The sequence below is a fragment of the Macaca fascicularis genome, chromosome 8 (assembly GCF_037993035.2).
Source record: "Macaca fascicularis isolate 582-1 chromosome 8, T2T-MFA8v1.1".
In the NCBI taxonomy this organism is placed as follows: Eukaryota; Metazoa; Chordata; class Mammalia; order Primates; family Cercopithecidae; genus Macaca; species Macaca fascicularis.
Genome location: NC_088382.1, coordinates 64022193 through 64094281, shown reverse-complemented (window position 1 = coordinate 64094281; position 72089 = coordinate 64022193). Strand labels below are relative to the sequence as shown.

General features: G+C 40.9%; 1 protein-coding gene across 21 annotated transcripts; it reads left to right on the top strand.

The window, feature by feature from the left end:
* Positions 1 to 18942: 18942 nt before the first annotated feature.
* Positions 18943 to 70878, top strand: LYPLA1 (lysophospholipase 1). Of its 21 annotated transcripts, none has more exons than XM_065519228.1 (10): positions 19466 to 19671; positions 20082 to 20113; positions 51205 to 51270; positions 52339 to 52404; positions 54025 to 54072; positions 55027 to 55097; positions 61850 to 61923; positions 64502 to 64603; positions 66051 to 66227; positions 69145 to 70878. In XM_065519228.1, exons 4-10 carry the CDS (start codon positions 52367 to 52369, stop codon positions 69196 to 69198), a joined length of 564 nt encoding a protein of 187 aa, XP_065375300.1. In that variant the 5' UTR covers positions 19466 to 19671; positions 20082 to 20113; positions 51205 to 51270; positions 52339 to 52366; the 3' UTR covers positions 69199 to 70878. The 21 variants fall into 21 exon arrangements, 19 of the variants coding, with proteins under 19 accessions (XP_065375302.1, XP_065375297.1, XP_065375298.1 ...); XM_065519227.1 differs by having other exon boundaries at positions 52302 to 52404; XM_065519230.1 differs by lacking the exons at positions 19466 to 19671; positions 52339 to 52404 and adding an exon at positions 18943 to 18971 and having other exon boundaries at positions 51205 to 51230.
* Positions 70879 to 72089: the final 1211 nt, after the last annotated feature.

The window sequence follows — 72089 nt, the reverse complement described above, 5'->3', positions numbered from 1 at the left end:
CCATCACGGCCTGCTAATTTTTGTATTTTTACTAGAGACAGAGTTTCACCACGTTGGTCAGGCTGGTCTCAGACTCCTGACCTCATGTGACCCATCCACCTCAGCCTCCCAAAGTGCTGGGATTACAGGCATGAGCCGCCACCTGCAGCCTACACACACATTTGAAGGAGAAAGTAAAAGGTTCAGTCAAGGTCATAGATGCTCCTAAGACATACACTTTTTTTCTTCTAGTATTGTTAGAGTTTCTTTGTCTTTTTAATAACTTAATCCTTTGTTCTTTTGGGGATCTATTTATTGTAAGATATTTTCTGTCTGATATTAAATATAACTCATAGTAAACTGAAGATCTGTGTGCCCACCACCCAGCTTATGAAATAAAATATTACATATACAATTATAGGCCCTTTTTCACATCTTATCACATTCCTCTTTCTCACAGTTTCACCAGAAGTAACCAATATTCTGAATTTGGAATTTATCTTTCCCGTGTATTTCTTCATACTTTTATTGTATGTGTGTGTGTTATATATATATATTATATTATATGTATATAATACAATATATATATCCTTTAACAATATATTAGAGTTTTCAGATTTTTGTTTTTATTTATTTCTTTATTTTGAGATGGAGTCCCACTTTTCACCCAGGCTGGAGTGCAGTGGCGCAATCTTAGCTCACTGCAACCTCTGCCTTCTGGGTTCCAGCTATTCTCCTGCCTCAGCCTCCCCAGTAAGTGGGATTATAGGCACATGCCACCACTGTGAGCCACTGCACCTGGCCCAGATTTTTGCTTTTAGTACAGCTAGATTTTCTTTTTTAAAAAAATGAGATTTGGCCAAGCACAGTGGCTCACACCTGTAATCCCAACACTTTGGGAGGCCGAGGCGGGTGGATCACGAGGTCAGGAGATCGAGACCATTCTGGCTAACACGGTGAAAACCCGTCTGTACTAAAAATACAAAAAAATTAGCTGGGCGTGGTGGCGGGCTCCTGTAGTCCCAGCTACTCGGGAGGCTGAGGTAGGAGAATGGTGGGAACCCGGGAGGCGGAGCTTTCAGTGAGCCGAGATCACACCACTGCACTTCAGCCTGGTCGACAGAGCGAGACTCAGTCTCAAAAAAAAAGAAAAAAAAAAGAGATGTATTCTCCCATCATACACAACTAAGAAACCAGACAAAATATATGCCATAATGGTTTCCAGATATTAGTCGATAGGCAGTGAAACATAATAATCTCTTAGAGAAATAAAACAAGCCCCAGCTTACTGTCTGGAAAGAATTTTCAGCCTACATGTAAGAAGGAAATACCTAAACAGAGCCCAGTGGTCTCCCTGAGCTGAAGAGGCAGCGCTCATACAGGTAAAGTACACTAGAATCTATGGGGTCAAGTATCTGAGAAGGGAGAGTTGCACAGAGAGAGTTTCAAAGGAGAATTGATCAGCACATGTGTGTGAGGAAACTACCAAGGCCAGTAAAAGCCTACCGGAAAGATTCTGGCAGAGCCAGTCTCAGAACTCACACAAGGTTGGGAAAACTTCATGTTCCCACCAGCAAAATCAAAAGATCTAACAGAAGGGGCATTATCACAAGGTTGTTGTACCAATATGGAGACCAAATTAGTCCTACACTAAAGGCTGTAGTGGGCCCACCTAACAAAGCAAAAAAGCAAGCCTCAAAAGAACAAAGTTGATTATAAGTGACTTAATTGTATCCCAAAGCAAAGCCCCTAAATCAGAAAAAATACAAAAACTTCATTAATCAACAAAGTAAAATATACAGTATCTGTCATTTAGTAAAAAGTTGCCACTTATGATCAGGCAGGAAGATAAGATCTACAATGAAAAAAAGAATCACTCAATATAAACAGACCCAGAAATGGCAGAAGTGATAGAAATAGTTGTCAAGAAAGTTAAAACAGTTAATATATGGGTCACATGTTCAAGAAGGTAGAAGGACGAGCACTTTAAGGAGAGATATAAAAAAAAGTTGTAAGATTCATGACAATGTGAATATACTTAACACTACTGAACTGTACACTTAAAAATGTTTGGCCAGGTGTGGTGGCTCATGCCTGTACTCCCAGCACTTTGGGAGGCTGAGGCAGGCAGATCACGAGGTCAGGAGATTGAGACCATCCTGACCAACATGGTGAAACCCGTCTCTACTAAAAATACAAAAATTAGCTGGGTGTGGTGACACACACCTGTGATCCCAGCTGCTCGGGAGGCTAAGGCAGAAGAATTGCTTGAACTCAGGAGGCAGAGATTGCAGTGAGTTGAGATCACACCACTGCACTCCAACCTGGCAACAGAGCAATACTCCATCTCAAAAAAAAAAAAAGAAAAGTTTAAGATGACAAATTTTATGTGACATGTTTTTACCATAATAAAAAGAACACATTTGCTAATTAAAAGACAAAAACAAACCACAAGTAGACATGTAGAGATGAAAAATACAATGTCTCAGAAGAAAAATAGTCTGAAAAAGATCATCAGCAGGTTAAACACTGTAGAAAAAATAATTAATAAACTTGGGGACAACAATATAAATCATCTAAAATGAAACAGAGGAAAGACTGGAAAAAATAAACATAACATCAGTGAGCAATGGAATAATATCAACTGGCCTGGTACAGGTGTCATTGAATTCCCAAAAATTGTGGAGCAAGAATGGAACAAAAAAAATACAAGAAATAATGGCTAACTTTTTCTGAATTTAATGACAATTGTAAGCCTACATTTCCAAGGAGATCAATGAACCCCAAGCAGGAGAAATTTTTAAAACTATTCCAAGGCATATGTCTTAGTCAATTTGGGTCAATACACAAATTATCATATAGAGTAGGTAGTATAAACAACAAACATCTGTTTTCCACAATTCTGGATGCTGGAAGTCCGGGACCAGGATGCCAGCATAGTCAGGTTCTGATGAGGGGTCTCTTCCAGGTTGCAGACAGCTGACTTCTTGTTGGCAGAAAGAAGGCTGGAGAGCTCCCTGTGATCTCTTTTAAAAGGGCACTAAGCTCCCTGCAGTCTTTTTTATAAGAGCATTAATCTTATCCATGAGATCTTCACCCTTATGACCCTATGACCTCCCAAAGGCCCCACCTCCTAACAACATCATATTGAGGATTAGGATTTCAACATATGAATTTGGGGGGGAACACAATACTTTAGTCTACAATAGCACATCATAATTATAGTGCCTAAAATCAGTGGTAAAGAAACAATTTTAAAGCAGCCAAAAAATAAAAAGAAACCACACATGTACAGAGGAACAAGGATAAGAACAAGAGCAGACTTTTGTTTCTTTTTTTCTGTTCTCAAGCTAACGTGTTATAGACCTCTTGAAATGAATGAAAACCAAAAGACACTGTAGCAACATCTTTAAAGTACTGGGGGAAAAAAAAAAGTCCAGGCATGGTAGCTCACACCTGTAATCCCAGCACTTTGGGAGGCCAAGGCAGGCAGATCATGAGGTCAGGAGTTCGAGACCATCCTGACCAACATAGTGAAACCCCATCTCTACTAAAAATACAAAAATTAGGTGGATGTGATGGCGTGAGCCTGTAATCCCAGCTACTCGGGAGGCTGAAGCAGGAGAATCGCTTGAACCCAGGAGGCAGAGGTTGTGGTGAGCCAAGATCATGCCACTTCACTCCAGCCTGGGCAACAGAGTGAAACTCCATCTGAAAGAAAAAAAAAAATTGTTACTAAAAATAGAGAAGGACATTGTATAATGACAAAGGAGTCAACCTATGAGGAAAATATAGCAATTATAAACATATATGCACCTAACACCAAAGCACCAAAGTACATAAAGCAAAAACTGACAGAAGAGAAAGAACATATAGACAATTCAAAAACAGTAGTTGGAGACGTCAATTCCTCACATTCAATAATGGATTAAAAAATAGGCAGAAAATGTCTAGGTTATAGAAGATTTGGACAACACTATAAACTAGTTAGACCTAATTGACATCTATTGAATAATCTACCCAATAACAGCAGAATATATATTATTCTCAAATGCAGATGGAGTATTCTCCAAAATAGATCATATGGTAGGCCATTAAACAAGCCTTGATAGATTTTAAGTGATCGAAATAATGTAAAGTACATTTGCTAAAAACACTGGAATTTGTGAAAGAAATTTAGGAAATTCACAAAAATATGGAACTTTAAAAACAAAATCTTAAATACCATTGGGTTAAATAATAAATCACAGAGGAAGTCAAAAAATACCTTGAGATGAATGAAAACAAAAACACAACTAAAACTTATCGGATTCAGGTAAAAGCAGTGCTTACAGGGAAATTCATGGCTATAGTTGCCTATAATAAAAGAGAAGAAAGCTCTCAAATTAATAACTAACATTCCACTTTAAAAACTAAAGAAGAAGCTGGGTGCGGTGGCTCACGCCTGTAATCCCAGCACTTTGGGAGGCCAAGGCGGGTGGATCACGAGGTCAGGAGATCAAGACCATCCTGGTAAACATGGTGAAACCCCAACTCTACTAAAAATACAAAAAAATTAGCCGGGCATGGTGGTAGGTGCCTGTAGTCCCAGCTACTTGGGAGGCTGAGGCAGGAGAATGGAGTGAACCCAGGAGGCGGAGCTTGCAGTGAGCTGAGATTGCGCCACTGCACTCCAGCCTGGGCGACAGAGCGAGACTCGGTCTCAAAAAAAAAAAAAAAAAAAAACTATAGAAGAGCAAACTGAACCTAAAGAAGAAAATAGCAAATATATAATGCAAAGAAATCAAAGAGATTAGAAAAACAATAACAAGAATCCAAAAGTTGGTATTTGAAAAGATTAACACTATTGACAAGCATTTAGCTGCATTGACCAAGAAAAAATGGAAACAACTCAAATATCCATCAATTTATTAATGTGAATAAAAGTATATCCATACAATGGAACATTTCTTGAAAATAAGAAGGAATAAAGTATCAATACATGCTATCACATGGATGAACCTTGAGAACATTGTACTAAGTGAAAGAAAACCACGTATGCATGTCTAAAACAGGCAAATCTATAGAGATAGAAAGTAGATTAATTGTTGCCTAGGTGTAGGGTGGGGGAGATTGGGAGTAATTGATAGAGTTTCTTTTGTAGGTGATCAAAATACAGTTGTGCATTGCTTAACAACCAGGATACATTTTGAGAAACACATCATTAGGCAATTTTGTCATTGTGTGAACATCATAGAATGTACTTACACAGACCTAGATGGTATAGCCTGCTATACCATCTAGGTTATGTGGTATAGACTATTGCTCCTAGGTTACAAACTTATACAGCATGTAACTGTACTAAATACTCCAGGCAACTGTAACACAATGGTAGTACAGTCATGCACAGCATACTGACGTTTTGGTTAACAATGGACTGCGTATACAACTGTGGTCCCATAAGATTATGATGGAGCTGCCCTACACAGGTATACCATTTTTTCACTTTGGGAGGCCATCATGGGCAGATCACTTGAGCCCAGGAATTCAAGACTAGCCTGGGCAACATGGAAAAAACCTGTCTCTACAAAGAAACAGAAAAATTAGCCAGGTGTGGTGGCGTGTGCCTGTAGTCCCAGCTACTTGGGAGGCTGAGGCAGAAGGATCGCTTGAGCAGGGGAGGTGGAGGCTGCAGTGAGGTGAGATTGTGCCACTGGACTCCAGCCTGGGCAACAGAGTGAAAGTGTCTCAAAAAAAAAACTATACTATTTTTTTCTTTTATATTAGGTTGGTGCAAATGTAACTGCAGTTTTTGCATTGTTGAAAATTGCTGTTTTGGTATTGGAATACATTCTTAAATAAATGTGGTTCTGTTATACATCATTTTGATGCACATTTCTCACTTTACGTATTTTTCCTAATGACTTATTACTTGAAGTTCATTTCATATTTATTTTAGAATATGAAAATTATGTTATACAAAAAGCAAATTCAAGCGACTTTCTTATTCAAGTTCAAAACAGGTCATAAAGCAGTGGAGACAACTTGCAACATCAGCAATGCATTTGGCCCAGGAACTGCTAACAAACATATGTGCAGTGGTGTTTCAAGAAGTTTTGCAAAGGAGACAAGAGCCTTGAAGATGAGGAGCGTAGTGGAAGGCCATCAGAAGTTGACCACAACCAATTAAGAGTAATCATTGAAGCTGATCCTCTTACAAGTACACAAGAAGTTGCCGAAGAACTCAATGTCAACCACTCTACAGTCATGCGGCACTTGAAGCAAATTGAAAAGGTTAAAAAGCCCAGTAAGTGGGTACCACACGAGCTGAGTGGAAAATCAAAAAAGTCATCGTTTTGAAGTGTCATCTTCTCATATTGTAGACAACGACAATGAACTATTTTTCAATTGGTTTGTGATGGGCGACGAAAAGTGGATTTTGTACAACAACCAGCAACAACTAAGTCAGTGGTTGGACCCAGAAGAAGCTCCAAAGCACTTCCCAAAGCCAAACTTGCACCAAAAAAAGTTATGGTCACTGTTTGGTGGCCTGCTGCCAGTCTGATCCACTGCAGCTTTCTGAATCCTGGTGAAAACACTACATCTGAGAAATTGATGAGATGCATTGAAAACTGCAATGCCTGCAGCCGGCATTGGTCAACAGAAAGGGACCAATTCTTCATGACAATGCCTGACTGCACCTCACACAACCAATGCTTCAAAAGTTGAATGAATTGGGCTACAAAGTTTTGTCTCATCCACCATATTCACCTGATGTCCCGCCAACCAACTACCACTTCTTCAAGCATCTCCACAGTTTTTAGCAGGGAAAATGCTTCCACAACCAGCAGGATGCAAAAAAAATGCTTTCCAAGAGTTAATCGAATCCTGAAGCATGGATTTTTACATTACAGAAATCAACAAACTTATTTATCATTGGCAAAAATGTGTTGATTGTAATGGTTCCTATTTTGATTAATAAAGCTGTGTTTAAGCCTAGTTATAATGACTTAAAATTCATGGTCTGAAACCACAATTACTTTTGGACCAACCTAATACCATATTTTGACTGTATCTTTTCTATGTTTAGATACAAGAAATACCACAGTGTTACAATTGCATACAATATTCAGTAGAGTGACATGCTGTACAGGTTTGTAACCTAGGAGTAATAGGCTATCCCATATAGCCTATGTGTATAGTAGACTAGACCACCTAGGTTTGTGTAAGTATACTTCATGACAATTGCACAATAACAAAATCATCTAATGATGCATTTTTTTGAATGTATCACCATCATTAAGCAATGTACTTTTACTCCACTTGTACATCTTGTGTATCTAAACATAGTATGTGCTATACTATTATACAGCTGGCAGTAGATTTGTTTACACCAGCATCACCACAAACATGTGAGTAATGCATTGTGGTACAACATTATGACCGCTATGACATTACTAAGCAGTAGGAATTTTTTACCTCCATTATAATCTTACAGGACCACTGTCACATATGTGGTCTGTCATTGACTGAAATGTCATCATGCTGTGCATGACTGTATTTTGAATCAGATGATGGTGATGGTTGTGCAAATTTAGATCTCACACTTCACATAGGTATATGGTATGTGAATTATAGCTTAATAAAGCTATTTTTAAAAATATCTTTTTAAAAAGAAGACATAGATAAAATAACTAGCTTTATGCCTAGGAAAAGGAAATTAATTTTATAGTTAAAAACCTTTTCCCAGACCAGGTGTGGTGGCTCATGCCTGTAATCCTAGCACTTTGGGAAAACAAGCAGGAGGATCACTTGAGACCAGGAGTGTGAGACCAGCCTGGCAATGTAGTGAGACCCCATTTCTCCAAAAAAATTAAAGAAAAAAATGAACGGGCATGGTGGTGCATGCCTGTGTTCCCAGCTACTCAGGAGGCTGAAGTAGGAGAACGGCTTCAGCTTTGGTGGGGATTAAGGCTGCAGTGAGCTGCTATTGTGCCACTGCACTTCAGCCTAGGTGACAGACTAAGACCCCATCTCAAAAAAGAAAGAAAGAAAAGAAGAACAAACAAGATAAAACAACCCAACCCTTTCCACAAGGAAAACTTCAGGCCTAAATGGCTTTACTGGTAAATTCTAGCAAACATGTAAGAAGAAATAATACGAGTTCCATATAAACTCTTTCAGACTTTTGAAGAGGGTGGACTACTCCGACTCATTCTGAGGCCAGCACTGTCCTGATATCAAAACCAGATAAAGACATTACAATAAAAGAGAACTACAAACCAATATCCTTCATGAAAAAAAATTCTTAACTTTTAACAAATTAAATCCAACTAAATATATAAAAGACAATAGGTAATGACCAAGTGGGGTTTATCCCAGAAAGGCCAAATTGGCTTAATATTTTAAACGTTAGTCAATATAATTCACCATATTGACAGGCTTAAAAATTATTTTAATAAATGTAGAAAAAGCATTTGTCACAAAAGGTTCATTTATTACAATAATGCTCAGCAAATTAGGAATGAAAGGGAACTTCCTCAACCTGATAAGGTGTATATACAAAAAACTTACAGGCTGGGGCCGGGTGCGGTGGCTGACGCCTATAATCCCAGCACTTTGGGAGGCTGAGGCAGGTGGATCACCTGAGGTCAGGAGTTCCAGATCAGCCTGGCCAACATGGTGAAACCCCATCTCTACTAAAAATACAAAACAGTAGCCGGACGTGGGGGCGGGCATCTGTAATCTCAGCTACTCAGGAGGCTAAGGCAGGAGAATCGCTTGAATCCGGGAGGCGGAGGTTGCAGTGAGACGAGATCATGCCATTGCACTGCAACCTGGGCAACAAGAGCAAAACTCCATCTCAAAACACACACACGCAAAACCTTACAGGCTGGGCACAGTGGCTCTCGCCTGTAATCCCAGTACTTTGGGAGGCCGAGGCAGGTGGATCACTTAAGGTCAAGAGTTCGAGACCAGCCTGGGCAACATGGCGAACCCCGGTCTCTACCAAAAATACAAAAATTAGCTGGGCGCAGCCAGGCCTGGTGGCTCACACCTGTAATCCTAGCACTTTGGGAGGCCAAGGCTAGCAGATCACCTGAGGTCAGGAGTTCGAGACCAGCCTGCCCAACCTGGTGAAACCCTGTATCTACTAAAAATACAAAAATTAGCTGGGTGTGATGGCGGGCATCTGTAATCCCAGCTACTCAGGAGGCTGAGGCGGGAGAATCACTTGAACCTGGGAGGTGGAGGTTGCAGTGAGCTGAGATCGTGCCATTGCACTCCAACCTGGGCCACAGAGCAAGACTCCATCTCAAAACAAACAAACAACAACAAAAAATTAGCCAGGCGTAGTGGTGGGCGCCCGTAATCCCAGCTACTTAGGAGGCTGAGGCAGGAGAATCGCTTAAATCTGGGAGGCGGAGGTTGCAATGAGCTGAGATCATGCCCCTGCACTCTCAAAATGCAAACAAACACAAAAGAAAACCTTATAGGCCACGTAAGGTGGCTCACACCTGTAATTCCAGCACTTTGGGAGGCTAAGGTGGGAGAATTGCTTGAGCACAGAATTTTGAGACCAGCCTGGGCAACATAGTGGAACCCCATCTCTATGAAGCATTAAAAAAAATTAGCTGGGGGTGGTGGCTCAGGCCTGTATTCCCAGCTACTCAGGAGGCTGAGGTGGAAGGATCAGTTGAGCCCAGGAGGTGGAGGCTGCAGTGAGACGTGATTGTGCCATTCTACTCCATCCTGGGTGACAAAGTGAGACCCTGTCTCAAAAAATAAAAAAAAACTTACACTTAACATTATACTTAAGGGTGAAAGGCTGAATACTTTTGCCCCAATATCTGAAATGAAGCAACGTTCATTCACAACTTCTACTGGAGGTCCTAGATAGTGTGATAAGGCAAGAGAAAACAGCAGACATAATCACTGGAAAAAAGGCAAAACTGTGTTTATTTGCAAGTGCATAATTGTCTAAAGAATCCTAAGAAATCTGCAAAAAGAGCTACCAGAACTTTTATGTGGGTATAGAAAATTGCAAATACAAAATCAATGTGCAAAGATCAGTTCAATTTCTATATCTAGCAATAAACAATCAAATTGAAATTTAAAATACCATTTAAAGTAGCAATGGAAAATATGAAATTCCTAAGGACAAATTTAACAAAAGATATGCAGACCTCTACAATGAAAAGCATAAAACAAAGCTGAAAGAAATCCAAGGTGACCTAAATAAATTGGGAGATATACTAGTTAATGGATCAGAAGACTCAATCGGTCTATAGATTTAAGGCAATCTCAGTGAAAATCCTAATAGGCTTGTATGGAGGAATAGGCAAGCCAATTCCAAAATGAATGCAGAAATGCTAGAATAGCCGAAATAACTTCTAGATAGAAAAACAAAGTAGGAGGAGTTTCAGTCATTGATTTTAGGCTTATAGAACCAGACCAGTCCAGATGAGGTGGTACTGGCATAGACATACAGATCAACAGACCATTGTAAAGAACTCAGAAGCAGGTTCACAAATTTATGGACAACTGATTGTTTAACAGCTTTATTAAGATACAATTCACGCATTTAAAATGTACAATTGACATGTATACATATGTAACAAACCTGCACGTTGAGCACATGTACCCTAGAACTTAAAGTATAATAAAAAAAAAAAAAAAGTGCAATTGAGAGATGTTTAGTACACTCAGAGTTGTGCAACCATCACCACAATCTAATCTTAAAACATTTAGGTTACCCACAAAGAAAACCCTATATTGATTGATAATCACTCCCCATTTCCTCCCAAATCCCCCCAACTCCCTGTCCCTAGGCAATCACCCGTCTACTTTCTGTTACTATGGATTTGCTTGTCTGGACATTTTACATAAATGGCATCATGTAATATAGGATCTTTTTCCCTTCTGGAATTGCCCAAAATTTGGTGGGAGGAACTAGTTAAATTGTCTCCCAAATATAGCCAGTTATTCCAATACCGTTTGTGGAAATTTTTCTTTTTTTTTTCCACTGGTTTGAAATGTTAATGAAATACCCTCATGATGTACCTATTTCTCCCTCATATGTGTGTTTTCCTCAGAGCTTAATTCTGTTCTAGAAATAAACCCAAGTCACAAAGAGTATTCAGTAAATGATCTGATTTGCTTTGTTTTCTGTGCTGGTAATTTGCTATTGCAATTTCTGCAATCCTAAATGAAGTCATGCATTTGGGAAGATTAGTGCCACATCAGTACTCTTTTTTTTTTTTTTTTTTTTTTGAGACGAGTCGCCCAGGCTGGAGTGCAGTGGTGTGATCCCGGCTCACTGTAACCTCCGACTCCTGAGTTCAAGTGATTCTCCTGCCTCAGCCTCCTGAGTAGCTGGGATTACAGGCACACACCATAATGTCCAGTTGTATTTTTAGTAGAGACGGTGTTTCACTGTGTTGGCCAGGCTGGCCTTGAACTCTCGACCTCAGGTGATCTGCCTGCCTTGGCCTCCCAAAGTGCTGGGATTACAGGCGTGAGCCACCTCATTGGGTCCTATTTCTATTTTAATATTAATGAATATTCCTGTATGTTTATTCTGCCATGTTAATAAGTTTTATAAATATTTAACTAAATTAAAAAGTCTTATTGGGGTATTTAAATATCACTTTTATTAAAGCATAATATTTTGAGATTTTAATGGGGATTACATTGCATTAGTAGATTAATTCTGAGAAAATAGACAACCTTACAGTATTAGATTTTCCTATCCAATTATGTCTTTTTCGTACTTTGGTAGCTTTTTACTTTTCCTAATATAGGTCTTGTAAATTCAAGTTTTGCTTGTGTAAAGTACAACTGGCTCTGTTGACTGATGTCATAATCTTATTTATAGAAAACCCTAAAAACTCCACCAAAAAACCTGTTATAACTAATGAACAAATTCAGTAAAGTTACAGGATACAAAATCTACATACAAAAATCAGTTGTGTTCGTTACTTTAATAAACTATTGAAAAAAAGTTTAATCCCATTTATAGTAGTATAAAAAATAAAATACTTAGGTATAACTTTAACCAAGAAGGTGAAAGATCTATAAAACTGTAAAAACTATAAAGCATTGATGAAAAAGTTTAGACAACAATAAATGGAGAGATATCTCATGTTTATGGATTGGAAAAATTAATATTGCTAAAAATATCAATACTACCCATTAATCTACAGATCTACAGATTCAGTGCAATCCCTATAAAAATCCCAATGGCATTTTTTTTTACAGAAATAGAAAAAAATATCCTAAAATTCACATGGAACCACAAAGACCCCTAATTGCCAAAAGAATCTTGAGAAAGAACAACGCTGGAGGCATCACACTTCCTGAATTCAAATTATTGTATCTTACAAAGCTATAGCAATTAAAGCAGTATGGGGTTGGCATAAAAATAAACACATACACAAGTTGAACAGAATAGAAAGCCCAGAAATAATTCCATGCATATAAATCAACTAATTTTTAACAAGGGTACCAAGAATACACAATGGGGAAAGGATAGTCTCTTCAATAAAAAGTGTTGAGATAACTGTTTATCCACGTGCAAAAGAATGAAATTGGATGCTTACCTATACACAATACACAAAAATAAACTCAAAATGGATTAAAGTCTTAAACATAGGACCTGAAACCATAAAACTCCCAGACAGAAACATAAGAAAAAAATCTCCTTAACGTTGGTCTTGGCAATGATATTTTGGATATGACACCAAAAGCACAGGCAATAAAAGCAAAAATAAACAAGTAGGATTATATCAAATTAAAAAGCTTCTGCACAGCAAAGTAAACAATCAACAAAGGGAAAGGGCAATCTACAGGTGGGAGAAAATATCTGCACACCATGTATCTGACAAAAGGTTCATATTCTAAATATACACGGAATTCATACAACTGAGTAGCAAAAAAAACCCAAACAACTTGACTAAAACATGGGCAAAGGACCTGAATAGACAGTTCACACAAGAGGACATGCAAATGGCCAGCAGAAATATGAAAAGATGCTCAACATCATTAATCACCAGAGAAATGCAAATCAATACCTCAATGAGACATCATCTTACACCTGTTAAGGTGGCCATTATCAAAAAAAGCAGAAGACAGCTCCTGACAAGGATGTGGAGTAAAAGGAACCCTTGTACACTGCTGGTAGAAATGCAAATTTCTGTAGCTGTTATGGAAAACAGTATGGAGCTTCCTCAAAAAATTATGAATAGAACTATCAAGTGATCTCACAATCCTATTTATGTGTATATAACCAAAGGGATTGAAATCAGGAGCTCAAAGATATATTTGCATTCCCATGTTTATTGCAGTATTATTCACAGTAGCCAAGATATGGAGACAACCTAAACGTATACTAATAAATGAATTAATACAGAAATACAATGGAATATTATTTAGCCTTAAACAACAACAACAACAAAATCCTGCCATTTGGGACAACATGGTAGGACCCGGAGGACAGTATGTTAAGTGAAATAACCCAGACAAAGAAAGACAAACACCGTATGATTTCACTTGTATGTGGAATCTCAAATAGTCAAGCTCATAGAAGCAGGGACCAGAATGATGGCTGCCAGAGGCTGAGGAGAGGGGTAAATGGAGAGGTGAAGGATGAGGGGTACAAAGTTTCAGTTATGCAAGATAAATTCTGGAGATCTGTACAACACAGTGCCTATAACAATATTGTATACTTAAAATTGCTAAGATGATAGATCTTCTGTTACGTGTTCTTACCAAAACCAACCAACAAAAACAAAAACCTCCACAATATGTTTATTTTTATTTTTGAGACAGGGTCTCGCTCTGTCACCCGCCCTGGAGTGCAGTAGAACTATCATGTCTCACTGCAGCCTCAACCTTCTGGGCTCAAGCAATCCTCCTGCTTCAGCCTCTCAAGTAGCTGGGACTATAGGTGCACACCACCACATCCAGCTAATTAAACAAACTTTTTTTTTTTTTTTTTTTGTAGAAACAAGGTCTCCCTATGTTTCCCAGGCTGCTTTCTAACTTCCAGTCTCAAGTGATCCTCCTGCTTCAGCCTCCCAAAGTGCTGGGATTATAGGCATGAGCCACTGCATCTGTTTAAAAAACCCTACAATAATATTAATAAAGAAGATGGGGGCCGGGCGCGGTGGCTCAAGCCTGTAATCCCAGCACTTTGGGAGGCCGAGACGGGTGGATCACGAGGTCAGGAGATCGAGACCATCCTGGCTAACACGGTGAAACCCCGTCTCTACTAAAAAATACAAAAAACTAGCCGGGCGATGTGGCGGACGCGTGTAGTCCCAGCTACTCGGAAGGCTGAGGCAGGAGAATGGCGTGAACCCGGGAGGCGGAGCTTGCAGTGAGCTGAGATCCGGCCACTGCACTCCAACCTGGGCTACAGAGCGAGACTCCGTCTCAAAAAAAAAAAAAAAAAAAGAAGAAGATGGGAGGAAACTTTGGGAGGTGATGGATGTGTTTATGACTTTTATGGTGGTGATGGTTTCATGGGTGTATGCTTGTCCCTAGACTCATCAAGATGATGTCAATCATACCTCAATAAAGTGGTTTTAAAAAAGTTTTGCCTGTTTGTGTGTGTGTGTATATATAAATATATATAATATATATGCCTGTATTTATATATATAATATGTATTTACTTACACACACACACACACACACACACACACACACACACACACACACACATATATATATTTTTTTGCGACGGAGTCTTGCCCTGTTGCCCAGGCTGGAGTATAATGGCACAATCTCTGCTCACTGCAACCTCCACCTCCCGGGCTCAAGCGATTCTCCCTGCCTCAGCCTCCCAAGTAGCTAGGATTACAGGCACCTGCCACCATGCCCAGCTAATTTTTGTATTTTTAGTAGAGACGTGGTTTCACCATGTTGGCCAGGCTGGTCTTGAACTCCTGACCTCAGGTGATCCGCCCACCTTGGCCTCCCAAAGTGTTGGGATTACAGACATGAGCTACCGTGACTGGCCCCCATATTTTTTTTTTTTTTTTTTTTTTGAGATAGAATCTTACTCTGTCACTCAGGCTGACCTATGTTTATATTTTTAAATTTCTATTTTGAACATTTTTCTTCCATTTACATATTCTAACCAGCTATTGTTTGTAGCTAGAATAGCCATTCTTTTTTTGTTTGTTTTTGGTTTTTTTTGAGACGGAGTCTCGCTCTGTTGCCCAGGCTGGAGTGCAGGGGGCGATCTCGGCTCACTGCAAGCTCTGCCTCCCGGGTTCACGCCATTCTCCTGCCTCAGCCTCCTGAGTAGCTGGGACTACAGGTGCCCACCACCATGCCTGGCTAATTTTTTGTATTTTTCAGTAGAGACGGGGTTTCATCATGTTAGCCAGGATGGTCTCGATCTCCTGACTTCGTGATCCGCCCGTCTCAGCCTCCCAAAGTGCTGAGATTACAGGCTTGAGCCACCGCGCCCGGCCAACCATTCCTTTTTGTATGTTGATTTAATAATTGGTTATATTACTGAATTTTCTTGTTAATAATGTTTGTTTCTGGGGGGCACGGGTGGGGACAGGGTCTTGCTCTATCATCCAGGCTGGAGTGCAGTGGCATGAACATGGCTCACTGCAACCTTGACCTCCTGGACTCAAGAGACGCCCCTGCCACAGCCTCCTGAGCCCAGCTAATTTTTTCTTTTTAAATTTTTTGTAGAAAGGGTCTCGCTCTGTTGCCTAGGCTGGTCTTTAACTCCTGGGCTCAAGCAATCCTCCCACCTCAGCCTCCCAAAGTGTTGGGATTACAGGTGTGAGTCACTGCACCTGGCCTTATTAGTAATTTTTAAATGCTCTTACTGTGTTTTTGCTTTGTACAATCATATCCTCTAAAATAAGAATATTTTTGTATTTTTCAATTATTATATTTATTTCATTCCCTTACCTGGGGAAGAGAGAGATCATTTTCATAGAAAGCTCCCTGGAGGATACATAACTTGGGTAAATGTTGCAGGTATAGTAGTGTAGACACCTCAACTCGAACTGATCTACTCCCCACTAATGGAGTAAATTAATAGAATGATTGGTGGCCCCTAGAATTCTCTACTTATTACATCACAGAAAAACTCAACGTAATAGTGATTTGGAACACGTTCATAGTAAGAACTACAGAGTTTTATTTTCTCGATTAACATCAGAGGCATTAGAACCAGAGCGACTTCCTTCTGAATGGAAGCAGGTAAAATGAGGCCAAGACCCACTGGGCTGCATTCCCAGGAGGTTAGGCATTCTTAGTCACAGAATGAGATTGGAGGTCACAGGACTGGTATTACAAGACATAGGTCATAAAGACCCTGCTGATGAAACAGGATGCAGTAAAGAATCTGGCCCAAACCCAACAAAACCAAGATGGCAAGGAAAACGACCTCTGGTCGTCCTCTCTGTTCATTATACACTTACTATAACATATTAGCATGTTAAAAGACACTCCCACCAGCTCCATGACAGTTTACAAATGCTATCGCCAGGTAGGGAAGCTACCCTATATGGTCAAAAGAGGAACCCATGATTTCAGTTCCAGGAAATCCCTGCCCCTTTACCAGAAAACTCATGAATAATCCACCCCTTGTTTAACATATAAAGAAGAAATAACTATTAATATACTCAGTGGAGCAGCCCCTAGCCCTGCTCTACCTACCGAGTAGCCATTCTTTTTTTTTTTTTTTTTTTCGCTTCTCTAATAAATTTGCTTTCACTTTACTCTATGGTCCCAAATTGTTTCTTACCAGAGATCCAAGTATCTTCTCTTGGGACCGGGATCCCTTTCCGGTCACATTGACATCACAACTAAATGACTTAAAAGCCTGATAAATGTACTCAAGTACATGAAATGTGAATCCCACTATCATCATTTTCAATAAATTGGCATCAATTTAAAACTTTTGGAGAATCCACAAAATCTTCATTGTCCAAATCCAGTCTACAAGAATGATTAAAAACAGTGTGAATAAGACCCCAAATCCTTCAGAACGCTGGTATTATAGGAAAGGGGTCCCAATCCAGACCCCAAGAGAGGGTTCTGGGATCTCACACAAGAAAGAATTCAGGGTAAGTCCATACAGTAAAGTGAAAGCAAGTTTATTAAGAAAGTAAAGAAATAAAAGAATGCCTACTCCATAGCCAGTTGCCCATTTTTATGGTCATTTCTTGATGATATGCTAAACAAGGGGTGGATTATTCATGCTTCCCCTTTTTAGACCATACAGGGTAACTTCCTGACATCGCCATGGCACTTATAAACTGTCATGGCGTTGATGGGAGTGCAGTAGTGAGGACGACCAGAGTTCACTCTCATTGCCATGTTAGTTTTGGTGGATTTTCGCCGGCTTCTTTACTGCAAACTATTTTATCAGCAAGATCTTTATAACCTGTATTTTGCGCTGACCTTTTATTTTATCGTGTGACTTAGAATGCCTTTACCGACTGGGAATGCAGCCCAATAGGTTTCAGCCTTTCTTTACTCAGCTCCTATTCAAAATGGAGTTGCTCTGGTTCACACACCTCTGACACTGGTTACGGTGTGAATGAAATGGAGTGTTGTTTTTTACAGCTTCCTTCTCAACCTTACTCTCTAAGGATTGTATCCAGTATGTCCTTTGAGTTTCTTCACTTAATTGTAACCTTCTGAAGGTCAGGGCATTTTGGCTTTAAGTGTTTCTATCTAGTGCTCTCTTCCAGATCTTACCATGTATTCCATATGCAACACATTTGTTGAGTAACTACATTTTAGGCCATCAAGTCACCTGTGCAGAAAAGGTCAGTCTAGTCTCCTGCTTATGTGTCCAGAGTTGGTTCCTTCTGGTTGGGTTCGTGGTCTCACTGACTTCAAGAATGAAGCTTGTGGACCTTGGTGGTTAGTGTTACAGCTCTTTTTCTTTCTTTTTTTTTTTTTTTTGAGACGGGGTCTCACTCTATCTCCCAGGCTGGAGTGCAGTGGTGTGATCTCGGGTCACTGCAAGCTCTGCCTTCCCAGTTCATGCCATTCTCCTGCCTCACCCTCCCGAGTAGCTGGGACTACGGGCACCCGCCACCATGCCCGGCCAATTTTTTCGTATTTTTAGTAGAGACAGTGTTTCACTGTGTTAGGCAGAATGGTCTCAATCTCCTGACCTCATGATCCACCTGCCTAAGCCTCCAAAAGTGCTGGGAGTGTTACAGTTCTTAAAGGTGGCACAGACCCAAAGACTGAGAAGCAGCAGCAAGTTTTATTGTGAAGAGTGAAATTCTTCACAATAGCGGTCGGCCGCTTCCACTGGGGGAAGAGAGGGCATGGTCAGCTTTTATTTCCTTATTTGTCCCAGCCCATGTCCTGCTGATTGGTCCACTTTACAGAACATTGATTGGCCCATTTTACAGGGTACTGATTGGTGCATTTTACAAACCTCTAGCTAGCCACAGAGTGCTGATTGGTGCGTTTTACAATCCTCTCATGAGACAGAAAAGTTCTTCAAGTCGTCACCCGACCCAGAAGACCAGCTGGCTTTATCTCTCATTTAAACTTGTACTGTGTCAATATCCATACATCAACAAGTGTTGTCGATCAAGTTGGGGAAGTAGTGGATTTCTGGAGACAAACGTTATCCTTTCCAACTAAAGTGTAAAGAAGCTAAGTTGAACCCAAATCTACATACTGCTGTAGCCCCAAACGGAAATACTGCCAAAGCTCCACCAGTCTCTCCCAGTCCATCCAGACTTTTACAAATGATAGACCCTGGCTGCAGGAAACCAAGGAGCACCTGGGGTCGGGTGAATTGGCTCTGGGTCTCATTCTTTTCACTACAGCGCCAGAAAAGCGAAAACCTAAGCCAAGATCCAAGAGACCGGCCCTCAGCCTGCACCTGAGAGCGCATTTCCCCTGCCAGCACCGAGCATGCGCGGGCTGCGTGGCGTGGCGAAAGCGCAACCCAGTCCGCGCCGCCGCCGCAGCCAATCGGAGGGAGGGAGCTGCCCAGACATTGTGAGGCGCGGAGGGAGGGGCGGCGGGCGAAGGGCAGGGTGGACCTTGAACGGGCGGGGGCGCGCGGAAGGTAGCGCGGGGCCGCGTTGGCGCGCACGCGCCTGAGCGTGCGCCCGGTGGGGCCGGCCGGGACTCGCCGCTCGCACGCCCTTGGGCAGCGGCCGGGCGCCCGCTCTTCCTTCCGCTTGCGCTGAGCTGAGCCGGTGTATGTGCGGCAATAACATGTCAACCCCGCTCCCTGCCATCGTGCCCGCCGCCCGGAAGGCCACCGCTGCGGTGAGCGGCGTAGGCGTGGGCTCGGAGTGGTCCACTGGGCCGGCCACCAGTGGCTGCCCCTCGCGCGGGGTGGGCGTTGTGGGCGGATGGCGGCCTGCGGACCAGGACGCTCTTCCCGGCCTGGGTGGGGTGCGGATGGTCGGCGCGGGTGGTCGGCGCGGCCGGGTCCGCGGGGGGCGTGGGCAGCCGGGGGGGGGGTCACAGCCAGGGCGAGGGCCAGTCCCCAGCTTCCCCCCTGCATTGCGGAGGAAGTGCGGCCCCGGGACCCCCGCGGGCCGGCCTTGGGGCACGGCGTCCTCCTCTGCAGCGTGTTTCTGCCTGGTGTGTGGGTGAGGGAAACCTAAGTGCGCCAGGAAATCGCCTTATTATCACCTCGCACTCTTGTCCTCAATACAAGAAGTTTGAAGATTAAGGGTCCTACAAGGTCAGACGTACTGTTTTTTTAGGAAACTCGTGTGCAAAAACTCAAACTTATTTTTGCCTACGGAAGCTTGCTTTTGCAATGGAAAAATTCTGCAGGGTATATGAGAGACGTTCCTGATTTGACTTGAAAGAGATAAACTGTTTTTCTTAGAATGTGATAATTTGCACTCATTGTCTAACTGGGACCTCTGAGTGCTAACCCCCCATTCATTATCTCAGGAAATAAAGGGAGAAGTTGATTGGAATTTTTGCCATTTAAAAGAGGTCGATAGAGATTAAGTCGCCAAAGATAGTGTTGTGTAATTCTCTTGTAGGTTTCGTTCCGTTTTCCACCTTAAGCAAAGCTAGTGTGTAACAATCCTGTGTGGGCTTATTTAGGAATTGCTTATTATTTTTCCTTTTCTCTTATAGGTGATTTTCCTGCATGGATTGGGAGATACTGGGTAGGTACCATTATTATTGTTAATAGTAACAGTGATGAAACTGGGTCATGCAACTTTTGTTTACGCGTTCAAAGGTTTAATGTTTAAGGACGCTAAAATTGTATTTTAAATGATTACTAGTTAATATATCTTACAGTGCGGTGATTTTATATTTTGAAAACCCTCAGAATTTTCCCCTTATCATCGTGAGTTTATTGATTTTTTTTTAACTCCGGTTTCTGGAACATATTAAAATTGCAAATTCCTCATTAGTTGCTTTGGCTGTTTGATACCAGAGATCAGTGGAATGTTTAGTAGGAACGGTGTGCAGTTGAGAGCTTTCCAGAGCAGTTAAAATTTCAGAGCAGATTGAAGAGAAGAACTAGATGATTTTGATAAGAGAACTAGTGGCAACATAAGGCATGAAGCATTCTGAATAGAGGGATTAGATGTTCACCCTAATGAGTTGAAAGGCAGGGGAGGCAACTCAGATATATTTGGAGGCTTATCAAACATTTTGTTGTACTGATTGTACTTATTTTTGTTTTATTTTTTGTTTGTGTGCTTTTTTCTTTTCTATTATTTTTAGAGACAGGGGCTTGCTCTGTCACCCAGGCTGGAATGCAGTTGCAGGATCATAGCTCACTGCAGTTTTGAACTCCTGGGCTTAAGTGATCTTTCAGCCTCAGCCTCTCAAAGCGCGGAGATTAGAGGCGGAAGTCGCCTGAGCCTGGCCTGTTGTACTAACTTTAGATACATGATTTATCTTTTACTCAACCTTTTTCTATATTGAAATGTTTTTGTTTTTATATTTAAATCGGTGATAATCTGTGAAACTTAAGCAAAATATGAATGTTGTTTAAAAATTGCAGAAATAGAGGAAAACTGAAGATACATAAATTTTGATAAAGTAGCCCCAAAACGACTGAATTTTCTTTAAAATGAACCACCGGGGCCGGGCGCAGTGGCTCACACCTGTAATCCCAGCACTTTGGGAGGCGGAGGCCGGTAGTTCACTTGAGGTCAGGAGTTCAACACCAGGCTGGCTAATATGGTGAAACCGCTTCTCTACTAAAGATACAAAAATTAGCCGGCTGTGGTCGGGCAAGCCTGTAATCTCAGCTACTAGGGAGGCTGAGACAGGAGAATCACTTGAACCTGGGAGGCAGAGGCTTCAGTGAGCCAAGATTGCACCACTGCACTCCAGCCTGGACCACACAGTGAGACTCTTAAAAAAGCCATTAGGTTAGATTTTTGTCTGTTTTTTTGGTCTGCTTTGTCGCCCTGGCTGGAGTGCAGTGGCGTGATCTTGGCTCACTGCAACCTCCGCCTTCAGGGTTCCTAGGCCTCCTGAGTAGCTGGAACTATAGGTGTTTGCCACCATGCCAGCTAGTTTTTGTGTTTTTAGTAGAGATGGAGTTTTGCCGTGTTGGTCAGGCTGGTCTGGAACTCCTGACCTCAAGTGATCCCTCCGCCTGAGCCTCCCACAGTGTTGGAATTACAGGCGTGAGCCACCACTTAAAAGTGATCCCTATTTTTTGCCTAGTAAGTCAAGTTATGTAATACAAACCTTGTATTGAGTTACAGAAGAGGTTGCAGCACTCTTTCTGGCAATCCAGTAGTCCTGTGAAAATGATGAACTTATTTTACCAAATGAAACTCGAATAGCAGAATCTCTATTTTATGGGCAAACCTTTCTTGATGTTGCAAGTCAGGGAGAAGTTTGCTACCCTCTAATTTTGCCAATAATGAGAGCTTCTATACCTGAATGATTAGTCCTGGCAAAAAAAAAAAACACTTCTGTCTAGGCAGATTCCACAGACTGAAGTTCATAGTGAAAATGGCAAAGACTGTTAGGATCAAAAATACCAAGAACATCCATGACATCTTGACCAAAAGTTAAGTTTGTATTAAAGAATTATTCTCCTTTTTAACCTGTTGTGATAAAAGCAAAAACACAGGTCTCCAGTTCTGAAATTATTTGGTGGGATAGTGCTAAGGGAAAACTTACTCTAGATTGGTTCCATGAGTGCATGATGAAACTTTGAGTCTGTCAGCCTGACAAGTGGCAATTTAATATTTAAGATACTATAGTCTCCCCTTACCTGCAGTTTTGCTTCCCATGGTTTCAGTTACCTGTGGTTAACTGTGGTTCGAAAATACTAAATGAAAAATTCCAGAAATAGTATATAAGTTTAAAATTGTACACCGTTCTTTTTTATTTTATTATTTATTATTATTATTATTATTTGAGATGGAGTCTCGCTCTGTCACCCAGGCTGGAGTGCAGTGACGCAATCTTGGCTGTCTTCAACCTCTGCCACTCAGGTTCAAGTGATTGTCGTGCCTCAGCCTCCTGTGTAGCTGGGATTACAGGCGTGTGCTACAACGTTCAGCTAATTTTTTTGTATTTTTAGTAGAGACGGGGTTTCGCCATGTTGGCCAAGCTGGTCTTGAACTCCTGACCTCTGGTGATCCACCCACCTCGGCCTCCCGAGGTGCTGGGATTACAGGTGTGAGCCACCACGCCTGGCCTGAATGGTACACCATTCTGAGTATTGTGATGAAATCTCGTTCCATCTCACCCAGGACACGAATCATTCCTTTACCTAGCATATCCATGCTGTATGGATTCACCGTGTATTAGTCACTTGGTAGCCATCTGGGTTATCAGATCAACTGTTGCAGTATTGTTTTGCTTTTTTTTTGAGACAGAGTTTCGCTCTGTCACCCAGGCTGGAATGCGGTGACACGATCATGACTTACTGCAACCTCTGCTCTCCAGGTTCAAGCAACTCTCCTGCCTCAGCCTCCCGAGTAGCCGGGACTACAGGTGTGCACCACCACACCCTGCTAATTTTTGTATTTTTGGTAGAGACGGGGTTTCATCATGTTGGCCAGGCCAGTCTGGAACTCCTGACCTCAAGTGATCTGCCCGCCTTGGCCTCCCAAAGTGCTGGGGTTATAGGCATAAGCCACCTCACCCAGCCTGTAGTGCTTTTATCCAAGTACGTTGCTTAATGATGGCCCCAAAGTGCAAGAGAAATGATGTTGACATATTGTTATAATTGTTTTATTATTGTTCATCTCTTCCTATGCCTAATTTACCCATTAAACTTTATCACAAGTATTATGTATAGGAAAAAACAATATGTGTAGGATTTGGTGTTATCCATGGATTCAGGCATTCACTTGGGGTTTTAGAGCATCCCCCACTGTTTATTTCTGGAATTTTCCATGTAATATTTTCGAACCACAGTTGACTGTGGGCAGCTGAAACCATGGAAAACAAAACTGTGGGTGAGAAGGACTAGAATATTTTAAACATATAATCACAGAAAAGTTATCCCATTAAATTTAACATTTAGTATTATCTAATATACTGTGCATTCAATCTTTGCCAGATTGTTCCATTAATATCCATTATAGCCATCTCCTCCCTAGTCACACATTGTATTTAGTCTCTTTAGTCTCTTTTAATCTGGAACAATTCCCTAGATTTTCTTTTGTCTTTCATGACATTGACACTTCTGCAGAGAACAGGCTAGTCCTTTAATTTGGGTTTGTATGATATTTCCTCATGATTAGATTCAGTTTATGCATTTCTGGTATAAATACTATGTAAACAGTATGTCCTATCCATTGCACACATCAGTAGACTAATGATGCCAAGTCCCTTTATTGTTGTAACTTGGATCACTTGATTAAGGTGGTATCTTCCAGGTCTCTACTGCAGTTACTTTCCTTTTGTAATTGAAAAGTAAGTTGTGGGGAGATACTTTGTGACTGCAAATTGTTCATCAAGGTTTCACCCAATATTTTTACCATCCATTGATAATTATCGCTTGAGTCAATCATTTCTACAGTGTGATTTTCTAATTCTGTCATTCCTTTTTTTTGTCATTTCATTTTGTTTATTAATCTGCTACCCCCCATTTAGTTAGTATGGACTCAGATTTATTTTCTATTTATTTATTTATTTGCTTATTTTTTGAGACGGAATCTTACTCTGTCACCCAGGCAGGCTGGAGTGCAGTGGTGCAATCTCGGCTCACTGTAACCTCCACCTCCCAGGTTCAAGCAATTCTCCTGTCAGCCTCCCAAGTAGCTGGGACTACAGGTGCGTGCCACCACGCCTGGCTAATTTTTTTTTTTTGGAGACCGAGTCTTGCTCTGTGGCCCAGGCAGGAGTGCAGTGGCGTGATCTTGGCTCACTGCAACCTCTGCCTCCCGAGTTCAAGTGATTCTCCCGCCTCAGCCTCATGAGTAGCTGGGATTACAGGCACGTGCCACCACTCCCGGCTAATTTTGTTTGTATTTTTAGTAGAGACTGGGGTTTCACTATGTTGGTCAGGCTGGTCACGAGCTCCTGACCTCATGATCCACCCACCTCGGACTCCCAAAGTGCTGGGATTACAGGCGTGAGCCACTGTGTTGTCCAGTCAGTTTTTTTTATTTTTAGTAGAGACGGGGTTTTGCCATGTTGGCTATGCTGGTCTAGAACTCCTGACGTCAAGTGATTTGCCCACCTCGGCCTCCCAAAGTACTGGGATTACAGGCATGAACCACTGTGTCCTGCCTGGACTCAGATTTATTTAATGGGTTATGTTCTATTATGTTTTAAACTTTCTAACTTTTTATTTTAAAGTAACTTGAAATTTACATAAAAGTTACAGAAATAGCATTTATAGCTCCTTATGCCTTTCACCCAGATTACTTAATTGTTAATATTTCTGAACTATTAAAGAATAAGTTGCAGACGTGTTGCCTCATTACACCTTAATTCTTCAGTGTACGTTTTAAAGTACCAGGACACTCCCGTATAACCATCATTAAAAAGTTAACATTGATTGGATACTACGATCTAATCCACCAGCTCCATTCATATTTCATTGGTTTGAGCCAATAGTGTCCTTTATCAGTCTAGGATCACATATCGCCTTTAGCTATCATTTCTCCTTAGTTTTCTTTATTCTGAAACAGTCCTTGTCTTTCATGACCTTGACACTTTTCAAGAGTACATATGTACATGCTCATTTGTTTTAAAATTTTAAATCAGTACACACTCTTGGATTCCTGTTGTTTTCAGAGGATAACAATCAAGTCAGTTATTTATTTTGATGCTCAAATTGTCCTTTAGTTGGCCACAGTAACCCTTTCAAATTGGTACTCAATGTCTTTTGGACATATCCTCATCCTTATTTGATCACTTCCTCACTTTATAGTACAAGATTTTTTCTAGGATTGTCTTATATGTTTCCTGCTCTAGTTCTGGACTCAGCCATTTTTCCAAGAACCCTGATTCCTTTTAGTAGACAGTGAGATCCGGGTGCTATGTGTGCTCCCAGATCTAGACCCTTGCAGTGGATGCAGCTAAGAATAGATGCACATACATACGTATGTACACACATACCAGTTTTAGTATTTATAAATATTCAAAATCTTGAACTTACAATGATTCCTCCAATTGCAGCCCAGCACCACAGGGTTTTTTATAGCCTTCTCCCTTTCCATATTTGTAATTCCGTGAGTAACCTGACTTCTGTTCTTGGGGGGTTCTGGCCAACAGTGCAACTCTGGAGTTCCCCCCTCCAGTTGCACCAGCTCACTGCTATGCTTCCTTCATGGGACCTCTCCGTATATGCTGAATGTGACACCTAAAAGCTCAGTTCCAGTTAAGGGGAAACAGGGAGGAGGAAAGGCCAGGTGGAAAGCTTGGTTCTCTTCATGTGCCCCCTTCCCTGTTACCCCCCAGTCCTTATCTGTATTACCAGTATTCCAGGAATTATCTGTATTACCAGTCCCTGTGACATTTCCTAAGCCAAGGAGATTATAAAAATACAGAGAAGAATGTTTGAAAGATAAAGAAGTGGTTGACTGGATCAGATTTTACTGAGAGGTCAAACAAGTGAGGATTGAAAATAAATTGGCAACATGGATATGTTTTGTGACCATAATAAGTTTGCAAGTCTTCCTGTAATCAAGAACTATTAGTAATAGAATTATAGAATGTGATTTGGAGATCATTTAATTACAAGGAATAGAAAGCTCATCAACTAGCTTAAACAAAAATTAGAATTTGTGGAAGGATAGAAGGACAGCCCACTGGCATATAAAGTCCATGAAGGCAAAGGTTTCTTTAATCAACTTTAATTCAGATAAAATTCACATACCATAAAATTCACCTGAGCACAGGGATTTTTTGTGTTTTGTTTTAATTAATACTGTATTCCCAGTGCTAGAATGATATAGGACATGTAAGAGTACTAAGTATCGGCCGGGCGTGGTGGCTCAAGCCTGTAATCCCAGCACTTTGGGAGGCCGAGACGGGTGGATCACGAGGTCAGGAGATCGAGACCATCCTGGTGAACATGGTGAAACCGCGTCTCTACTAAAAAAATACAAAAAACTAGCCGGGCAAGGTGGCGGCGCCTGTAGTCCCAGCTACTCGGGAGGCTGAGGCAGGAGAATGGCGTGAACCCGGGAGGCGGAGCTTGCAGTGAGCTGAGATCCGGCCACTGCAACTCCAGCCCGGGAGACAGAGCGAGACTCCATCTCAAAAAAAAAAAAAAAAAAAAAAAAGAGTACTAAGTATTTGTTGGGCAAATAGATGAATAAATAAGGAATTAAAGGGCGAGACATATGAGGAATATCAGTCACCACCTGTATTAGTTTCCTAAGGCTGCCATTACAAATAACCACAAACTAGATGGATTAAAAACAACAGAAATTCATTCTCACAGTTAAACAGGCCAAAAGTCCAAAACCGAGCTGTCAACTGGGTCACATACATTCTCTCTAATGGAAACTGCCTCTTCCAGTTTCTGATAGCTCCTGGCTTTCGTTGGCCTCAGGCACCATATGCCCAACCTCTGCCTCTGTCTTCATGTGACCTTCTTTGCTGTGTATCTGTCCTCTCCTCCTCTTAGGAGGACACCAGTTATTGGATTTAGGGCTCACCCTAATCCAGTGTGATCTCAACCCTTAACTAAGGAAATCTGCAAAGAGCCTGATTCTAAATAAAGTCACATTCCGAGGTTTCAGGTGGATGTGAATTTGGCGGGGACACTGTTCAACACCATTATTCTCACTACCTTTCCCTGGCCTTATGGTCTCTCACTTGATTCTTTCTGTAGATTTGCATAATTCTCAGTGTGGACACACTCTTGTTATCCAAAAGTGAACGATCTTAGCTCTTTTATCAACCCTACTTCTGGTGTTCAGCCTAGAATCTGATCTATCTTAGGTCATTTTTTTTTCTTGTCTAGTTAGTTGGTAAGACTGATTGGGACTGATAGGAGAGTTAATGATAATGTACTACATGAGTAGGGATGGGGATGAGTGGTGTTTCTTGTGCAAACCCAGACAGAATCTCTGAGTTTTTAAAAAGTTCTACACCCATATTACTACAGGATAATGAACAAATGGAAAGAATGCTTTAGTTACTCTGCAGTCTTTTTTTTTATTTTTGGATACAGATTCTCGCTCTATTGCCCAGGCCAGAATTCAGTGGCACGATCCCAGCTCACTCCGCCTCCCAGGTTCAAGCAATTCTCCTACCTCAGCCTCCGAAGTAGCTGGGATAACAGGCGCCCACCTCCATGCCCGGCTAATTTTTATATTTTTAGTAGAGATGGAGTTTCACCTGTTGGCCAGGCTGGTCCCAAACTCCTGACCTTAGGTGATCCGCCCACCTTGGCCTCCCAAAATGCTGGGATTACAGGTATGAGCCACTGTGCCTGGCCTCTGCAGTCCTTTTTAAAAGATCACAATTGAGAAACAGATTGGAGTCAATTTGTAATATTTTGGGGGGTATGTGCTGAAATTCACTTTTTGGGCTCTTAGAAACCTCGTGTGTATGTGTCTGTGTTTTGTTTCCTTTTTTCTGACAATAAAATGAAATATATTCTGATTAATCTAGGATTCTGAATATTAGATTCAGCTTAATTGAAGCTTTTTAGAATTATTATATTTTTTGAGACAGGGTCTCACACTGTCATCCAGGCTGCCGTGCAGTGGTGTGCTCATGGCTCACCACAGCCTTGATCTCCCCGGCCCAAGCAGTCCTTCCACCTCAGCCTCCCAGGTAGCTGGGATGACAAGTGCATGCCACCACACAGGGCCTGATTTTGTTTTGTTTTGTTTTTAAGTAGAGACAGGGTCTTATTATGTTGCCTAGGCTGGTCTCAAACTCCTGAGCTCAAGCAGTCCGTCCACCTTGGCTTCCCAAAGCTCTGGCATTACAGGTGTGAGCCACTACACCCAGCCAGAATTCTTAAATCTTGAGTTTTTCATTGTCATTGAAAATTATCAAAAGAGTTGGATACAGCTTGGCCATACTTTTTATATTAATATGGTTGGATTCAGATTTTTATAACCTGTATAGGCCTTTGAATCATCCAGTACAACTGGCTACAGGTTATGGATGGGAAAACTGAACTGGAAAGTCATTGATTCTTATACTATAACATGCATCAAAATCACCTAAAAGTCTTGATTCTTGGGCCCCACTGCCAGTTTCTGATTGAGTGGGTCTGGAATGAGACCCAGGAATTTGTCTGCATGCCACTCCTTTCTTTTTCCTCTTCCTCCTCCACCACCTCCTCTTCCTCCTCCTCTTCTCCTTCTCCTCCTCCTTCTCCTTCTCTGTCTCCTTCTCCTTCACCGCCTCCTTCTCTTCCTTCTTTCTCCTTCTTCTCTTCCTCCTCCTCCTTCTCCTTCTCTTCTTTCTTTCTCCTCCTCCTCTTCCCGCTTCCACAGGGTCTTCCACCGCCGCCTCCATCTCTTCCACCTCCTCTGCCGCCGCTGCCTCCCCCTCCTCATCCTCCTTCTCCTTCTCCTCCTTCTCCTCCTCCTTCTTCTCCTCCTCCTCCTCCTTGCTTCCACAGGGTCTCTCACTCTGTTGCTCAGGCTGGAGTGCAGTGGTGTGAACACAGCTCACTGCAGCCTTGACCCCCTGGGTTCAGCCTCCCAAGTGGCCGGGAGTACACCTGTGTGCCAACATGCCTGGCTGTTTTTTAAAGTTTTTGTAGAGATGAGGGTCTCACTACGTTGCCCAGGTTAGTCTAACTCCTGGGCTCAAGCTGTCCTCCCACCTGGGCCTCCCAAAGTGCTGGAATTACGGGCATGAGCTGCTGTGCCTGGCCAGAATTTGCATTTCTAACAAGTTCTCATTGGATACCGATACTACAGGTCTGGGGATCACAATTCCGAGAACCACCAGACTGACAGAGCTTTCTGAGGCCACACTTTTAGATAGTGGCTGAGTGGGGACTAGAACCCAAGATTCCTATTTCTTTTTCTCATGTAAGGGTTCTTAGTATTTCTTCTTTCTTTCTTTTTTTTTTTTTTTTTTTTGAGACAGTTTCACTCTTGTCCAGGTTAGAGCGCAGTGGCGTGATCTCAGCTCACTGCAACCTCCGCCTCGGGTTCAAGCGATTCTCCTGCGTGGCTGGGATTACAGGTGCCCACCACTGTGCCGGCTAAATTTTGTGTTTTTAGTAGAAACAGGGTTTCATCTTGTTGGCCAGGCTGATCTCAAACTACTGACCTCTGGTGATCCACCCATCTCGGCCTCCCAAAGTGCTGGGATTACAGGCATGAGCCACCACGCCCTGCCTGGTTCTTAGTATTTCTTATGTAGAATGGATGTTGGAGCCAGACGTGGTGGCTCACACCTGTAATCCTAGCACTCTGGGAGGCTGAGGTGGGAGGATGGCTTGAGCCTAGGAGTTCGAGATCAGTCTGGACAACACAGCAAAACCCCATGTATTAGTTATCTTGCTGCTATAAAAAATTACCGAAACTGGGTAATTTATAAATAAAAGAGGTTTAATTGACTCACAGTTCTACATGGCTGGGGAGGCCTCAGGAAACTGAAAATTATGGTGGAAGGCACCTCTTCACAAGGTGGCAGGAGAGAGAAATGAGAGCTGAGTGAAGGGGGAAGCCCCTTATAAAACCATCAGATCAAATGAGAGCTCCCTATCACGAGAACAGCATTGGGGGGAGCCACCCCTGTGATTCAGTTATCTCTACCTGGTCCCACCCTTGACACGTGGGGATTATTACAATTCAAGGTAAGATTTTGCCAGGGGGAGGGGGTACGGAGGGGACACAGCCAAACCGTATCATCCACTTTCTACAAAGAATACAAAAAGTTGGCCAGCCATGGTGGAGTGTGCCTGTAATCCCAGCTATTTGGGAGGCTGAGGTGGAAGGATCGCCTGAGCCTGGGAGGTCAAGGCTGCAGTGAGCTGAGCTGCACTTCCAGCTTGCACGACAGTGAGACCCTATTTCAAAAAATAAAAATAAGAAAAAAAGAGGTTAGCAAACAAGGGCCCACGGTTCAATTCTGACCTGCCACTCATTATTACAGTATTACTATATACATTCTAATACATACATATTAGTATTAGTATTGTTACGTATGTTCAAAGTCCCCCCCACCCCATGTATAGGAAAACTATGTTTTTTCCTATACATACATACCTGTGATAAAGTTTAATTTATAAATGAGGCAGTAAGAGGTGAACAACAGCAATAGAATAATTATAACAATATACTGTAACAAAAGTTATGTAAATGTGATCTCTCAAAATACATTCTTGTTCTGTACTCACCTATTTTTCGATGGTGGTCGAATGCAAGTAACTGAATCCACAGAAAGCAAAACTATGGGTGATGGGGAACTACTGTACTTAATAATTCACATACCAAAAACTTCACTCTTTTAAAGTATACAATTCAGTAGTTGTTAGTATATTTACGGAGTTATTCAACTATCACCACTGTTTTAATTCCAGAATATGTTCAACATCCCCAAAAGAAACCCAAAATCCATATGCGGACTACTTATTCCCCTCCCTGGCAACCACTATCTTTTTCTGTTTCTGTTGATTTGCTTATTCTGGATATTGCATAGAAGTGGAATCAGATATTTGGTCTTTCGCATCTGGCTTCTTTCACTTTATGACATAATGTTTTTCAGGCTCATCTATGTTGTAACATGTACCAGTACTGCTTTCTTTCATTGCCAAGTAAATAATTAGCTGAGCATGGTGTCATGTGCCTGTAGTCTCATCTACTTGGGAGGCTGAGTCAGGAGGATCCTTTCAGGCCAGGAGTTCAAGTCTAGCCTGGGCAATATAGTGAGACTCTATCTCTTAAAAAGAAAATTCACATAAAAATTATTCATTCATCAATTAATGAACATTTGGATTGTTTCTACTTTTTGACTCTAATAACTAATACTACCCTGCACATTGATGTACAAGACTTTGTGTGGACATATGTTTTTAGTTCTCTGGGGTATATACCTGGGAGTCAAATTGCTGAGTCAATAGTAGCTCTATGTTTAACTCTTGAAGAACTCCAGGACAGTTTTTATAGTAGCTGCACTTTTTTACACTTCTGCCAAGATAAATGACCAGCAGTGTGTGAGTGCTCGGATTTCTCTCCATCCTCATTAACACTTGTTATTGTCTTTTCGATTATAGCCATCCATTTGTATGTGAAGTGCTCTCTCATTGTGATTTTGATTTACATTTCCTAATGGTTAATGTTGAGCATCATCTCATGTCCTTGTAAAAAGTAAAATAGAGGTCCCTCTTCAAAGATTTTCCTCTGCATCTAATTAGGAATAAATAGCAACTTCTCTTAAAAGCAAAATTTATTCGAAGACCTGTGCTAACATTCTGAAATGTCTGCTAGCCGTAATAAAGAAATCAATGTACTTTAGCTCTTAGCTCCCACAATTTAGCCTAAATATTTACCCTGGCATGCTTATACTGGTCCAAGCAAGCATTAGGTCACAGCCTGTTCTTCTTCCGTATTTAAAAGTGTTATCTTTCTCAGCATTCCACAACTTACTTCCTCCTTCCTTTGTTCTCCTCTACTTTTGCCTGTTTTAAAAAGTTCCAAGTTGCTAGCCAATCGGGACAAATACAGAATGTGAGGTCCCGTTCCAGCTAATGGAAACCTGACACAGCAGTAGGGTGGACTCGTCAGATTATAAATGACTCTGTCTCCTTTGTTCGGTGTACTCTCGTGGCATAACTGCTGGCGAGTGTACCCTTTCTGCAGGAAGTAAACATGACCTTACTAAATAAATTTATGTTTGAATGCTATTTCTTTATGGTACCAGAGAACAAGCATTTCAAACATCCTTATTGGCCATTTGCATATTTTCTTTGGTGAAATATCTGTTCAGATCCTTTGCCATTTTAAAAATTGGGTTGCCTTTTTATTGTTGATTTATAAGAATTGTTTATATAGTCTGGACACTAGACTCCTATCAGATATATTATTTGTAAATATTGTCTCCCATTGCGTGGGGTGTCTTTGCACCCTCTTGGTAGTATGTTTTGCAGCACAACAGTTTTTCATCCTGATGGTTTTTTTGTTTGTTTGAGATAGTTTCGCCCTACAGCCCAGGCTGGAATATAGTGGCTCAATCTTGGCTCACTGTAGCCTCTGCTTCCTGGGTTCCAGCGATTCTTCTGCCTTGGCCTCCTGGGTAGCTGAGATTACAGACACACCTTACCATGCCCTGCCCAGATTACAAGTCTTTCACTTATTTTGTTAAATTATTCCTCTAAGTATTTTATTCTTTTGTATACTATGATGAATGGAATTGTTGTCTTTATTACATTTTTATATTGTTGATTGCTAGTGTATAGAAATATTCCTTTTTGATAAGTTTTTTATATCCTGGGATCTTGCTGACCTCATTAACTCTTAGGATGTTTTTGTAGATTTCTTAGGATTTTCTGTATATAAGATCATAAGATACTTAGCTCACAGGATCATGAGAGGGAATTTTACTGCCTCCTTTCCAATCTGGATGCCATTTATCTTGCCAGTTTCCCTGGCTACAATCTCCGGTAAAATGGTGTATTGTATTTATTAAATTTTTATGTTGAACCGCCCTTGCATTCTAGGGAAAATCCCTCCTGGTCATGGTGTATAATCCTAATTATATGTCGATAGATTTGGTTTGGTAGTTTTTAGGATTTTGTGTTTATATTCCTATGAGATAGTCTGTCATTTTCATTTTGAGACAGGGTCTCGCTCTGTCACCCACGCTAGAGTGCAGTGGAGTGAACACAGCTCACTGTAACCTCAATCTTCCAAGCTCAAACAATACTTCCAAGTATCTGGGACCACAGGTGCACACCACTATGCCTGGCTAATTTTCTTATTTTTTGTGGAGATGGGGTCTTACCATGTGCCTAGGCTGCTCTTGAACTCCTGGGCTCAAGCAGTCCCGCGACTTCGACCTCCTAAAGTGTTGGGATTATGAGCGTGAGTCGTCACACCTGGCTGTGCCATCACGCCTGGCTGTCATTTTTTTTTTCTCATACCCTTTGGTTTTGACGTCAGAGTAATAATGGCCTTCTAAATGAGTAAGTGTTCCTTCTTTTTTTGGGCAGGGGAAATGAGAAGGATTCTTTAAACATTGGATTGGTAGACTTCACCTTGAAGCCGTGTTGTACTGGGCTTTTCTCTGTGAGACTTGATTACTGATTCAAGTTCTTATTATAGGCCTATTTAGATTTTGTTTCTTCTTGAATCCGTTTTTGGTAGTTTGTGTCATTCTAGGAATTTGTCTATTTAATCTAGGTTATCTAATTTATTACCATGTAATTGTTCATACTATTCTCTTATAATCTTTTCTATGTGTCAAGTTAGTAGTAGTCTGTTCTTTGATTCCTGATTGTAATAATTTGAGTCTTCTCTGTTTTTTTTCCTTGGTTGATCAAGCTAAAGATTTGCCATTTTTTGTTGATCTTTTCAAAGAACCAAGTTTTGCTTTAGTTGATAGTCTCTTTTTTTTGAGATGGACTCTCACTCTTTCACCCAGGCTGGAGTGCAGTGGCTCAATCTCGGCTCACTGCAACCTCCGCCTCCCAGGTTCAAGCAATTCTCCTGTCTCAGCCTCCTGAGTAGCTGGGACTACAGGCAGGTGCCACCACACCCGGCTAGTTTTTGTATTTTGGGTAGAGATGGGGTTTCACCATGTTAGCCAGGCTGGTTTCTAACTCCTGACCTCAAGTGATCCACCCACCTCAGCTTCCCAAAGTGCTGGGAATATAGGTGGGAGCTACCACGCTGGCCTTTATTGCATTTATTTCCCCTCTTGTTTTTATTATTTTCTTCTTTCTGTTTACTGTGGATTAAGTTTTTGTTGTTGTTGTTGTTGTTGTTTTCAGGTAGATTAGATTGTTATTTTGAGATCTTTATTTTTATATTTATTTATTTTATTTTTTGTCTCCGAGGCTGGAGTGCAGTGGCACGATCTTGACTCACTTCAACCTCCGCTTCTGAGGTTCAAGTGATTCTTCTGCCTCAGGCTCCCAAGTAGCTGGGATTACAGGCATTCACTGCCACGCCAGGCTAGTTTTTGTATTTTTAATAGAAAAAGGGTTTCACCACGTTGGCCAGGCTAGTCTTGAACTCCTGTCCTCAGGTGATCTGCCCACCTCAGCCCCCCAAAGTGCTGGGATTACAGGCGTGAGCCACCATGCCCAGCCTGAGATCTTTATTTTAAAACAGATGTCCGCCGGGCGCGGTGGCTCACGCCTGTAATCCCAGCACTTTGGGAGGCCGAGGCGGGCGGATGACAAGATCAGGATATCGAGACCACGGTGAAACCCCGTCTCTACTAAAAATTACAAAAAATTAGCCGGGCACGGTTGTGGGCGCCTGTAGTCCCAGCTAATCGGGAGGCTGAGGCAGGAGAATGGCGTGAACCCGGGAGGCGGAGCTTGCAGTGAGCCGAGATCGCGCCACTGCACTCCAGCCTGGGCTGGGCGACAGAGCGAGACTCCGTCTCAAAAAAAAAAAAAAAAATAAAAATAAAAATAAAAAAAAAATAAAACAGATGTCCACAGCTATACATTTCCATTTGAGCATTGCCTTTGCTGCATCCCATGCATTTTCGCTGCTGCTTGTTTTTACTTTTTTTAAATGGTTAGGAAAAACCTTAAGACTTAGTGACACGTGAAAAGTATATGAAACTCAGATTTTATTGTACATAAATAAGGTTTTGCTGAAACAGAGCCACATCCTTTTGTTTACATGTTGTCTATAGTTAATTTTCATCCCAGAGTGGCTGAGTTGAGTAGTTGCAACAGAGACCTTCTGGCTGGTAAAGCCTAAAATGTTGACTCTTTTGGTCCTTTGCAGAAAACAATTATTGACCCCTGTTGTTAAATATTTTTTGACATACAGATGTTCTACATCATGATAAATTCATCATAAAATCAAAAAATCGTAAATTTAGCCATTATACCCAACAAACAGTTGGGAACTGTTTGTATATTCATACTATGAAAAATTGAGCTTTTCATTATTTTTAGCTTGCATGAGAGTTAGAGCTGTATTTGCTTAGAGTGATATTCCTAAGATGATAATATTTGTCATTTGATTTTTCTGTGGATTCTTATGGACTACCTGGTAACATTCAAATACAGAGCACAGCAATCATTTCTTCACCATGTGATCTTAACCTACTTTATCTGAGGTGTCTTCAATTTCTATCTCTGATTTTAAAATATTCTTCTAGCCTCATTTAACAATATATATGCAAAGGCCTAATTTTTTAAAAGATTTTTGTGACAACGTTTTAAAGAATTTTTTCTAAGGAAAAAATGATGTCTGCAAACATTCATTTATAAGACTGTACAATAAGAAATCTGTGTGAAAAAAATTGAAATGCCAAAATGTTTAGAAAGAAGAATATTTGATAAATTAGAATTCCAGCGATTTAAGTGGAAAAAGTATATCCTGGGCAGGTGCAATGGCTCATGCCTGTAATCCAAACACTTTGGAAAGCCAAGGCAGGAGGATCACTTGAAGCCAGGAGTTTGATACCAGCCTGGGCAACATAGTGAGAGCCTGTCTACGAAAAAAAAGTACATTCTAAAACTGTAGATACATATAGTCTTATAACAAGTAGGAGCTAAGCTGTTAATGATTGTTTCTTTTTTTAAAAAAGGATTGGTTGTTGATTGCGCCACTCCAAATGCTTTTCATTTTCTACTTTTGTCTTTTCTCCCCTAATTGTAATAAGGAATAAAACATACTATGGTGTGTATGTATGTGCGTGTGCATTGTGGGGAAAACCTGGCCTCTGTCTTACTGCTCCTGCTCTATACATTCTTTTTGATTTTCATAGCTGAAACTAATCTTTCCCTTCTCTTCCACATTTTGACATTCTTTGTAACTTCTTTTTAGTGCTTAAATTTTGATTTGTATGGTGGTGTGTTTATATCTTGTTTCTCCTACAAGACTTCAGGTTCATTGAGGACACAGTCTATATCTCAGTCTTTATCTCTCATGCATGTAGAAGTTTGTTTTTTAAATTTCTCTCCTCAGATGCAGTGGCGCACGCCTGTAATCCCAGCACTTTGGGAGGTGGAGGCGGGCGGATCACCAGAGGTCAGGAGTTCAGGACCAGCCTGGCCAACATGGCGAAACCGTCTCTACTAAAAATACAAAAATTAGCCGGGTATGGTGGCACATGCCTGTAATCCCAGCTACTCGGAGGTTGAGGCAGGAGAATCACTTGAACCTGGGAGGCAGAGGTTGCAGTGAGCCAAGATTGCGCCATTGCACTCCAGCCTGGGCAACAAGAGCAGAACTCTGTCTCAAAAAAAAAAAGAAAGAAAGGCTAGGCGTGGTGGCGCATGCCTGTAATGCCAGCACTTTGGGAGGCCAAGGTGGGCAGATCGCAAGGTCAGGAGTTTGAGACCAGCCTGGCCAGCATGGTGAAACCCCGTCTGTACTAAAAATACACAAATTATGTGGGCATGGTAGTGCACTTGTAATTCCAGCTACTCGGGAGGCTGAGGCAGGAGAATTGCTTAAATCTAGGATACGAAGGTTACAGTGAAGAGGTTGCAGGCTGTACTTCATCCTGGGTGACAGAGCGAGACTCTTTCAAAATAAAATAATCTCTTAGTTGTTGTTGCTTTTTTTTCTTCAGCATGTCTTCTGTTATTTAAAAAAAGGCATTTTCTTGAGCTCTTTTATTGAAGTAGAGCTGCTGGCCAAAAACTGTGTGTATATAGTAGGGAAAACAAGGATCTGTGTGGTTAAGGCATAAACACAGGAGTAGCACAAAATATAAATGAATAATATTAATAATTGTAGAATTGCAATTTTGAGCACAAATAGGGGCAGAACTACGAATAGTCAAAGTTTACTGTGAAATATTGTTGCATTGTCTGTATATTTGGGGTGAATAATTGAGAGGCAACTCTTCAACAGCCTGTTACTCCAGACAGGGCTAGAAACTCGTGAGTACAGCAAAAGGCCTTTGAACTACAAAGTCCATACCTTAAAGCTCTTGTACTTTTCCCTGTGAACTCCAGCATTTTTATTCTTTGACAAATGTCTAATACATGCAAAAGATTGTAAGTATTCAAAAAGCCAGTGCTATAGAGTTCTTTGGTATGGAGAGAATAGCCAATGTTTTATTGTGTTAATAACAATTCTAAAATCCATATTAAATTTAAATTTTTGGCCGGGTGCAGTGGCTTATGCCTATAATCCCAGCACTTTGGGAGGCCAAGACAGGCGGATCACCTGAGGTCAGGAGTTTGAGACCAGTCTAGCCAACATGGTGAAACTTTGTCTCTACTAAAAATACAAAAATTAGTCAAGTATGGTGGCACAGCTACTCGAGCGGCTGAGGCAGGAGAATCACTTTTACTCAGGAGGCAGAGGTTGCAGTGAGCCGAGATCACCCCACTACATTCCAGCCTGGGCAACAGAGAGAGGCTCCGTCTCAAAAAACATAATACATAAATAAATTACATTTTAAAATTCTGTTTCTATAGTCACCATCAATTTACATACATATTTACTTCTCAATATACTTTGTAAGTGTAAAACATAAGGGAATAAGGCTGTCATCTGCCTTAGCCAGCCATGATATAGGTCAAGCTTTTATTATATGTAGTAATGTTTTGAGGAACATAATTGAAGCTTTATTTTATTTTGAACTCTAATAAATAGGTAGAAGATTGTTATTACTATTTTTTGAGACAGAGTCTTGCTTTGTTGCCCAGGCTGGAGTGCAGTGGCATGGTACTCTCGTGCCCAGTGCAACTCCCACCTCATTCTCCCGAGTAGCTTGGACTACAGGCGTGTGCCACCACACTTGGCTAATTTTTGTAGAGACAGCGTTTCGCCATTGTTGCTCAGGCTGGTCTCAAACTCCTAAGCTCAAGTAATCCGCCCACCTCAGCCTCCCAAAGTGGTGGGATTACAGGAGTGAGCAACCACACCCAGCCTGAAGATTATTTTATAAGTGTGACTTTGTTTTTAAGTGGCTATTTATTCCCAAAGCTATAATTAGCTGAAATAATACTGTAATGTTTAAAGCTTATTTAGTTATCCCTGAGGTCATTAGCTCAAATAAAGTAACGATATACTTAGAAATTGAAATAGAAATGAAAACAGCTCACAGAAAATAAACATTGGCAATAATCATGGAAAACATTTTATAATGTGGTTATGCTGTTATCTTTTGCAGAGATAACAGACAGGTTTTATTTATTTATTTATTTATTTCAGGGGGAGGCGAGGACTCTGTTGCCCAGGCTGGAGTGCAGTTGTGTGATCTTCGCCTACTGCACCCTCCGCCTCCCAGGCTCAAGTGATCCTCCCATCTCAGCCTCCCGAGTAGCTGAGACTACAGGAGCGCTCCCAGCTAATTTTGTATTCTCAGTAGAGATGGGGATTTCGCCACATTGCCCAGGCTGGTCTCGATCTCCTGGATTCAAATGATCTGCCCAACTCAGCCTCCCAAAGTGCTGGGATCAAAGGCTTGAGCCACTGCACCCAGTCTAGTGTTTTATCTTATGTGCTGCTTGGATACCTTTGTTGGTCAAGGCTCTGTGACAGAAAGTGCCTTAATTGCTTGGTAATGTCTACTCTGGGCCCACAATCTAGGAATGGTAGCCTATATGCCAGGTATTTATTATTGCTGCAAAATACTGCTTATTGTGCACATTAAAATTATTTGCAAAGCTAACTATACACATATTGTTAAGTTTATTCCTAATTCTACTGAAATTATAAGACAAGAGAACTGGCCCAGCCGCGGTGGCTCATGCCTGTAATCCCAGCACTTTGGGAGGCGGAGGCGGGCGGATCACGAGGTCAGGAGATTGAGACCATCCTGGCTAACACGGTGAAACTCCATTTCTACTAAAAAATACAAAAACTAGGCCGGGCATGGTGGTGGGCGCCTGTAGTCCCAGCTACTCGGGAGGCTGAGGCAGGAGAATGGAGTGAACCCGGGAGGCGGAGCTTGCAGTGAGCCGAGATTGCGCCACTGCACTCCAGCCTGGGCGACTGAGCAAGACTCCATCTCAAAAAAAAAAAAAAAAAAAAAAGAGAGAATTTATCAGTTGCTTTGCTTTGCAACTGTTATGCAGTTCTAAACTCAGATTGGTTTGGTGTAAGAACTTTTTTGAGTTGGATTTGTGCTATCTTTGAAAATTATTTTGAAAATTGGATTATGATATAATCAAGTATTCAAATCTTAAATGTTCAGCCGGACTGGGTGCGGTGGCTCACACTTGTAATCCCGGCACTTTGGGAGGCTGAGGAGTGCGGATCACTTGAGGTTAGGAGTTCGAGACCAGCCTCGTGAAACCCCGGTCTCTACTATAGTGAAACCCCGGTCTCTACTAAAAATACAAAAAATTAGCGGGGCGTGGTGGTGCATGCCTGTAATCCCAGCTACTCAGGAGGCTAAGGCATGAGAATTGCTTGAACCTAGGAGGTAAAGGTTGCAGTGAGCTGAGATCGTGCCACTGCACTCCAGCCTGGGTGACAGAGTAAGACTCTGTCTCAAAAAAAAAAAAAAAAAAATTAAATGTTTAACTGGATAAATTTTTACTTACACCTATGAAACCATCAACCTGATGAAGATAGAGAACATTTCCAGCTCCCCAGGAGTATTTTTCATTCCCTTGCAGTTAGTACCCTCCCATCCCAGAGATGATCATTACTCCAACTTTTATTACTATACCATAGTTTTGCCTGTTCTTGACTTTCAGATAAATGGTATTATATGTATATCTTCTGTGTCCCGCTCTTTTTGCCCAGTATGTTTGTAAGGTTTATCTGTTTGAACATAATTTTTATTATACTTGCTGTTGTGTAATTCACACTGTTTTTCAGTAACATTCTATCTTTATTTTAAAAGTTGGAACATACACTTTATTATCTCATAAATGTATTCCTTTTATCTTCAGAAGAATTAACTTTTTAATTTTTTTTTATATTTATTTTTTAGTAGAGATGAGGTTTCGCCATGTTGGCCAGGCTGGTCTCTATCTCCTGACCTCAAGTGATCCGTCCGCCTTGGCCTCCCAAAGTGCTGGGATTACAGGCCTGAGCCACCAAGCCCAGATAACTGTTTTATTTTTTACTTTGTAACTTGTATTTAGATTCAGGAGTACATCTGCAAGATAAACTGCATGTTTTGAGGGTTTGATCTACAGATAATTTTGTCACCCAGGTAATAAACATAGTACCTGATATTTTTTCTGATCCTTTCCCTCCTCCTACCCTCCACCATCAAGTAGGCCCCAGTGTCTGTTGTTCCTCTCCTAGTATCCATGTGTTCTTGTTATTTAGCTCCTACTTGTAAGTGAGAACATGTGGTACTTGGTTTTCTGTTCAGGTGATAGTTTGCTTAGGATAATGGCCTCCAGTTCCATCCATGTTGCTGCAAAGTACATGATCTCATTCTTTTGTTAATGGCTGCATAACATTCCATGGTGTATATGTACCATAGCTTCTTTATCCCATTTGCCACTGATGGGTGTAGAGGTTGATTTAATGTCTTTGCTGTTGTGTATAGCAATGCAATGAACTTACGTATGCATGTGTCTTTATGGGAGAACGATTTATACTCCTTTGGGTATATATCCAGTAATGGCATTCATTTACTGGGTCGAATGGTAATTCTGTTTTAAGTTCTTTGAGAAATGGCCACACTGCTTTCCACAATGGCTGAACTAATTTACATTTTCACCAGCAGTGTAAAAGCATTCCCTTTTCTCTATGACCTTGCCACCATCTGTTATTTTTTGGCTTTTTTTTGGTCAGTATATTTTCCATTTTTACTGTGCATACACGTAATACAATGTATCTTAAAAATGGGTCTTACAATATGTAGTTTTATCACTTGGTTTACAACTAAATATATTGTGAACATTTTCTCTTCTACAACAGTTAAAAGAATTGCAGAACTTGGAAGAAACATAATTTATTAAGCAATCTTATTAGGGACATTGAAGTATAATTTTTTTTTTCTAAGGAGACTTCATTATTTTTACAGTACCTTTGGGAAAAAAAAGGGGAGTCCTTGTCTTATATAGCTTTCTATAGATGATGAAAACTTGCCCTTCCATTTAGCCTTTTCACTTGCTTCTCTACACCCACCAAATCACCAGTCAAGTAACCCATTTTATGTTTTCCAACCTCTCCCATTTGCTTTCTCTTTTCTACCCAGTCTTCCTACACACGTGCAAACGGACTTCCATTCCTTCAGCACTCTCGTTCCTCCCCTTAAAGAGGCTTTTTTTTTTTTTTTTTTTTTTTTTTTTTTGGGACGAGTCTGACTCTGTCGCCCAGGCTGGAGTACAGTGGCGAGATCTTGGCTCACTGCAAGTTCCGCCTCCCGGGTTAGCTGGGACTACAGGCACCCACCACCATACCCGGCTAATTTTTTGTATTTTTAGTAGAGACGGGGTTTCACTATGTTAGCCAGGATAGTCTCAATCTCCTGACCTCATGATCCGCCTGCCTCGGCCTCCCAAAGCGCTGGGATTACAGGCGTGAGCCACCGCACCCGGCTGCTTTCTTTCCTTTTAAAGAGACTATTTTAATTGATTTTGATCAACTCTACTCAAAACTGTATCCTAAGGTCCACATTAGGATTAGTCTCTAATAATCTGAAGATATAATTCAGTTGTTTAAAATAACATATTAAGAAGACTTTGGTAGAATTACATGTATCAAGAAACACTGGACTTGGGCACAATGGAGATATGGCTGATTTTTGAAAAAAAGAAGTAGTGTTTTCTGGGAGGGCAGAGCAAAGAGGTAAGAAGTAGTTGGTACTATAAGGAAATGTTAGAGATCATTTTGGAAATGTATTCATTATTTTAAGGCAACTAACAAATGATCATCTTTCAGTTAGGACATTGTAGCAGCAGCCTTTACTGGTCATGAAATTTGCATGATACCTAAAATCATATTTCTGTAAATAGGTCAATGTGGATTAATAGTAACTTTGTATATAGAAAAGCAGATGCCAGCTAGCATAAAAGTGGCAGTGTGGACAGTGGTAGTTCTGGAGTCCTGGAAGCCATGAGATGCTCATCCATCACTAGGCCATCACAGCCAGGTGGATAAATGCCTGAGGAAAGCAGCGGAGCTGACTGTGCCAGCATTTACAAATGGAACACTTCTTGGGCAGCCAGGTGTCATGGGGCACAGACCCACAATTCTCTTTGCACACATCGTGCTCACAGTTCCGTCCGTAGGAGAGGGGGCGGGCACAAAAGGACCCCAGCGTGCAGGTTCCACCATTCAGACAGCAGGTTCTGTTTAACTCCCTACTGTCCTGTATCTCCATGGGCGGCACAAGTTGGGAAGACCTAGGACGAATTGCAGGCTCCTCCTGGGGCTGAATGCTGTCATCTCTGAAGGTCAGGTCTCCCTGGGATGGATGTGCAAGTTCCTCATGGCCCAGCCCTTAACGACCTTTTTTGACTTTTTAACGATAGCCATTCTGCCTGCTGTGAGATGGTATCTCGTTGTGGTTTTGATTTGCATTTCTCTAATGATTAATGATCTCGAGTATTTATATGCTTGTTGGCTGCATGTATGTCTTTTTTTTTTTTATACAGTCTTGCTCTGTCACCAGGCTGGAGTGCAGTGGCGCTATCTCTGCTCACTGCAACTTCCACCTCCTGGGTTCAAGCAATTCTCCTGCGCCGCTGGGACTACAGGCACGCACCACCACACCCTGCTAACTTTTTGTATTTTTAGTAGAGACGGGGTTTCACTATGTTGGCCAGGTTGGTCTCGAACTCCTGACCTCAAGTGACCCGCCCGCCTCAGCTGACCAAAGTGCTGGAATTACAGGCATGAGCCATGACCACGCCCAGCCTGTCTTCTTTTGGAAAGTGTCTGTTCATGTTCTTTGTCCACTTTTCAGTGGGGTTGTTTGATTTTTTTTTAATTTTTTTAAACAGTAAAGTGGAAGCAAGTTTATTAAGAAAGTAAAGGAATAAAAGAATGACTACACCACAGAACAGCTAGGTGGTTTGATTTTACTTGTAAATTTAAGTTCCTTATAGATTCTGGATATTAGACCTTTGTTGGATGCATAGTTTGCATATATTTTCTTCAATCTGCAGCATGTTTGTTTACGCTGTTGATAGTTTCTTTTGCTGTGCAGTAGCTTCATAGTTTAATTAGATCTCATTTGTCAATTTTTGTTTTCATTGCAGTTGCTTTTGGCAAGTTCATCATGAAATCTTAGCCAAGTCCTATGTCAATAACATGGTATTTCCTAGATTGTCTTTCGGGTTTTGTTTTGTTTTGTTTTTTTGAGACGGAGTCTCGCTCTGTCGCCCAGGCTGGAATGCAGTGGTGCGATCTCAGCTCACTGCAAGCTCCGCCTCCTGGATTCATGCCATTCTTCTGCCTCAGCCTCCTGAGTAGCTGGAACTACAGGCGCCCACCGCCACACCTCGCTAATGTTTGGTATTTTTGGTTGAGATGGGATTTCACTGTGTTAGCCAGGATGGTCTCAATCTCCTGACCTCGTGATCCGCCCGCCCGCCTCAGCCTCCCAAAGTGCTAGGATTACAAGCCTGAGCCACCATGCCCGGCCATCTTTCTGGCTTTTATAGTTTGGGGTTTTACATTTAAGTCTTGAATCCATCTTGAGTTGATTTTTGTATATGGGGTAAGGTAGGGGTCCAGTTTCTATCATCTGCATATGGTCTCCCAGTTATCCTGGCACTTTTCATTGACTGAGGAGTCCTTTTTCCCATTGCTTGTTTTTGTCAGCTTTGTTGAGTATCAAATAGTTGTAGGTGTGTGACCTTATTTCTGTGCTCTCTATTCTGTTTCATTGGTCTATGTGTCTGTTTTTGTACCAGTACCATGCTGTTTTGGTTATTGTACCCCTGTAGTATAGTTTGAAGGCTGGTGACATGATGCCTCCAGCTTTGTTCTTTTTGCTTAGGATTGCCTTGTCTGTTTGGGCTCTTTTTTTGGTTCCACGTGAATTTTAAAACATTTTTTCCTAATTCCATGAAGAATGTCATTGGTAGTTTTGATAGGAATAGCATTGAATCTGTAAATTGCTTTGGGCAGTATGGCCATTTTAACAGTATTGATTCTTCTTATCCATGAGCAGGGAATGCATTTTCACTTGTTTGCGTCATCTCTGATTACTTTGAGCAGCATTTTGTAATTCTTGTTGTAGAGATCTTTCACCTTCTGGTTAGCTGTATTCCTAGGCATTTTATTCTTTTCGTGGCAATTGTAACTCACACTTTTAAAATAAAATGTGTGCTTTTTGTACAAAAAAGTCTCATATCGCTGTCATGGAGCTTCCTTGGTTCATCTTTTACTGTGTGTGTTCCATTGTGTGTGCACTCAGTCCTGTGTGTGCTTGTCCACGCCCCCACCCTGTATATATATGTATGTATATATAGATGAGTCTTTAACTCTTGAGATAAACCTGCAAACATGATTTCCCATCACCTCTAAATACTCTCATGTGTATTTCCCATGCACAAGGATACTTGTACATAACCAGCATACAACACTCCAAATTAGGAGATGAGCATTGATTAAATACTATATCCAGTCCACAGACTCCATTGAAGTTTTGCCAGCTTTCTCAACTGTGTCTGTTTCCTTCCTGGCCTGAGATCCTTTCCAGGAGTGTGTGTTCATTTGAGCTGTCATGTCTTGAATCTGAAACTGTTTGTCAGTTTTTCTTTCATTTCCTTTATAGTTTTAAAGCATACAGCCACAGCCTTCAGTTCTGCATATTCTGTAGAATGACTTTTCAATTTGAGTCTGTCTAATGGTTCCTCATGATTGGGTCCGGTCATACATTCTTTGTCTTTATTTTTGGTACCAGTTTTATTGACATATAATTCATATGCCATACAATTCACTCATTTAAAGTGTGTAATTCGATGGTTTTAGATGTAGTCACCATAAGTTATGCAACCATCACCACAGTCAATTTTAGAACATTTTCATTGCCTCAAAAAGAAACCCTATACTCTTTCATTTGTGTTCTATTGTAACTGGCTTCTTTCATTTAACATTGTTTTCAAGGCTCATCCATCCTATAGCATGTTGGTACTTCCTTTTCATTGTTGAATCATACTCCATTGTGTGGCTATGCTTCATTTTATTTTATTCTATCTTTTTCTTTATTTGAGATGGAGTCTGGCTCTGTCGCCCAGGCTGGAGTGCAGTGGTGCGATCTCGGCTCACTGCAACCTCTTCCTCCCGGGTTCGAATGATTCTTCTACCTCAGTCTCCCGAGTACTACAGGCATGCGCCACCATGCCTGGCTAATTTTTGTATTTTTAGTAGAGAGAAGTTTCACCATGTTGACCAGGCTAGTCTTGAACTCCTGGCCTCAGGTGATCTGCCAGCCTTGGCCTCCCCAAAGTGCTGGGATTACAGTATGAGCCACCACGCCTGGCCTCATTTGGTTTATTCATCCATCATTTGATGTACATTTGGGTTGTTTGCACCTTGGAGTTGAGTAATACTGCTATAAAAGAACATTTGTGTACAAGTTTTTTGTTGTTTTTGTTTTGTTTTGAGACGGAGTTTCACCCTTGTTGCCCAGGCTGGAGTGCTGTGGCATGATCTCGGCTCACCGCAGCCTCTGCCTCCCAAGTTCCAGCGATTATCCTGCCTCAGCCTCCCGAGTAGCTGGGATTACAGGCATGCACCACCACACCCAGCTAATTTTGTATTTTTAGTAGAGACAGGGATTGTCCGTGTTGGTCAGGCTGGTCTTGAACTCCCGACCTCAGGTGATCTGCCCACCTCGGCCTCCTGAAGTGCTGGGAACAAGTTTTTATGTCTGTATTTTTGTGTGTGTGTTTTGTTTTTGAGACAGGATCTCATTCTCTTGCCCCACATGGAGTGCAGTGGCACAATCTTGGCTCAGTGGGGCCTCAACCTCCTGAGCCCAAGCTATCCTTCCTCCGAGTAGCTGGGACCGCAGATGCATGCTGTCACACCCAACTAATTTTTAAAAAATTTCCTGTAGAGACAGAGTCTCACTGTGTTGTCCAGGCTGATCTCAAACTCCTGGGCTCAAGCAGTCTTCCTGCCTTAGCCTCCCAGAGTGCTGGGATTACAGACATGAGCCACCACACCTATAGTGGACATATTTTTTCAATATTCTTGGGTATAGACCTAGGAGTAGAATTGCTGGATATGATAACTTCGTATTTATCTTTTGAGAACCTAAAGGTTTTCTAAAGTGGCTGTACCATTTACATTTCTACCGATAGTGTATGAGGGTTCTGATTTCTCACCATACGCTTTAACACTTGGCTATTATTTGTCTTTTTTGCGATAGCCATTCCGGTGGGTATGAAGTGGTATCTCACAGTGGTTTTGGTTTGCATTTTCTAATGACTGATGATGTTGAGCATGTTTTCATGTGTATGTTAACCATTCATGAGTCTTTGGAGAAATGTCTATTCAAGTCTTTTTTCTATTTTTTTTATTGAGATGTCTTTTTTGTTTAATTTGAGGTAAAATTCACATGACATAAAAGTAACCCTTTTAATGTGAACAATTCATGACACTTAGTATATTCCTTTTTTTTTTTTTTTTTTTTTGAGACAGAGTCTCACTCTGTCGCCCAGGCTGGAGTGCAGTGGCACAATCTCAGCTCACTGCAACCTCCGCTTCCCGGGTTCAAGTGATTCTCCTGCCTCAGCTTCTGAGTAGCTGGGACTACAGGTGCGCACCACGTCCAGCTTATTTTCGTAGGTTTAGTAGAGACAGGGTTTCACCATGTTGGCCAGGCAGGTCTTGAACTCCTGGCCTCAAGGGATCTGCCGCCTTGGCCTCCCAAAGTGCTGGGATTACAGGCATGAGTCACCATGCCTGGCTGAAGTTTTTTTTAAAGTATTTTTTTCTTTTACTTGTAGTTGATACATAATAATTGTACATATTTATGGGATACTGAGTGATATATTTTGATAAATGTATACAATGTGTAAGGATCAAATCGGGGTAATTAGCATATCCATCACCTCAAACATTTATCATTTTGCATTGCGAACATTCAGCATCCTTTCTTCTAGTGTTTTGAAAATATACACTGAATTGTAGTTAACCATATTCACTCAACAGTGCTACAGAACACTAGAATTTATTCCTCTCATCATTATATTGATAGCCGTCCTAGTGAGTATGAAGTGATGTCTCATTGGGGCTTTGATTTATGTTTCCTTAATGACTAATGATGTTCAATATCTTTTCCTGTGCTCTTTGACCATTTGTATATCTTCTTTGGACAAGTCTTTTGCATATTTTTTAATTGGGTTGTCTTTTTGTTCGTGGGTTTTAACAGTTTTTTTTTTTATTATGGATACTAGACACTTAATTAGATATGATTTACAAACATTTTTCCCATTATGTAAGTTGTCTTTTCATTTTCTTAATAGTGTCCTTTGAAACACAACAGTTTATTTTGATGATTTCTAATTTATCTATTCATTTCTTGTCGGTTGTGCTTTTGGTGTTATATCTGAGAAGTTGCCAGATCTGAGATCACAAAGATTTATGTATATTTTCTTCTAGTTTTATAGTTTTATCTCTTACATTTAGGTCTTTGGTCAGTGTTTACAATTGGTATGAGGTAGCAGTCCAACTTCTTTGTATTACATGTGGATATCCACTTGTCCCAGCTACATTTGTTAAAAAGACTATTCCTTCCCTGTTGATTTGTTTCAGAAGTAAGTTGACAGTAAATGTGATATTTTATTTCTGGATTTTCAGTTGATTTATATGTCTGTCTGTACTCTAGTACTAGTCTTTCTGAATGTTACTTGGTAGGAATTTTTGAGATTGAGAAGTGTGAGTCCTCTAACTTTGTTCTTTTTCAAGATTCGTTGTTGTTGTTGTTGTTATTCTGGGTCTCTTCAGTTTCTATACAAATTTTAGATTGGGTTTTAATATCTGCAAAGTCAACAGGTGTTCTGATAAAGATTGCATTGACTCCATAGATCAATTTGAGGAGTACTGCCATCTTTAAAATATTACATCTCAGCTGGGCACGGTGGCTCACGCCTGTAATCCCAGCACTTTGGGAGGCTGAGGTGGGCAAATCACAAGGTCAGGAGATCGAGACCATCCTGGCGAACACGGTGAAACCCCGTTTCTACTAAAAATACAAAAAATTAGCCAGGCGTGGTGGCGGGCGCCTGTAGTCCCAGCTACTCAAGAGACTAAGGCAGGAGAATGGTGTGAACCCTGGTGGTGGAGCTTGCAGTGAGCCGAGATCGCGCCACTGCACTCCAGCCTGGGCGACAGAACCAGACTTTGTCTCAAAAAAAAAAAAAAAAATTACATCCCCTAGTCCATGAAAGTGGGATATCCTTCCATTTATATAGATTTTCATTAATTTCTTAATATGTTTTCTAGTTTTCAGAAAAAGGTCTTTAACATAGCTATTTACACATATACATATGTGCATACACACAAAACCCCTATACAATATCCTGGTTATACTTAATGTTATGTAAGTGTTGCAGTTAATACTATTGTTATTAATCTTTTTATATGTCTCTAACACTTTGGGGGAGATGGGTTGAAACAGAAAAATAGTTAATAGAAAAGTATTTAATCAGGGGACTGGGCATGGTGGCTCATGCCTGTAATCCCAGCACTTTTGGAGGCTGAGGCGGGCGGATCATGAGGTCAGGAGATCAAGACCATCCTGGCTAATGCGGTGAAACCCCATCTCTACTAAAAATACAAAAAAAAAATTAGCCAGGCATGGTGGTGGGCGCCTGTAGTCCCAGCTACTTGGGAGGCTGAGGCAGGAAAATGGCGTGAACCTGGGAGGCGGAGCTTGCAGTGAGCTGAGATTGCGCCACTGCTCTCCAGCCTGGGCAACAGAGCAAGGCTGTGTCTCAAAAAAATAATTAATTAACATTTATCTAGACTGTTTGCTATAAGAAAGGCTGAAATTACTTGTACTTTATTCTTTAGTAGAGATAATATGTAAAAAGCATCAAGTATGTGGCCAAATGTAAATATAAGCAGGAAACTGTATGCATCTATTCCTTAATTGACATGCATGGGAAAAATCCGAAGGAAATGCATCAGAAAATTACCTGTTTATTCTTGGCTAGAAGGATTTGATTATTTATAGTTTTTCAATCTTTCTGTATTCTGCTTTGAACATGTATGTATGTGAACATGTACACATGAAGAAATAAAGTTGCTGGATTAAAAACATTTTTTTTCTTAAGTTTTCTGTAGAGTGGGTCTCACTATATTGTTTAGTCTAGTCTTGAACTCCTGGTCTCAAGCTGTCCTCCTACCTCAGCCTCTCAAAGTGCTGGGATTATAGACATGAGCCACCATGCTCAGCCAAAGTTACTGTTTTTGTTTTATTTACTTATTTATTTATTTATTTTGAGATGGAGTCTTACTCTGTTGCCCAGGCTGGAGTAGAGTGGTGCAGTCTCGGCTCACTGCAACCTCTGTCTCCCCGTTCAAGCGATTCTCCTGCCTCAGCCTCCTGAGTAGCTGGGATTACAGGCATGCACCACCATGCCTAGCTAGTTTTTGTATTTTTAGTAGAGACGGGGTTTCACCATGTTGGCTGGTCTGGTCTTGAATTCCTGACCTCAAGTGATCCGCCTGCTTCAGTCTCCCAAAGTGCTGGGATTTCAAGCATGAGCCACTGTGCCCGGGTGAAAGTTACTGTTTTTAAATAGTGTAGTAAGCATGTAGAGATATTAGACAACTGATTTAGTTTATTTATCTGAGGCTTTTTTCTTTTTCTTTTTCTTTTTTTTTTTTGAGATGGAGTCTCGCTCTGTTGCCCAGTGGTACAGTCTCGGCTTACCACAACCTCTGCCTCCTGGGTTCAAGCGATTCTCCTGCCTCAGCCTCCTGAGTAGCTGGAATTACAGGCACACGCCACCATGCCCGGCTAATTTTTGTATTTTTAGTAGAGATGGGGTTTCACTATGTTGGGCAGGCTGGTGTCAAACTCCTGACCTCAGGTGATCTGCCTGCCTCACTCTCCCAAAGTGCTAGGATTACAGGCGTGAGCCACTGCACCCAGCCAAGGCTTTGTTTCTTTATGTAAAATGTTAATTATCTTATTTGTCTTGCCTACTTTATAAATACATTGTATAAAGATATTTTAAAAATATATCTATATTTTGGAAGTTGTGAAGCCCTGTGGAAATATCTGAAGGGGCACACATTGCTGTTCAGAAATCTGAGAAATCATCTTTATCCCTAGGTAAAACTTAAATAACAGCTGTTGGGTTGTTTTTAGATTCAGGGTGTTGTTTTAATAGTATTGAGGGCCCACATTTTAAAGGTATTTTTAGGCTGGGCACGGTGGCTCATGCCTGTAATCCCAGCACTTTGGGAGGCCAAGGTGGGTGGATCACAAGGTCAGGAGATCAAGACCATTCTGGCTAACATGGTGAAACCCCGTCTCTACTAAAAAATAGAAAACATTAGCCAGACGTGGTGGCGGGCGCCTGTAGTCCCAGCTACTCAGGAGGCTGAGGCAGGAGAATGGTGCGAACCCAGGAGACGGAGCTTGCAGTGAGCCGAGATCTCGCCACTGCACTCCAGCCCGGGCGACAGAGTGAGACTCCGTCAAAAAAAAAAAACAAAACAAACAAACAAAAAAAACATATTTTTAGGATTTAACATTTATCTTCACAGTTTTTTAAAGTACTCTTCTGCTACTAACTTATTGGAATTTAAAACAGTATCTAATAGCATTATTCAAATGATTTTTCCACCAGGCACGGATGGGCAGAAGCCTTTGCAGGTATCAGAAGTTCACATATCAAATATATCTGCCCGCATGCGTGAGTATTTCTGATCTTCAGACTTGTGATTCAGAGTCTGGAGAGGAGCAATTGTGATTGCTTTATCCTTCCAGAAAAGTATTTGAATATAGTTAATTTTTATTTTTTAAATATTCTGTTTAAAAATAAAGATTAGTAGAATTTCTTTAAAATGTTTCTTAAATTTTTTTTTTCTCTTTTTCTCTTTTGTTAAGCAATTTAAAAGATTGCTGTCTTGGAAGTCAGCTGAACTTAAGACCAGAAAAATTATTTAATTAATTAATTTATTTATTTTTGAGACAGAGTCTCACTCTGCCACCCAGGCTGGAGTGCAGTGGTGTGATCTCAGCTCACTGCAACCTCCGCCTCCTAGGTTCAAGTGATTCTCCTGCTTCAGCTTCCAGAGTAGCTGGGATTTCAGGTGTGTGCCACCACACCCAGCTAGTTTTTGTATTTTTAATAGAGACAGGGTTTCACCATGTTGGCCAGGCTCAAACGCCTGATCTCAAGTGATCTACCTGCCTTGGCCTCCCAGAAAAATTATTTTAGATGTACAAATATCTATAAAGTTCTAGGATATCCCTAGGGTATCTCTGAAGGGGATTTACCTGTTAGATTTATGAGAAATCTTTATTATGTTGAAAACACTCTTTAATTTTATCATTTGGGGCAATGTTGATGTACTGTGGAAAGAGCACAGACTTTGGAATATGATAGGTTTGGTTTTGAATTCTGGCTCTGAAAGTATTTGTGGATGTCAAAAAGAAATTAGTAAGTTTTGAGCAAACTTAGAAGATCAATAAGATTGGCACATTAGGTCAAGCTTGTCCAACCTGTGGCCCAGGTCAGCTTTGAATGCAGCCCAATACAACAAATTAGTAAACTGTCTTAAAATGTTATGAGATATATATATATATATATATATATATATATATATATATTTTTTTTTTTTTTGCTATTTTTAAATACAATTTTATTTTTTACTTCATCAGCTATTGTTAGTGTTAATGTATTTTTATGTGTGGCCCAAGACAATTCTTCTTCCAATGTAGACCAGGGAAACCAAATGATTGGACACGCTTAATTTAGGTCAAAAGGTTGCTGAGAAGCAATCACCATGGAGAAGACAAGAAGGGATTGGACATACTCATATCGGTTAGTAATTCATTCCCAGAAGTGGTAGTAGCAGTAGAGTTGGGACAGATAGATGAACATGAAAGAGGGAATGGGAAGAAGAACAATAGCTGAGAAGATTGGTTAAGAAAACATTTCGTCCTCTTTTTATCCTGAAATACAGGGTCTGTCTTACCTCTGTAAGCTACAGTGAATACTGCGGCTAGGGTCTCTATGTCCTCTCATTCTGCTCAAGCAAGAGACAGAATTCTTTTTACTCTTTTTCTTTCTTTTTTTTTTTTTTTTTTTTTGAGACAGTCTCTCTGTCGCCCAGGCTGGAGTGCAGTGGCATAATCGCAGTTCACTGCAACCTCTGCCTCCCGGGTTCAAGCGATTCTCCTGCCTCAGCCTCCCGAGTAGCTGGAATTACAGGCACCTGCCACCATGCCTGGCTAATTTTTTGTGTTTTTAATAGAGACAGGGTTTCACCATGTTGGCCGGGCTGGTCTCAAACTCCTGACCTCAGGTGATCCTTCCACCTTGGCCTCCCAAAGTGCTGGGATTACAGGCGTCACCCACCCCGCCCGGCCCAGAATCCTTTTTTTTTTTTTTTTTTTGAGACAGAGTCTCGCTTAGTCGCCCAGGCTGGAGTGCAATGGCGCGATCTCGGCTCACTGCAAGCTCCGCCTCCTGGGTTCGTGCCATTCTCCTGCCTCAGCCTCCCGAGTAGCTGGGACTACAGGCGCCCGCCGCCTCGCCCGGCTAATTTTTTGCATTTTTAGTAGAGACGGGGTTTCACCGTGTTAGCCAGGATGGTCTCGATCTCCTTACCTCGTGATCCGCCCGCCTCGGCCTCCCAAAGTGCTGGGATTACAGGCGTGAGCCACCGCGCCCGGCCCGGCCCAGAATTCTTAATTACATTGGAATGGATATTGATATTTGCCCTAAGTTGAACTGCTTTAAAAGGCTGTTTCCCAACATAGGGAAGTTTGTATTCTCAAATAAATTTTGATACGGTTTTAACCTCTAAGGTGGACTTCATGAATCAGGAGGAAGGTGGTGAGATGTAGTTAGAGTGTGTTTATTTTTCTTTTGTTTGAATGGAGCCAAATTCTGATTATCTAGCATATTTTTAATCACAGACTTGAATTGGCTATAGTGGGCACTTAGGCAAATTTTGGATTTCCCTTATTTATTTAGAGGTCTCTTAATCAAGCGAGTACATAGCTAAGAACTAGAAAATTAACAAAAGTGTAATCTGAGCATATGAGAATTGATGCTCCGGTATCAGTGTAATAAATCGCTCATTGTCCTTAGCCCCATACCAGAATCTCGTATTTTATACATTTCCAACTGTCTTGGTTTCTGGTTTCTCTTCTCATGTCTGAGAAGTCAAAGGTAGTAAGTAAGGGTGTTGAGAAGGAAAATATATTTGTCAGACTTCGTCCTTTGTTGCTGTTGCTCTGTCTTCAGAACACATTTGGAGGGGCATGGAAAGCAGAGTTGTACAGGTGTGGATGAAGTAAAACAGTTCATATGTTAAAACTAGCATATAGTTTTGTGTAGGTCTCAAGTAATTATCTGTTTTTGATTAATGGAATTTATCAGTTCTTATGCGTTGTTATTCTGATTTTGTTGTTTTGTTTTTTCTTTTCCATGTAGGCCTGTTAGGCCTGTTACATTAAATATGAACATGGCTATGCCTTCATGGTAAGTAAGAATTTACTTATTCAATAAGAACATTATATTACTGATTTAATGTTTTCAGAAATGCTTTTGTGTACAGCAATTTTTATTTAGCTGTTTTTTAAATTGCAAAGTTGCATAGTTAACCTTAACCTTTCTTTATTTACATTTTTATACTCTAGATTTAGGGGTAAACTTAAGGAGCTGTACATACAGGTAGAGAAATAGGAGAGAATGTTTGGATAAAAATAATGTGGGAGAATATCTGCTGCTGCTTGATAAACCTTTGTTGGTTTTAGTAACCCAACATTCGAATGACCCCTATTAAACCACAGCCTCCAATTTCTTGCCTGTCTGGGTTGTTTTTAAGGAAACCGCTTCCCTTCCAGCCCTCTGAAGATACCCTCACATTCCCTCTGCACTTTACTGTCAGAAAGTAGGGTCAGTTTTTTGTTCCTATGTGCTACTTCCAGACTATGATTTTTCCTAACTGTTCTCTGAGACTCCTACCATCAGGTCTGTTAAAAAAACGATGACTTTAGCCAGGCATGGTGGCTCACACCTGTAATCCCAGCACTTTGGGAGGCTGAGGCAGGCTGATAACTGAGGTCAGGAGTTCAAGACCAGCCTGGCCAACACAGCAAAACCCCTTCTCTACTAAAAATACAAAATTTAGCCAGGTGTGGTGGCATACGTCTGTAGTACCATCTACTCAGGAGACTGACACAGGAGAATCGCTTGAACCTGGGAGGGGGAGGCTGGAGTGAGCTGAGATCATGCCACTGCACTTCAGCCTGAGCAACAGAGTGAGACTTCATCTCAAACAAAAAAGAAAAGGAAAACAACATAAAATAAAAAAGAATATTTCTGGTTAGCCTTTTAATCCAAGCTACCGTGAATGGAGTAAAATATACTTACTACAATAATGGATTTTCTTAGAATCAAATGGTTCTTTTAAGATTTTGCCTTATTTTACAGGTTTGATATTATTGGGCTTTCACCAGATTCACAGGAGGATGAATCTGGGATTAAACAGGCAGCAGAAAATAGTAAGTACAGAAAATGTTTATGAAGCCAAAAGTGTTCTTAAATGCTTTTAGTAGATTCAGTAATCATATCGGTACTGGTTAAAAATTACACATTTGGGCCACGCACGGTGGCTCACGCCTGTAATCCCAGTACTTTGGGAGGTGGAGGTGGGTGGATCACCTAAAGGTCGGGAGTTCGAGACCAGCTTGGCCAGCATGGTGAAACCCCATCTCTACTAAAAATACAAAAAATTAACTGGGCATGGTGGTTGGCGCCTGTAATCCCAGCCAGTTGAGAGGCTGAGGCAGGAGAGTTGCTTGAACCTGGGAGGTGGAGGTTGCAGTGAGTTGAGGTCACCTCACTGCACTCCAGCCTGGGCAACAAGAGCGAAACTTCGTCTCAGAAAAAAAAAGAAAAAAATTCCACATTTATCTAATCTCAGGAGGCACTGCTGTTTCCTTCCTTTCACTCCCTGCACCCCAGAGAGAGTCTTGCTCTGTCAGCCAGGCTGGAGTGTAGTGGCGTGATCAAAGCTCACTGCAGCGTTGACCTCCTGAACTCAAGCAACCCTTCCACCTCATCCTCCTGAGTAGGCTGGGACCACAGAGGCGCACACCACCATGCCCAGCCAGTTTTTAATTTTTTTTTTTTTTTTTTTTTTTGTAGACACAGGGTCTCCCTATGTTGCCCAGGCTTGTTTTCCTTTCTGGTCACTCTGTTACTTGTTTGCCACAGGGTCCACATGGACTCACTTGAGTATGGGCAATGGAGATGAAGTGGATGGGGAAAAATTGCATTTATCAAGCTTTAACTCTCTCAGACATATAATAGTTTTGCTTTGATTTACGTAGAAAAATGGAGAAAACAACAGAATGTTTAATAGGTTGGGCCGGCCAGGCGCGGTGGCTCATGCCTGTAATCCCAGCACTTTGGGAAGCTGAGGTGGGCAGATCATCTGAGGTCAGGAGTTCGGGACCAGCCTGGCTAACATGGTGAAACCCCGTTTCTACTGAAAAAAATTAGCTGGGCATGGTGGCACACGCCTGTAATTCTAGCTACTCAGAAGGCTGAGGCAGGAGAATCACTTGAACCCAGGAGGCAGAGGTTTCAGTGAGCTGAGATTGCACCATTGTACTCTGGCTTGGGCAACAAGAATGAAACTCCGTCTCAAAAAAAAAAAAAAATAGTTTTGGCCAGTTGTCTTCATTAAAGAGACTTAGAATAACAGTGAAAATAATGATATAATGAGTATAATGATAAGAAACAGTGAAAATGTGGCTGAGTGTGGTGACTCTTGCCTATAACCCCAGTACTTTGAGAGGCCAAGGCAGGCGGATCACCTGAGGTCAGGAGTTCGAGACAAGCCTGACCAACATGATGAAACCCCCGTCTCTACTAAAAATACAGAAAAATTAGCCAGGCATGGTGGCAGGTGCCTATGATCCCAGCTACTCGGTACGCCGAGGCAGGAGAATCACTTGAACCCAGTAGGCGGAGGTTGCAGTGAGCTGAGATTGTGTCATTGCACTCCAGCCTGGGCGACAGAGGGAGACTCTGTCTCAGAAAAAAAAGTTGTTAATTTTAGTGTGGTAATAATAACAGGTGCCACTGATTGAGCACGTAACTGTTTAGAAGCTAGGTGTTTTTTATGGAGCACCTCATTTGACACCCCTGTGAAGTATTAGCTCTGCTTTACAAAACCTCGAAAGTCTGGTCTCTGGTTAGTAGTCCATCTCCTTTATGATTATGGTAATTCCATTTGTTCGGAGGGGAAACAGAACGCTAACTTACTAGGATGTGTCTATTTTTAAGAAATGCACAGGAGGCGGGGCGCAGTGGCTCATGCCTGTAATACCAGCACTTTGGGAGGCGGAGGCGGGCGGATTGCCTGAAGTCGGGAGTTCGAGATCAGCCTGACCAACATGGAGAAACGCCGTCTGTATTATAAATACAAAATTAGCCGGGTGTGGTGGTTCCTGCCTGTAATCCCAGCTATCTGGGAGGCCGAGCCAGGAGAATCATTTGAACCCAGGAGGTAGAGGCTGCAGTGAGCTGAGATCCCACCGTTGCACTCCAGCACAGGCAATAAGAGCGAAACTCCGTCTCAAAAAAGAAAGAAAGAAAGAAGTGCACAGGAATGTGCTTTTCTTTTACACGTGTGTACTGAAATATTGACAAGTATAATAATGCGAGGAGTGGGATTGCTTTCAGGAAAATCTGTTTGGTGACTCCTGAGTGTGGGTGGGTGTAGGTGGATGTGGACAGCAATGGTGAGACAGGCTGGCTGTGAATTGTTCTGCTTTTTGGTAATTTTTTTATTTACATAGTGTATCAGTTATTTAGAGACTATTGTTTAGAGACTGTTATTTAGAGATTATTGCCCAGGTTAGAGTACAGTTGGTGATCATATCTCACTGCAGTCTCAAATTCCTGGTCTCCGGCAACTCTACCGCCTCAACTCCTGAGTAGCTGGGACTACAGGCATGTGCCACCATGCCTGGCTAATTTTTAAACTGTTTTGTAGAGACGAATTCTCATTATGTTGTCCAGGCTGGTGGGAAACTCCTACCCTCAGGTGATCCTCCCCAAAAGTACTGGGATTACAGACACAGGCCATTGGGTGCAACCCTTTTGTTTTAAAAGAACTCTTTAAGGTCTTTAAAATAAAGAAAATACATTCAAAAGATGTGAGATATCTGGGAATGTCAAACCAACAACACTGACTTAGGGGATTATCAAAAAGTAGTTTAAAGTTAGAATCCTAGAGTTAGGATTTTGTCTGAAAATAATAGACAACAAAAGTATGAGAGTAAGAGTTAGACGCTGTGGAAAACAGGGAGGGCCTGGGGCCTGTGAAGAAGATACGTGGGCCTCATGAGTTCCAGAATGAAAAATTCTGTCCTAACAGTAGAGTTGGCCCATGAAATACTTGTTACTTCTTTCCTCTATGAAGTGATGACTCACTGGAGAGAATTAGAATCAGACTCAGCCAGGAAAGAAAGAACAAAAGAGAGTGTGCTACTGAGCAAAGAAGACAGTGCTCAGGTTACATAGTTGGGGGTACATAGTGCCCTTACCCTTAGGTGAAAGATGATTGAGGCCAAAGGATGTTGCTCATACCTGTAATCCTAGCACTTTGAGAGGCTGAGGCAGGAGGATCACTTGAGCCCGGGGGTTCAAAACCAGCCTGGGCAAGAGTCTGTACAAAAAATAAACAAAATTAGCTGGGCGTGGTGGCACATATCTGTGGCCCCCCAGCTGCTTGAGAGTCTGAGGTGGGAGGATTGCTTGAGCCTGGGAGGTCAGGCAACAGCGTGAGACCTTGTTTTGAGAGAGAGAGAGAGACAGAGAGAGAGAGTGAGCGCGAGCAAAAGAGATTGATTCTGTAATTTTTTTTTTTTTTTTTTTTTAGATGGAGTCTTGCTCTCTTGCTCAGGCTGGAGTGCAGTGGCGCAGTCTTAGCTCAGTGCAACCTCCACCTCCCAGGTTCAAGTGATTCTCCTGCCTCAGTCTCCCAAGTAGCTAGACTACAGGTCTGTGCCACCACGCCCGACTAATTTTTGTATTTTTAGTAGAGACGGTGTTTCACCATGTTGGCCAGGCTGGTCTCAAACTCCTGGCCCAAGTTGATCTGCCCGCCTCAGCCTTCCAAAGTGCTGGGATTACAGGCATGAGCCACTGTGTGCCTGCCCAATTCTGTGATTTTTTTAAAACAATAGAGTGAATGATTTTAAACACTTAACTACGTACAATTTTAAAATGACAACTTTTAGGTATGAATGCCTATGGTTCATTGAAGAGAGAAACATGGGATATATATGAGCAGAATTAACTATTAATTTTTTAAGAATCCATCTCTTGGGAGAAAGAACTATTGTTAAAATATTTAATGGGAATTTTATTTTTTTATTTTCAATTTTTGTGGGTACATAGTGGGTGTACATATTTATGGGTATGTGAGATGTTTTGATACAGGGATACAATGTGAAATAAGCACATCATGGAGGATGGGGTGTCTATCCCCTCAAGCATTTATCCTTTGAGTTACAAAGAATCCATTTACACTCTTGTAAATTATTTTTAAATGTACACTAAGTTACTATTGACTATAGTCACCCTATTGTGCTGTCAAATAGTAGGTCTTACTCTATTTTTTTTGTACCCATTAACTGTCTGTACCTCACCTCCAGCCCCCCACTACCCTTCCAGCCTCTGATAACCATACTTCTACTACTCTCGGTGTCTGTGAGTTCAGTTAGTTTTAGATCCCACAAAAAAGTGAGAACATGCAATGTTTGTCTTTCTGTGTCTGGCTTATTTCACTTAATGATATCCAGTTCCATCTGTGTTGTTGCAGATGACTGAATCTCATTCTTTTTTTATGGCTGAATACTACTTCATTGTGTATATGTACCACATTTTCTTCATCCAGTCATCTGTTGATGGACACATAGATTACTTCCAAATCTTGGCTATTGGGAACAGTGCTACAACAAACACGGGAGTGCAGATATCTCTTCAGTATACTGATTTCCTTTCTTTTGGGTATATATCCCAAAAGATACATACCCAAATGTAGATAAAAGAAAGATACTTTATTTTGAGTATATATCCAGTGGGATTGCTGGATCATATGGTAGCTCAATTTTTAGTTTTTGAGGAACCTCCAAAGTGTTCTCCGTAGTAGTTGTACTAATTTACTTTCCCACCAACAGTGTATGAGGGTTCCCTTTTCTCCACATCTTCACCAGCATTTGTTATTAACTGTCTTTTGAATAAAAACCATTTTAACTAGGGTGAGATGATACTTAATTGTAGCTTTGATTTGCATTTTGCTGGCTATCAGTGATGTTGGCCACCTTTTCATATGCCTGTTTGCCATTTTTATGTCATCTTTTCAGAAATGTCTATTAAGATCTCTGGCCCATTTGGTGGTGGTTGTTTGTTTTGTTTTGTTTTGTTTTGTTTTGTTTGAGATGGAGTCTTGCTGTGTTGCCAGGCTGGGGTGCAGTGGTGAAATCTTGGCTCACTGCAACCTCCGCCTCCCAAGTTCAAGTGATTCTCCTGCCTCAGCCTCCCGAGTAGCTGGGACTACAGGCACGTGCCACCACGCTCAGCTAATTTTTTTATTTTTAGTAGAGATGGGGTTTTACCATGTTAGTCAGGGTGGTCTCTATCTCTTGACCTCGTGACCTGCCCTCCTCGGCCTCCCAAAGGGCTGGGATTATAGGCATGAGCCACTGTGCCCAGCCTGACCCATTTTTTTGATCAGATTATTAGATTTTTCCCTATAGAGTTGTTAAAGCTCCTTATATATTCTGGTTATTAATCCCTTGTCAGATGGGTAGTTTGCAAATATTTTCTCCCATTCTGTGGGTTGTCTCTTTGCTTTGTTGATTGTATCCTTTGCTGTGCAGAAGCTTTTTAACTTGATGTGATCCCATTTGTCCATTTTTGCTTTGGTGGATGTGCTTGTGGGGTATTTCTCAAGAAATTTTTGCCCAGACCAATGTCCTGGAGATTTTTCCAATTTTTTCTTGTAGCAGTTTCATAGTTTGAGGTCTTAGATTTAATTGTTTATTGTGATTTGATTTTTGTATACAGCAAGAGATAGGGTCTAATTTTATTCTTCTCCATTTGGATATCCAGTTTTCCCAGCACCATTTTTATTGAAGAGACTGTCGTTTCCCCAGTGTATGTTCTTGACACCTTTGTCGAAAATGAATTCACTGTAGGTGTGTGGATTTGTTTCTGGGTTCTCTGTTCTGTTCCATTAGTCTGTGTGTCTGTTCTTATGCCAGTACCATGCAGTTTTGGTTACTATAGCTCTGTATTATAATTTGAAGTAAAGTAATGTGATTCCTCAAGTTCTATTATTTTTGCTTAGGATAGCTTTGGCTACTCTGAGTCATTTGTGAGTCCATATAAATTTTAGGGGGCCAGGCACGGTGGCTCCTGCCTGTAATCCCAGCACTTTGGGAGGCCAAGGTGGGTGGATCATGGTCAGGAGATCGAGACCATCTTGGCTAACATGGTGAAACCCCGTCTCTACTAAAAATACAAAAAATTAGCCAGGCATGGTGGCAGGCGCCTGTAGTCCCAGCTTCCCAGCTACTCGGGAGGCTGAGGCAAGAGAATGGCGTAAACCCAGGAGGTGGAGCTTGCAGTGAGCTGAGATCGCGCCACTGCTCTCCAGCCTGGGTGACAGTGAGACTTGTCTCAAAATAAATAAATAAATAAAATAAAATAAAATAAAATAAAATAAATATTTAGGATGGTTTTTATCTTTCTGTGAAGATTGTCTTTGGTGTTTTCATAGAGATTGCATTGAATCTGTGGATTGCTTTGGGTAGTGTGGGAAAAATATTCCATGTTCATGGATTAGAAGAATTCATGAACAATAACAATCAATATTGTTACTGGTTCTTCTTATCCATGAACATGGAATCTGTTTTCCATTTTTTGTTGTCCTCTTTCATCAGTGTTTTATAGTTTTCGTTATAGAGACCTTTCACTTCTTTGGTTAATTCCTATTTAATTTTATGTGTGACTATTTTAAATTGGATTTTTTTAAAATTTCCTTTTCACATTGTTGTCTGTTGGCATATGAAAATACATTCTAATTTTGTATTTTAATGAAGTGCTTTGAATTTTTCACCATTTCTGCCTTAAAAGTAATTGTGCTTTTCTATTATTAATTTTTCCTAATTTAAATTTTATCAGTGGGCTTAACTCTGAAAGTATTGCTGACTAACTTTCATGTTGTTTTTAGTAAAAGCTTTGATTGATCAAGAAGTGAAGAATGGCATTCCTTCTAACAGAATTATTTTGGGAGGGTTTTCTCAGGTAAGATAAAATTTAAGTGGAATGTCAGTACCATCAGTATACTTATCTAGAAGTCTGTGCTGCATTAATCCTTTCTATGGAGTAGTCTTTTTTGATGTTGTAAAATCTTGACTGATACACTTACCTTTAATGTTTAAGTTTGAATGTACTAGAACTAATTAATTTCTTCTTAAAATAACTATAATACACAAGTAATTAAATTTCTAAGTTAACACAGTGTATCCTTTTAATTAATTAGAACTCTGAAAGCACAAGGCATGAGTCCCCTCTCTAGGAGGAGACTACTGATAGGAACAGTAAAGTGGAAGACAAGAGAATTTCTTCCCTTTACCTTCACATATTACAGGTTTTAGGTATAAATATGTGGTGTTTATTTTTGGCATCTTTCTTCGTCTCTGTACTTTTTCCCTTGCTTTCTGTATTCCCTCCACAGACACAGCTTCCTCATACAGACCTTGCGGCTTGTAAGCTGTTTGCCGTGGAACCAGTCCCCAGATGCTCTAACTTCTCATCTGTAAATCTTCCAAGTTAGCAACTTAGTGTTCGAATTACCTTAATTAGGGAGATGTCAGAATTCTGAACTTATTTAGAAGATAGAATCAATACAAAGATTTGTTGATACAATATAGTGAAAAGGTGTTATTGATTTGGTGTTTGTTGAAACTTACAGATAATGTATACTGTAATACACATTGTGACATAAACACAGGGACAAAAATTAATGATCCAGGCCAGGCGCAGTGGCTCACGCCTGTAATCCCAGCACTTTGGGAGGCCAAGGTGGGCAGATCACTTGAGGTCAGGAGTTTGAGACCAGCCCAGCCAACACGGTGAAACCCCGTCTCTACTAAAAATACAAAAATTAGCTGGGCATGGTGGGGCGCACTTGTAATCCCAGCTACTCTGGAGGCTGAGGCAGGAAAATCACTTGAACCCAGGAGACAGAGGTTGCAGTGAGCAAAAATCGCACCACTGTACTTCAGCCTAGGCAACAGAGCTGAGACTCTGTCTCAAAAATAATAATAATAATGATCCAGAATAACAAGTTCATGTGGGAATCTGTATATTTGATATTCATTCATTACAGTATATAGAAAACAGCTCAATACCTCAAGCAAGGAGTAAGCTATGATGAGTCTATGGCATCTTATCAAGGAAACTACGGAGGAAAATGAGGCAGGGCCTCAGGAAGTAGCTAGGAATTGAAAAGCAGTCGCGCCTTGCTCACCATCTCTCATCTCTTGTTTCTTTGCTTATCTGCTTCGTTTACCTTTCCATAAACAGTTGGCCATCTTGGCTTTTACAGCCTATAGCTTTTCCAGCTCTTGAATTTACATGTTATGGGTGTAGCCACACAGAGAGTGACTGGTGGTCACCGAATCCCATTTCCACAGTGCCAGGAGAAAGAACATCACTGCCTGGGATGTGAAAGGCTTTCGTGTACTCATGTGTTGCAGTAACCCATGGGCATGGTCAAAGTGATGGGGCTCCTGGATGGTGGCAGGAGTGCAGCTTCCAGAATGCAGGGTGTTGTGAGCTAGGTAGGCAGATACTCTGAAGCTGTCTGCTAAATAGTTCTTACTATCTTAAATTCTCATTTAGAAAGTAATACCAATTTAAGGGCCAGGCGCAGTGGCTCACACCTGTAATCCCAACACTTTGGGAGGCCAAGGCAGGCGGATCACCTGAGGTTAGGAGTTTGAGACCAGCCTGACCAACATGGAGAAACCCTGTCTCTACTAAAAATACAAAAGTAGCCAGGCGTGGTGGTGCATGCCTGTAATTCCAGCTACTCGGGAGGCTGAGGCAGGAGAATCACTTGAACGTGGGAGGTGGAGGTTGTGGTGAGCCAAGATCACACCATTGCTCTCCCGCCTGGGCAACGAGTGTTTGAAACTCCATCTCAAAAAAAAAAAAAGAAGAGGCCGGGCGCGGTGGCTCAAGCCTGTAATCCCAGCACTTTGGGAGGCCGAGACGGGCGGATCACGAGGTCAGGAGATCGAGACCATCCTGGCTAACACGGTGAAACCCCGTCTCTACTAAAAAATACAAAAAACTAGCCGGGCGAGGTGGCGGGCGCCTGTAGTCCCAGCTACTCGGGAGGCTGAGGCAGGAGAATGGCGTAAACCCGGGAGGCGGAGCTTGCAGTGAGCCGAGATCGCGCCACTGCACTCCAGCCTGGGTGACAGAGCCAGACTCCGTCTCAAAAAAAAAAAAAAAAAGAAGAAAAGAAAAAACTAAGTAATACCAATTTAAGACAAGATTGGATTTTATGCTTTAAACTCTGCAAAGGAGAAAATATAAATTCAGAATATTCCTAAGGCATGTTGTAAGTGCAGCAGTTTCCCATAGTACAAACTATGTCTCGTCAGAAAGGAAGTCTGTATGTTCTCTGGTGTAGAACCGAGTCCTTTAGGACACAGTGGGGTGTGTTTGTATTTCCGCTCTTTGCCTGATTTGATTTGACATCAGCCACCGAGTTTGATTTTTCTATGGATATCATTAGTAACAAGAAATTCCCTAAATTGCTGTAGGCAAGCATGTGTGTTCCATTGACTTTCCCTGCTTGTCTTTTCAGGGAGGAGCTTTATCTTTATATACTGCCCTTACCACGCAGCAGAAACTAGCAGGTGTCACTGCACTCAGTTGTTGGCTTCCACTTCGGGCTTCCTTTCCACAGGTAACTTGGTTGATGCACTCAACATGAGATGACTGAGCTAAAGGTAGCTAGCAGATAATGTTGGAGATAAAGTCATCTTGGTTTTTTTTTTTATTAATAAACTTTATTTTCTGGAGAAGTTTTAAATTTACAGCAAAACTGAGCAGAAAATACAGTTACTGTCTACCTCCTGTCCCCACACATGCACAGCCTTCCCACCATCAGCATCCCCACCTCCACGGCCATGTATTTGCTGCAGTCAGTGACACTACACTGACACATCACCATCACCAAGTCCTCAGCACTCATCCTTTTTTAAAAAAGAATTTTCTTAGACTTGTGTGATGTTTTACTAGGCCTTATCTCTGTATGCTATACTGTCTTTATTGTGGAGTACATAGAATGGAATTAGAAAGAAACCTTATTGTCATAAATCTTAGAAGGATTTGATACATTTTAGGATATTTATGAAAATGAGGACTCTTTTTAACACATAGAAATAATACTTATTTTTAGGCCAGGTGCGGTTTCTCACGCCTGTAATCCCAGCACTTTGGGAGGCTGAGGCAGGTGGATCGCCTCAGGTCAGGAGTTCGAGACCAGCCTGGCTAACATAGTGAAACCCCAATAGCTACTAAAAATACAAAAATTAGCTGGGCGTGGTGGTGCACCCCTACAATCCCAGCTACTCAGGAGGCTGAGGCATGAGAATCACCTGAACCCAGGAGGTGGAGATTGCAGTGAGCCACGATTGTGCTACTTCACTCCAGCCTGGGTGACAGAGCAAGACCCTGCCTTTAAAAAAAAAAAAAAATAGCTGAATAAAACAGCAACTCAAAGTACTAAAACAACCAACCAAACAAAAAAAAAAGCTGAAAATATAAAGATGGATTAAAATATAATCTGCTTGGCCGGGCGCGGTGGCCCACGCCTGTAATCCCAACACTTTGGGAGGCTGAGGCGGGTGGATCACAAGGTCAGGAGATCGAGACCATCCTGTGGGTAACACAGTGAAACCCTGTCTCTACTAAAAAATACAAACAAATTAGCTGGGTGTGGTGGCATGTGCCTGTAATCCCAGCTACTCAGGAGGCTGAGGCAGGAGAATTGCTTGAACCTGAGAGGCGGAGGTTGCAGTGAGCCGAGATCATGCCACTGCACTCCAGCTTGGGCAACAGAGCAAGATTCCGTCTCAAAAAAACTAAACAAAACAAAAAAGCATATATGTAATCTGCTTCAAGGAACTCATTCATTGGAAAGATAACATAATGTGAAGCAAGGTGATCATACAGCCTATAGAAGTCAAAGGGATGTTGTGAGTATATGGATGGAAGAAATTTTTTTTTTTTGGCCAAATATAACTTCTAATATGTTACATATATGCATATTTGTGTACAATTTTAAATGCCTGGCATAGTGTCCTATACTTTTACAAAAATAATACTATTTCTTCTTTTGCTTTTTGCAGGGTCCTGTCGGTGGTGCTAATAGAGATATTTCTATTCTCCAGTGCCACGGGGATTGTGACCCTTTAGTTCCCCTGATGTTTGGTTCTCTTACGGTTGAAAAACTAAAAACATTGGTGAATCCAGTCAATGTGACCTTTAAAACCTATGAAGGTATGATGCACAGTTCATGTCAACAGGTAGGTGTCTGGAAGCAGTGGTCAGCGCCATATTTGCAACTTTTTTCATGTAATATTTTCAAGGAAAGTAACATTTGAATGCTTGGGGATTTAAATGAGCTAATTCATATTGAGTCATAAGTTAGGTCATTAGATGAGAGTGTATTCAACTTAATTCAACAAGTATCTATTGATTGGCTATTATACACAACATTGTACATAATTCAAAGATGAATAATAAACATTCCCTTTCGTTAAAATTTAAGGTAAATTAAAATTTAATAGAAAGATGCATGTCTAAGTAACTGTATGGATAGCAGGATGTGATATACATTGTATTAGAAGCTTTAAAAAGTGGCCTTGGAAAATAACAAAAGGTGCCCTGAAAAACTGAGAAGAGATTAATTTTATCTTAGGAGGCACTGAGACCATGATGAAACAGCTAGATTTTGAAAAATGGTGGGATTTGAATAGCAAATGTGCAGAGAAAGAACTATAGGACAGGAAAAGCAAGCCATTCAGTCTGACTGGAGTCTTAGGAAAAGCTGGGTGTCATAGGACAGAAGACATAGGGAACAGGGACTCTTTGTACTGAGAAGGGACTTACTCTCTAGGCAACAGGAAGCGTCAGTGTTTTTGGTTGAAGTGAGATGTGATCTGATCTACATTCTAGAGACAGGTGATCCAGTAGGATTTAGAGATTCATCTTTGGGGTGTAGTAACCAAGAAAGTATCAAAAGGGCCTGAGATTTCTAGCTCTGATGCCATCATAAAAAGTAGGTGCAAGAAACAGTTTTAGAGTAAAGGAAGGAGATAATACTGAGTTTAATGTATTGAGATCGATGTGCCCCCACAATATCAAAATAGGATGTTGGAAATACTTGTCTGAAGTTCAAGCCTGGAAATGGAGATTTGAAATAATTACTAATATAATTGATCAGTGAATAATTATCTTGAGAAAGCATCATAAGAAAAAAAGCTCAGGGATAGAACTTTAGGGGACACGTTAAAGTTTAGCCTAATGAGAAAAGGAGTTGGGTGTTGAGAGTATGGGAGGAGAGAATTTCAGAGTGGGAAGGAGATGTGTAATGTGTTCCAAAGAAGGATTAAGGAGAAATAGGTTAGGAAGAAAGTATCCAGTATTAAGCCACCTGTGACCTTGGATGTTTGGGTAGATAAGGCCAAAATGCAAAGGATTGTGTGAAGTGGATAGGGAAATGAGGAAGCAGAGGCAACATACATAGACCTTTTAAAAAAGTTTTGGTAAAGAGGGAGAAGAGTAGGAAATCTGTTCTTCAGTGGGATCAGAGAAAGACGTATGAGTGGAGGTAGGGAGGAAGAAGATGCAGTAAAATGATAATTGATAGAGGCATTCTCAGAGGGATCATAGAATAGAATTAAGTCCTGAGATGTATAGTGCTTGCCTTAAAAGAGGAGAAAACCATTTTCAATCAAGATAGAAGAGGACGGGCTGGGTGAGGTGGTGGGCACCTGTAGTCCCAACTACTCTGGAGGCTGAGGCGAGAGAATCACTTGATCTCAGGAGGTTGACGCTGCAGTGAACCATGTTGGCACCCTGCACTCCAGGCTGAGTGACAGAGTGAGAGCCCCCCCCCCAAAAAAAATGGAGGAAGGATGGATGAGTGTAAACAGGAGGTGGAGAGAGAGAAGAGAGTGCTTGGGAGCTCATATTAGGTGTGCTTAACTTTTCAGTCAAATAGGAGGTACAGTCACTCGATAGAATGAAAGAGGCCGGAGACCTGGGTACGTTTGAAGGCTTGAAAAGACCTAAAATAAAAATTGATTCCTGGTGAGACAGTCACACTGACAGTTTTACAACCACTCAGCCTGGTTAAAAATCATTTACTTTAGGGACGGAGAAAGAAGTGGTAATATGATTTATCCAGAAAGACAAGGGTGCCTGGGAATCTAGGGTGTTCCCCTACTGACATAGAGTATTACAGTGTTGAATCCAGAAAAGGGAGGGCAGGGGAAGTCCTGGAACCCTTAATTTGTGCAAGAGGGACTGAACGTCTCTAGAGCAGCTGTTTTCCTCATGGGCTTTGCATCACAAATACCCTGGAGCTTCATAAAAGCTCCATAGATGAGTCTACGATGACTCTGGACTGAATGAGGAGCAGAAGATGAGGAGAAGTAGGATAATGGGAGGTGATCTCACAGGAAACTCTTTGGGACTTCAGAGTATTGTGAAATAGAACACTTTCATACCGGGGCTCTTTTCTGAGTGACTAAATTACAAGGCTGAAGGTTAGCTGCATTGCTAACACTTGGCACTGTGAGGCTAAGTAAGGCCTTGAAATATAAGAGCTAATAGTCAGAAGTGAGTTTGAGGGAGGTGAAAAAACTGAACCAAGTGCAAGAGGCTAAGAGGAGAAGGTTTCTTCTATGATAAATCTTTGGTATATTAATGTTCATATCTTCCCAGGAACATCTTAGGTACATGCTCTGTATCAAATGGTTAGTTGTGTGTAATTCCTTATGAAAGACACAAAATAGAAAATAGTTAATGCTATGGATTTAGCATGTAATTCAATTTAAAGAATGGTAGAAGCTCTGCTTTGTCACTCATACTTAGTTGTCAGTAATTGTACACTTACTGAGACTTCTCAGTATAGGTACCATCGCTTCTAAACTTCCCTGCCCGCCCCCCGCCAGTGTCTTTATTTTCTTCCAGTATAGGAAGATGCAGAACTAGATACTGGATGGGAGCTGTAATTTCAGTGTAAAAAAATCATGATAGGAAATGTTCTGAAATTTCTGTTGGAGCCTCATTTCTCTTTTATCTCTTATTTAATTGTAGTAGAACTGTGATTTCACCTTAACTATGCACACCATAGATTTGATTAGTGGCATTTTAGTGGGAATTTAATTTGACTTATATAACTACCTACCTATTAAATTACTTTATTCCAAACAGGAAATGATGGATGTCAAGCAATTCATTGATAAACTCCTACCTCCAATTGATTGACGTCACTAAGAGGCCTTGTGTAGAAGTACACCAGCATCATTGTAGTAGAGTATAAACCTTTTCCCATGCCCAGTCTTCAAATTTCTAATGTTTTGCAGTGTTAAAATGTTTTGCAAATACACGCCAGTGACACAGATCAAATAATGTCTCCTCATGAGAAATGTATGATCTTTTAAGTTTCTATACATGTATTCTTATAAGAAGATCCAGAATCTACTATATTAAAATAGATGAAGCAGGTAGCTTCTTTTTTCTCAAATGTAATTCAGCAAAATAATACAGTACTGCCACCAGATTTTTTATTACATCATTTGAAAATTAGCAGTATGCTTAATGACAATTTGTTCAGGTAGAAATGAGCAGTTAAGGTATAAACAATTTATGCATGCTGTGACTTAGTCTATGGATTTACTCCAAAATTGCTTAGTCACCATGCAGTGTCTGTATTTTTATGTATGTGTTCATATATACATAATGATTGTAATGCATAATAAGAATGAGGTGGTATTACATTATTTCTAATAATAGGGATAATGCTGTTCATTGTCAAGAAAGAATAATATTGTTCTCTTCAATTAATGGCCCTTTTATTTGGGGACCAGGCTTTTATTTTCCCTGATATTATTTCTATTTAATACTCTTTTCTCTCAAGAAAAAAAAAGTTTGTTTTTTCTTTATTGTTCTTCATAGCAGACCAAGTATTGCCTCTCTGCCATAGACAGCTGCTGTCAATACATGCTATAATTTGACATTCTGGGTCACAGATATACAGTATTTAAAATCTATTTATGCTTTATAGAGAAACCAGACATTAAAACTTCATGCACTACTTATTTCAAATTACTGTACCTTATCCAAATTTACACCTAGCTATTAGGATCTTCAACCCAGGTAACAGGAATATTCTATGGTTTTATTTTTCTGTAAACAACTGAAAGAATACTTAGATCATATTCTAGTATGTTCTGAGATATCTTTAAGACTGATCTTAAAAACTAACTTCTAAGATGATTTCATTTCCTCATAGCATACAGTTTACTTTGTACATATGTTTGAAACCAACTACTATAGAAGATGAGGAATCTATTGTAATTTTTTGCTTTATTTTAATCTGCCAGTGGACTTATTTGAAATTTTCACTTTAGTCAAATTATTTTTTGTATTAATTTTTCGTGCAGACATAAAAATAGCAATCATTTTAAATTGTCAAAATTTCCAGATTACTGATAAAAATTATTTGAAAACAAACTATGGGTAATAAAGGCTAGTCAGAACCCTATACATAAAATGTAGTTACCATACAGATTAATATGTAGCAAAAATGTATGCTTGATATTTCTGAACTCTGTTAATTTTTCTGCTGTATTCCAGCTGACCAAAACAATATTAAGAATGCATCTTTATAAATGGGTGCTAATCGATAATGGAAATAACTTAGTAATGGACTATATGGGATGTTAATAATGAAGCCATATGTTTATGTCTGGATTTTAAAATTTTAAACAATCATTTACTATGTCATTTTTCTTTACCTTGAAGAACATAAACTGTTATTTCAGTTCTACAAATCAGCAAAATATTATTTATGGCAAGAAATATTCCGTTGAAATGTGCTGTAACATGGGAAAATGTAAATGTTTTTCATGGTTTCTATCAATGTGAAATAAAATGTAATTCTGACTTTTCTGTGACTTTGAGTATTTTAATATTTGGAATGTTAACACTTGGAATGAATGTCTATAATGAAAAGAAGGAAAATAACAATGTACTTAAAAGAATATATATTCAGAGAGAAATTTTGATGATGTTATGATGTTGTGGTTGACTTAGAATGGAACCAGGCATAAGAAATAATCTCATATTACTCAGTTTTAATTGGCTAAAAAATAATTTCCCAAATTTGGTTTTCAGTGTTTCTACCTATTTAAGAAGTTTTTGTTTGTTTGTTTGTTTTTTGTTGTTGTTGTTGTTGTTTGAGACGGAGTCTCGCTGTGTCCCCCAGGCTGGAGTGCAGTGGCCAGATCTCAGCTCACTGCAAGCTCCGCCTCCCAGGTTTACACCATTCTCCTCAGCCTCCAGAGTAGCTGGGACTACAGGCACCCGCCATCTCGCCCGGCTAGTTTTTTGTATTTTTTAGTAGAGACGGGGTTTCACCGGGTTAGCCAGGATGGTCTCGATCTCCTGACCTCGTGATCCACCCGTCTCGGCCTCCCAAAGTGCTGGGATTACAGGCTTGAGCCACCGCGCCCGGCCTGAGTTTTTAGTAATGTAGTATTCACTGGGATTTTTAAATTAGTGTCATAAATCAGTTATCCAAGTAGTTTTTCTCCTTTATTTCAACATTGACTTCTGACTTTGCCAAATATAGGAATTCCTTCTGTTCTGTTAAGTAGTCCTTCACTTTCTGCTTTTGGATACTTAAGTGACCACTTTTTTGTGACACAGCTTGTTCAATTTTTGGATAGTTATCGTGGTAAGAAAATTCTGGACCAAATATGTTGTCTCTAACTTCAGTTTGTTTTATGAAAGGTTTATCTTTCACATCAGCACTATATTTCATATGATAACCTTTAGTTCATGACCCTTTTAAAAATAATTTTGTTCACTACTAAATGTGGTCAGAGCTTGGTACTGTTGTGATCTAATTACCATTGGGTAACAGTGGTTGTATGTATATGTAAATAGTTGGGAAATTTGCCTACTATTTCAGCCATTCTTATTGCTGCATTTTAAACCCTCTTAAGTACCATTTTATTTTTTAGAAATTACTAAAAACTGAAAATGTAATTATATAATATATGCTGGGCACTATAGTAAGCATTTTATATCCTTTAAGCATATAGTCCTCTGATCAACCATCTTGATTTTACAGAAGAGGAAACTCTAGAGAG

Coding starts and splice junctions, on each gene's coding strand:
- LYPLA1 (XM_005563320.4), top strand. CDS start 19,179: ATGTGCGGCAATAACATGTCAACCCCGCTCCCTGCCATCGTGCCCGCC. Junction 19,248..20,081: donor CCCGGAAGGCCACCGCTGCG/GTGAGCGGCGTA, acceptor TTTCTCTTATAG/GTGATTTTCCTGCATGGATT. Junction 61,924..64,501: donor TTTTGGGAGGGTTTTCTCAG/GTAAGATAAAAT, acceptor TTGTCTTTTCAG/GGAGGAGCTTTATCTTTATA.